The 70,038-nt window shown below is 42.4% G+C and overlaps 5 protein-coding genes across 9 annotated transcripts; 2 read left to right on the forward strand and 3 right to left on the reverse strand.

Moving 5' to 3' along the window:
• The first annotated feature begins 857 nt into the window (after positions 1 to 857).
• LOC121193347 (protocadherin-8-like) lies at positions 858 to 4,149 on the forward strand. Its single transcript, XM_041055584.1, has 3 exons — positions 858 to 3,314; positions 3,458 to 3,683; positions 3,797 to 4,149. Exons 1-3 carry the CDS (start codon positions 858 to 860, stop codon positions 4,147 to 4,149), a joined length of 3,036 nt encoding a protein of 1,011 aa, XP_040911518.1.
• Positions 4,150 to 5,857: 1,708 nt separating this feature from the next.
• On the forward strand, positions 5,858 to 13,725 carry LOC121193183 (leukocyte cell-derived chemotaxin 1-like). The gene is made up of 8 exons (XM_041055380.1): positions 5,858 to 5,872; positions 5,986 to 6,135; positions 6,403 to 6,543; positions 7,705 to 7,845; positions 8,449 to 8,562; positions 11,502 to 11,652; positions 12,035 to 12,144; positions 12,811 to 13,725. The coding sequence occupies exons 2-8, from the start codon at positions 6,064 to 6,066 to the stop codon at positions 13,033 to 13,035; spliced, it is 954 nt and encodes a 317-aa protein (XP_040911314.1). The 5' UTR covers positions 5,858 to 5,872; positions 5,986 to 6,063; the 3' UTR covers positions 13,036 to 13,725.
• Positions 13,726 to 14,898: 1,173 nt separating this feature from the next.
• On the reverse strand, positions 14,899 to 34,816 carry sugt1 (SGT1 homolog, MIS12 kinetochore complex assembly cochaperone). Of its 3 annotated transcripts, none has more exons than XM_041056066.1 (13): positions 34,697 to 34,816; positions 34,550 to 34,598; positions 33,817 to 33,907; positions 33,562 to 33,631; positions 33,125 to 33,195; positions 29,583 to 29,636; positions 28,274 to 28,302; positions 28,029 to 28,051; positions 27,599 to 27,695; positions 26,049 to 26,156; positions 17,802 to 17,892; positions 16,670 to 16,842; positions 14,899 to 15,527 (listed from the first exon to the last, which is right to left on the reverse strand). In XM_041056066.1, exons 1-13 carry the CDS (start codon positions 34,708 to 34,710, stop codon positions 15,426 to 15,428), a joined length of 972 nt encoding a protein of 323 aa, XP_040912000.1. In that variant the 5' UTR covers positions 34,711 to 34,816; the 3' UTR covers positions 14,899 to 15,425. The 3 variants fall into 3 exon arrangements, with proteins under 3 accessions (XP_040912000.1, XP_040911999.1, XP_040912001.1); XM_041056065.1 differs by having other exon boundaries at positions 28,029 to 28,054; XM_041056067.1 differs by having other exon boundaries at positions 28,029 to 28,054; positions 34,550 to 34,595; positions 34,697 to 34,809.
• A 725-nt stretch (positions 34,817 to 35,541) lies between these two features.
• On the reverse strand, positions 35,542 to 46,319 carry LOC121193148 (ETS-related transcription factor Elf-1-like). Of its 3 annotated transcripts, XM_041055325.1 has the most exons (8): positions 46,085 to 46,319; positions 42,964 to 43,377; positions 42,622 to 42,748; positions 40,192 to 40,299; positions 39,827 to 39,982; positions 39,663 to 39,737; positions 38,417 to 38,612; positions 35,542 to 37,683 (listed from the first exon to the last, which is right to left on the reverse strand). In XM_041055325.1, the coding sequence occupies exons 2-8, from the start codon at positions 43,021 to 43,023 to the stop codon at positions 37,068 to 37,070; spliced, it is 1,338 nt and encodes a 445-aa protein (XP_040911259.1). In that variant the 5' UTR covers positions 43,024 to 43,377; positions 46,085 to 46,319; the 3' UTR covers positions 35,542 to 37,067. The 3 variants fall into 3 exon arrangements, with proteins under 3 accessions (XP_040911259.1, XP_040911260.1, XP_040911261.1); XM_041055326.1 differs by lacking the exons at positions 42,622 to 42,748; positions 42,964 to 43,377; positions 46,085 to 46,319 and adding an exon at positions 42,200 to 42,530; XM_041055327.1 differs by lacking the exons at positions 42,622 to 42,748; positions 42,964 to 43,377; positions 46,085 to 46,319 and adding an exon at positions 40,416 to 42,134.
• A 5,397-nt stretch (positions 46,320 to 51,716) lies between these two features.
• ednrba (endothelin receptor Ba) lies at positions 51,717 to 58,012 on the reverse strand. Its single transcript, XM_041055163.1, has 8 exons — positions 57,781 to 58,012; positions 56,653 to 57,131; positions 55,623 to 55,735; positions 54,518 to 54,722; positions 53,767 to 53,916; positions 53,279 to 53,412; positions 53,041 to 53,149; positions 51,717 to 52,752 (listed from the first exon to the last, which is right to left on the reverse strand). The coding sequence occupies exons 2-8, from the start codon at positions 57,064 to 57,066 to the stop codon at positions 52,618 to 52,620; spliced, it is 1,260 nt and encodes a 419-aa protein (XP_040911097.1). The 5' UTR covers positions 57,067 to 57,131; positions 57,781 to 58,012; the 3' UTR covers positions 51,717 to 52,617.
• Positions 58,013 to 70,038: the final 12,026 nt, after the last annotated feature.

Here is a 70,038-nt window from a genome sequence, read left to right on the forward strand (position 1 = left end):
TATCAAAAGTGCATTATATGAAATCGTATCTGTCTGGGTGAGTGGATCAGGGCACTGTGGGGTTGAAGAAAAGGACAAATCATGTCTTTCATGCTTGAAGTTATTTTCCTATCAGAGCCGGAGAGGTCACTGACAGTTAAGCCTGCCAGTGACTTGCTTTTACTCGGGTGGGTTACACAGGACACACGTGTGGGGATCCAACCAGCCAGTGTTTAAGCATAAATCTCTTTACACTGAAAAAGTACGCCTATAGATAGGGTAAAGCATCCTGAACAGACACTCCTATTCAAATGCTTTGTCCTCTATCTCAGGGACACTGCGCATCTCTGTGCTTCCCCCCCAAGTGTCGGTGCGCAGACTCATTTAACAGCCCGAGGAATATAAACAAGCAACGGAAACTATAGCTGTATTAAATCAAGCCCCGCGTTTAGCCCACATATTGGATGCCAAGTTTCTCCGCACAGTCCAGGAATCTCTAAACAGGGTTTAGAGGTCTTTCAGAAGTCCCCCTTTTTTTCCCTCTCAAAGCCCGGATTGGTCACAGTGCGTCTCATTTGCATGCCTCGCCGTATAAACCCTCCTGCAGACACTGCAGCCCTCTTGCGCTGAGAGAGCAGCACACCTCCAGTAGAGAGAGAGGGAGAGAGAGAGCGGAGCGCATCCAGAGTGCGCATTGAAAGACATATGGAATATTTATTACAGGCTTCAGACTGAAAAAAAAAAACAACAACCCCAGAGAGTCGACTAGAGCGGGGAAGGAGTGGCTTTGTCCAGGTGTGTTTTGTTTAAACTTTAAATTGGACTCATTTCGGACAGTTTGCTGAATTTCAGATTCATTCTGGAGTGACGGCGTCAAGATGGGAGAAACAGGGTGGAACGGGCTGTTGGTGCTCGTGTGCGTCTCTTTGGCGAGCCTTTCTGCTGGCACACAGGGAAAGACGGTGAAATATCAGACATTTGAGGAAGACGCACCGGGGACAGTGATTGGAAACTTGGCCAAGGACATCTCCTCCAGTCCCTCTTCCTCGGGAGGCTCCAGGACCAATTTCAGGATGATGAAACAGTTCAACTCCTCTTTCATCCGTCTGAGGGAGAGCGACGGGCAGCTGTCCATAGGAGAGAGGATAGACAGGGAGCGGGTCTGCAAACACACCCTGCACTGCCTCATCGCTTTCGACGTGGTCAGCTTCTCCAAAGAGCAGTTCAAACTCATCCACGTCGAGGTGGAGGTCAAGGACATCAACGACAACTCCCCCGAGTTCCCCCGGAAAGAGTCGAGTCTGGAGATCTCCGAGAACACAGCCGTGGGCACGCGGATCCCGCTGGACTTTGCCGTGGACGAGGATGTTGGGGTGAACTACATCCAAAGCTATCAGATCTCCGTCAACAGCCACTTTTCAATCGACGTGCTCAGCAGGGCCGACGGGGTTAAATATGCGGAGCTGGTCCTCATGAAGGAGCTGGACCGGGAGACGCAGGCTTCTTACGCGCTGGAGCTTGTGGCTATGGACGGCGGCAACCCGTCCCGCACCGGAACAACGCGCATCAACATCAAGGTGAAAGACTACAACGACAACAGCCCGGTGTTTGACAGGAACAGCTTCTCCGTGGACCTGCCCGAGGACGCACCGGTGGGCTCCCTCTTGCTGGACCTGAACGCTGAGGACCCGGACGAGGGTCTGAACGGTGAGGTGGTGTACGGGTTCGGTAACCAGGTACCCCCAGAAATACGACAACTCTTCAGAGTGGACAGGAAAACTGGACGGCTCACCCTGGAGAGCCCGATTGACTTTGAAAGTAAGAACACGTACGAGTTTGACGTCCAGGCCACCGACCTGGGTCCGAACCCGAGCCCGGCCATCTGCAAAATAGTAGTGCAGGTCCAGGATGTTAACGACAACGCACCGGAGATCTCCATTACCCCCATGACCTCCATCACAGCGGGGATCGCGTACATCACTGAGGCGGCGGCCAGAGAGAGTTTCGTGGCTCTGGTCAGCACCTCGGACAGAGACTCGGGCGCGAACGGACAAGTGCACTGCACCTTGTACGGACACGATCACTTCAGACTGCAGCAGGCGTACGAGGACAGCTTCATGATTGTGAGTACCAGCCCGTTAGACCGGGAGAAAATCCCTGAATATAACCTCACGGTAGTGGCGGAGGATTTGGGTTCCCCTCCCTTCAGGACCATCACTCAGTACACCATCAGGCTGACTGACGAGAACGACAACGCTCCGGTGTTCAGTAAACCGGTGTATGAGGTGGCAGTGGTGGAGAACAACGCACCTGGGGCATACATCACCACAGTTGTGGCGCGGGACATGGACATGGGGTCAAACGGGAAGGTCAGCTACAAACTGGCGGACACATACTTCATGGGCTCCCCCATCTCCACCTTTGTGTCGCTGGACCCAGCCAGCGGGTCGCTTTACGCGCTCCGGAGCTTCAACTACGAGGTGATGAAACAGCTGGAGCTCCGCATCACGGCCAGTGACGGCGGCTCCCCGCCCCTGTCCGGCAGCGCTAATGTCTACGTGAGGATTGTGGACCAGAACGATAACGCACCGGTCATCACTCAGCCGGCTCTCAGCAACGGCTCCGCTGAAGTCCTCCTGCCCCGGGACGCACCGACCGGCTACGTCATCACCCGGGTGGAGGCGCGGGACGCAGATGAGGGCGTGAACTCGGACCTATCCTACGGGCTGGCCACCGGTGAACCCTCCGTGTTCTCCGTGAACAAAGCCACCGGGGAGATCTACCTAAACCAGGTGCTCAGCCACGACGTGGACGAGACCCTGAGCGTGACCGTGACGGTGAGTGACAACGGGAGGCCCGCGCTCACCTCCACCGCCACGCTCCACTTCCTAATCATCGCGGGCTCCCCGCCGAGCGACAGGACAGTGTACCAGTCAAGCGACGGGGACGAGGTGCACGCGCAGTGGGACCTGTCAGTGGTGATTATTGTTGTCCTCGCGGGGAGCTGCACGCTCCTGCTGCTCGCCATCATCCTCATCGCCACCACCTGCAACCGGCGCAAGCAGGACAAAGGCGGCGAAGACAGCGACTCATACGGGGAGAAGGGCACGCTGGAGAGGGGCAGGAACCACGTGGTTGACAACCCGCTTCTGCCGCTCCATGGAGCCGGGGGAGGAGCGGGCTTTGACGGACACTCCTACAGCAGCCAGCCTGGTGGGTTCACCTCGGCTCACCCCGGGGGCAGCGACATGTGCTCGGCCTCTGAGGACGGCAGCGAGGTGCCCTGTGTGTATGACTCAGACAGCAACAGCAAACTCCGAGGGAATAAACACGAGGTGAGATGCACCTTTGGGCCTCTGGGCTTTGTAGGGGTGGGGAGGGGAGGCGCAGGGTGGCACGCGACAACAGTGAGCACTCCGCAATGTGTTCATCCATCAGAAACTTATCTCTGTTTTCCTTCTCTGGTCTTCTCCTGCAGGGCTACTCCACTCTGCCTGGCTATGGGAACGGAAAGGAGGCTGTGAGGCCCATCACCATCTGGAAGGGGAACTCTTACACCACCATCTCTGCCAGGGACCCCGCCTTCAGTGGCAAAGACAGTGGCAAAGGGGACAGTGACTTCAATGACAGTGACAGCGATGTCAGTGGAGACACTGGCCTGAAGAAGGATGGAGCAGTGGTTCCTCCAGTGGGTGGCCAAAATGGTAAGGACAGAAATAAAAGGCACATTTGAATGGATGTATAAAATAGTGTGGGTGTGGTGGTGTGCTCTAGTTTTAAATCTCACTTCACTTTCTTTTCTCTCCATCTCTTTTAGGTCTGTGGGCTTGCACCAGTGAGTGTAAGGTCCTGGGTCACTCAGATCGCTGCTGGAGCCCATCAGCAGTAAGAGCCAACGCAGCTCCCTCACCAGCCCCGACCCTCTCCTCCTTCAACAGCCTCCCCAAGACAGCGTCCTTGCCCCGGGACCCCCACCGCAGGGACAACTACTACCAGGCCCACATCCCCAAAACAGTGGGGTTGCAGAGCGTGTATGAGAAGGTGCTGCACAGAGAGTACGACTACGTCCTGGTCACCCCACCCAGGCCTGTGAGGGTCCAGGAGATCAGTGATATCACCATCCCTGTTTACACCCCCACTCCAACACACTGCCCCAACAATGACGTCTAAAACAGACAGTTGCACACACGCTCACCTAAGCTCACTCTCAAAGAAATGTATAGTGTATTCAAATTTTTAATTTATGATTCCTTGACAAGGAGAATAATGTATCTATCTGAAGTTATTTGTTGCTGTGTGGAGAGTGTGCACATATAAGTTTATATCCTAATATTTGTGTGTTTTTGTTTTATTGTAAAAGACACATTTGAAGTCCATTCAATCACAAATTTTGTTGGACATGAAGTGTATCATATGCAAGTTTTGTACATACAGAGATTTTTATTTTTTATAAAAGTAATAATTAAGCAAAGACCTGTTAATATGAATTGTAATTATTGATCTTTAAGCATGCTGACTATTTAAAATGGCCCCAGAAACTGTTGGGTTTGAGGGCCGGTGACCCACAATGTATCAAGTTGATAACTGTGTATGAAATGATTTGAATGCAATAATTATAAGTATAATTGTACAGATTTTTTTATTATCACAATATTCTGAGAGAAAATAAACTTTGAAATACTGTTCTGAGCACGTGACTTCATGTGTTTGTTTAAAGGGATCACAGATCGAGGCGAGGGGGGGGGGGGGGGGGGGGGGGGTGTTTGTGAATGTCTTACAGGAATATATCAGTCAGGCCAGTCTCTATAGGAAAAGCCAACAGGCGTCGCTGTTATTGCAGCACTGAGCCTCTGTCCTTGCAGCCCACTGAAGAAGGTCAGCTTTTTTTTTTTTTTTTTTTTTGTGAATACGATTTTGCTGGTGAGGAGCCAGAGCAGACGACAGGGTTTTGTAGCAAATCACTCCGGCACAACAAAGAGCTAAAACCTCCATAGTTATTCTTTTCATCTTCATTCATAGGACTGCCATAACACATATTAATACAAGAATGAAAGATATGTTCAGGTTTCCATTACATAAATTGTTTCCACCTGCTGATGAGACATAATGAGAGAGAGAGAGAGAGAGAGAGAGAGAGAGAGTATATGTATAAAACTGGCTTTACTGTTCGTCTCTAAAAAAAAAAACAACCTAACCTAACAACCTTATATAAGATAAGAAGTTTAACTAAGGATATGGAACAGGCAGCCGAACACAGTTGGTTTTTGTTAAAGAACATAAAGTCCTTGGGAATAAACCTTTCTGCCATCCTTTCAGGATGTTTTTTGTCTATGTGCCAAATGCGCACGGTGCGTCCCTTACGTAATCACCCCTCCAATGATTCAGGGTCTTTTAAATAACAAGTCTGAACTCCAGAGGTAGCAGACACAGAGAGGTAAGAGTGAACCCTGTCGCTTTGTGCACACTGTCGTGTAAATATACCGTCTCCGACATATGGAGAAAACACGCGACATTCCGCCAGAGTCACCTCTGACCTGCAACAGTCTGTGGAGCTATTGCGCAGGGAGGGAGGGAAATGGGGGGTGTGGGGGGTTAGGTGTGCGAAGGTGATTCGAGGAGACAGCCTCGCTCTTCCTTCATCATCTCCTTAATTGCTGAATAGATCTTAGTCTGCCCACAGAGGTTGTCATAAAGCTTAATGATATGAATTCTGGAGGATCATAGCACGAATCAAACTCATGGAAGTTGAATGAGCAGCCTATGTGAGCTTCAAAGGGAAAGAATGATGAATGCTTTTCTGAGAGAAAGAAAAACTTTTGCCTCAGATTACGCGGTGATCAGCAGCTGGAGGTTAGATTTGACCTTTTCATGGAAAGTCGCAAAATTTGGAAAGGTAATGTACAGTTTTAGCACGAGAGCGCGCAACTGTATGGGTGAGGAGGAAGGCGTGACTATCCTCCTCCCCCTCCTCCTTAGCGAGAGAGACAGAGAGAGAGAGAGAGGGAGAGAGAGAGAAAGAGAGATAGAGAGAGAGAGAGAGAGGACTGAGTGGAGTGGGGTTTCCTCAGGTGTTTGGATCCAGTCATGGCCGGGAGCTCAGAGAAAGTACCGATCGCCTCGGCGGGACCAGAGGACCTGCAGCAGTTCATGCCTCCGGTGAGTGTTTCTACGAGCCAGTACAGCTCATTTATAGCTCATATACACTGGGACATCATACATCACTGTGCATCTCTAGGGGCCCATCAGGGACCAAAACTTTCTATTTCTTGACCTTTCAAAAGTTGCACAAACTACCAATAACGATCTCTGTAACTGTGAGTTCAGTATCATATGACGAGGTTATCAGAAGTTTCTTTACAGGGTGATTTTCGGGTGTGTGGTCACCTTGTCATGTCCTGGGGGGGTTTCTTTACTTTGCCATAGGCCTACTCCGCCGTGGCGGTCAAGCCCAGCGCCACCGGCCGTCTCCTGAAGGCCGGGATCGCGGTGCTCATCGCCGGAGCCCTGCTTCTTCTGCTGGGGGCAGTTGGAGCTTTTTACTTCTGGAACAACAATGAAAAACACGTAAGAATGATATTTTACTATTAGTCTATTCTGACTTCATTGGTGGTACACTGGTGCAGCACGTTAGTTCCATTAAGATATTCAGTTTTAAATCTGGGTACGTAATTAAACAAGTTCTAACCTACCATTTTAGCGCTGCTATATTTCACTGATCAGCCTCAACATGTTTGGTGCACTTTAAAATGTTGTAGGGAGCGTGTTTCAGTTTTCCAAGTCAAAAGGAAAGTTCTCAGAAACCATTAATAACCCTGTGGAACACAAAGCTTTAGTCCCTGTCACCACCCCAGTCATTTTCATACAGTCCCTTAAGGCTTTCAATCGAAAATCATTTCAGTCAGCCTGATCTGCTAGATAATTCACTTTTTTTATTTCCAGTGCATTTTTCTCTGATTCCAAAACTTTTCTAAAATAAGAGGAACTACCTCAGTGGAAAACAGCTCTCATACTCACAACCGATAAAACATCATGTCACTTGACTGAAGAAATTGTTAAAACAAGCTCTTTTGAATTGGAAAACAAGTGAAATTATGTCATCAGTAGTAGATTTTTTTTTTACTTGTTAGAATTAAAAAGACTCAATAGACTGAAGCAGTTCTTCAAGATGGATGTTTTTTGCAGCGTAGGCAAACAGTAAAATGGAAATTAAACACACCATTTTCATGGTACAGTCTGAGGTAAAGCTTAGTGAATGGAGTCCTTGTGGGTATGTGGTGTGTGTTGGAGGATTGTGGCTGGGTGGAGAGGGGTGGGGTGGGGGTGGGGGGCCCTCTGGTCCGGCTGATGCTCCAGGGGCAAGAGGTGTAAGAGATGAGAGGGAAAATGTAGCTTTCTGGGTGTTTTTTTTTTTTTCAATTTGAAGTTTGAAAATGCTATTAAGACATGATGAAAAGGCTCTGTAGAGGGGTCATCATCACCCAGAGGTGTGAGAACTGTATTCTTCTTCTGACCAAGTTTGAATGAAGGTGTGTGTCTGAAAGAGAAAATTGAGAAAGGAGAGGGGTTGAATGTGTGAGGACAAGTCATGGGGTAGGACTGGAGAAGGAAGGAGAGGGAGAGTGAAAGGGAGAGGGCTGGGGGTGGGGTGACTCTCAGGACTCTCATACCTTACATGCCAGTCTGAAACCTTGTGTGTGTTTTGTGTGTGTGTGTGTGTGTGTGCAGGTCTACAATGTCCACTACAGCATGAGCATCAATGGCAAAGTGGAGGAGGGTTCAATGGAAATCGACACAGCCAGTAACATGGAGAGATTCAGCACCGGCAGCGGGGCGGACGAGGCCGTGGAGGTCCACGACTTTGAGATTGTGAGTTAAACTGAAACTAATGTTTAAAATAAATAAATAAATAAATAAAATGAAGAGGATCAGGTAAAAGCAGAGAACTGGACTCACCAACATGGTGATCAGCTCCCTCCACGCAATTTGGAGATGAAGTCGATCCGATCTGTTGAAACTTTAAAGACCCTCGAGGGCAGATTGGCTCACTGCAGCAGTGGAAAAAAAAAAAAATTAAGAACAAGTAGACATGTTATCCCCCTTTGGGCCAATCAGTGTCAAGATGCATCGTCCCTCCAATTTTCATTAAATTCGGACTGGTGGTTTTTGACCTTTAATTAGAGAGCTGCAATCAGGCCAATCAGACTAGTGAAGCAGCAGTTTTGGCCTTTTAACAATTAAAATTTTGACCTTTAATCATACCGACCCTGTGAGTGTAATTTTTTTAATCTTGAATTCAGTGCTAAGATAACCCCCCCCCCCACACACCCCCACATTTAATCAAAATCAGATGTTAGCTGTGATGCTGCATTTAATGTGCAGTCCCAGACACCTGCAGCTAGAAGAAGACAATGCAGCATCTAGAGACATCATGGGTTATAAAGTCCAGCTTTTTGTTTTGTTCCCCTCCAGGGGATCACAGGGATTCGGTTTTCAGGAGGAGAGAAGTGCTACATCAAGACCCAGGTGAAGGCTCGCCTGCCTGATGTGGAGGCTCTCAACAAGGACTCAATGACATTTGACCTGGTGGGTTGGTCCAGTCCTTCTTATATGTCCAGAGCAAGTGTGTTCTCTCCATGCTGTGACATGATTTTCAGGGAATTCACCAAAATCCTGTAATGACAATTAACCTGGGACTTTCCAGAACCTGAGCTTTTAAGAATCTTAAGAAGGTTTGGACCCAGGTCTTTCTTTTTGTTTTCACTGTATTCTACAAATTGGGATACCTTGGCACATTGGTAGTTTTTTGATTTGTTGCACTGTTGTAGTCGTCACTACTGTGATGTGACAACACATCTGCGTGACCAGTCATTATCGCCAAGGAGGTGAAAGTAGCAGGACTTATTGTTACCTCCTGAGACGTTCCCACATTTAGTTCCAGGAACTTAGCCCCAAAGTGGGTGGAGAATAGTGCAGACTGAATAGTAGATAGTAAATAATAGATAGTAAATAGAAATAGTCCAGACTGAAATATCCCAACACCTATTGGACAGATTTCTGTGAAATTTTGAACAGACATTCATGATCCCCAGAGGACAAATCCTTTTTACTTTGGTGATTCCTTAATTTTTTTCTCCAGACAGAAGCATCAGGTCAAAATTTTCACTTATCCAGTGAAATATGTCAAGATCTACAGGATACACTGGCACAAAAATATGGTACATACATTTACGTTTTCCACAGAATGAACTGAAATAACAGGCCAACCATCAGCCGCTAACATTTAATCTAGGACCAACATCAGGTCGCAATTTTAATTTGTCTGGAACTTAGGTTTATGACCAAATACTTGCAAAACTGATGATATTCTCATTAGCCTTAGCTGTAGCCTAATTTGCATTTATCAATCAATCAATCAATCAATCAATCAGTCAATCAAAGAACTTTATTTGTCCCCTGGGGGGCATTTCAAGGCACATGAACAGTTTACACAGTTAACACAATAATAGCATAGAATAAAATAGCATAGGAATAAAATAAAATAAGAATAAAATCAAGTAACTCAGAAGGTGCTGTGATAGCAGGACCTTCTGATAGAACATAGTACAACATAGTAAAACATTACACCTGCTCAGCATGTCAGCATTGTCTCTACCAAAGTGACAACATTTAGCTCAGCTCCCTACTGTGGCTGAGCACAGTTATATGGCTCTTTGATTGATTAGATGTGAATTGGTCAATTCGACCTCTTACCTTCAGGAAAAGAGCTGCAAACAGCTGTAAATGTGATGGATTCCTGAAATAGAAGAACAGAGACAACTGCAGACCTGACAGTGTATGAAGTGAAAAACTCATCACCCTTTATTAATGACTTGTTCCCTTTCTAATAAACCATTAAATCGGGAGATACAAATGTTTGCAATTTAGTAATTAAGGGACATGAGTTCCTCAGTTTCAACTCACCAGCCATTTGTACTGTCAAAAAAAAAACACAAATTATGCCAGAGGAGGATGTAAATCAAAGGATATTTCAAACGCTGTTCTTAAAAACTGCTTCTAACTCATTTATGAGGCAATAATAAATCTTTAATCAGCCCAGCAGTTAAAACTTACTAAAAAGTGTTCCTTATTAACACTAAAAGTTGTATCACTGCATCGTCTTTGCTCTGCTGAGCCTCAGAGCTGCACTACACATTCTCACCTCTGATATAATGCTAATGTACGCTGTGGCATTAGCATGAGTCACCCAAACCAGTGATATACCAGGGATACCGAGGTGATATCCATGTGCAAGTCCCCATCTCTTAACAGCTTGGTGGACTCTATTAAAACACACACACTACACACATCAGAGGACTACACTGAATATACGTGTGTGTGTGTGTGTGTGGATTGCTATCACAACTCACAAAAACCACCGCCTGTGATTGTTCAATTGAGGCTGCCTGACAATTAAAATCATTTAGTTCTGCATAAGCCTCACATCCACATAAATCCACATCACCAGAATTGCCCTCATGAACACGGAAGCGTATAAACACTGACAAGCACACAATTAATTATCACGCAGGGCTGCTCTTATTGCCTCTCTCTGCCTCATAAACGATCACTTATTTCACGTCTGTGCTTTGTGTGTGTTTGTGTTATTGCCTCTTTTTGCCTCATAAATGATCGTTTGGTTCATGTTTGTGCATTGTGTGTGTGCCAGCGTGTGTGTGTGTGTGTGTGGAGACAGGGAGATGTTATTATAATGGTAGCTGCAGGCTGGTCATTTGCCATAATTTAGAGTGATGGCAAATATGGGTTAGATAAGCGCGCGCACACACACATACACACGCACACACAAATACACAAGTGTGTGCGTCCTCATCCAGAGAGAGTGGGTCAGATAAACTCTTATCAGTCGAGCAGTGGAAAAGGACCCCCGCTTTTATTTGTCCCTCCAGCAAATCATTTGAGCTGAAATAAAAAAAAAAAAATAAAAAAAAACAGCAGCAGTATTTCTGAAAGGTTGGAGGATAACAATCCCTAAACATGTCTGTGGCTAGTGCAGTGCAGCCCTCAGGAACAAACGCCTCTGGGCAAAATCATCCCCACAGAATTCCCCTTTTACCTGCAGGCTGTGGATACAGAGCACGTATGTTTACACAGTTCCTCCTCTGGAAACCTCATTAGTTTATCAGCAGAAACCTGTATATTTAGGCCATCCGGTCTTCAGATGCTGATGAGTCCTGACATTGTGTCTACCACTAAATGTTTGTGCAAAGGGAATCTATGTACTAAAGCCTCAAGGACTTCATTTTTTTTTTTACTACTTGAGTTGATGTTGTTATTAGGAGCACAGCATTAATGCAGATTAGATTCGGACAGAATGCAAGGAGTGTGGGCTATTTAAAGGGGAAGGCTTGTAACAAGATAAACAAACAACCCTGATATTACGCCTTCAGCACCGGGATGTTCTGTTGATATGTTTATTTGGGTATCAGCTCATTTCCTCTCCTCTTTTTTTTTTTGGCCTTCTGAAGGAGGATGAGGTGATGCCAGCCAAGTTTGAAGACGATCTTATCTGGGTGGCGACTGACACACCCCTCTCGGACTCCACCTTCCTCAGCAACAAGATCAAGGACTTGTGCGGAGACCTGCCAATCTTTTGGCTCCGTCCCACCTACTCGACCCGTAAGCAATCAGACAGCTCACAGGAAAAGTCTGAAAATATAAATCTGAAAATTTTCAAGGCTATGTGAGTATTTCACAAAACAAAGGGGATGTGGGTCAAGCGGTCTCAAGTATTTCCATTTAACATCGCAGTTGTTAAAGCCCCAGAAAGAAAAACAAGCTAAATAGAAAAGTCCTTTTGAAGTTTCCAAGCCACAGCGTGTACAATTTTTAGCATGCTGGGAGGTCAAAAGTTCTCAAAACACAATTTTATTCTCCTTCATCTGAGGACTTCAAAATGCTGCCTGAGAAACGGCTGTGCAATCAGGAGCTGAGCCACATTAGTGCCACTCCGCTCCTAAATTTGGTCTGCTGTCAGATAGTGAGACTGTGATGTGTGCAGGCGGACAGAGGAAGAGGAGGGCCGCCCTCCGCCAGCGCCGCCAGGCAGCCGGGAACGGGGAGGAGGAGGAGGACGTGGAGGCAGAGTTCAACCCGGAGAACCCCTATCAGGTGAGTCACACAAACAAACTCGCACTTTCCGTCCTCTGCTGTTGTGTTTGCTTCCCGCCACAGCGTTCGCAACTGTCCGTTCGGATCTGAGGGATACCTGAGAAGGCTTTGGCCGAGGAGAGTTTCTCACAGCTGTGCAAGCGGCAGCAGATGCCGGGGTCACGGCGGAGGGGCCCGGTTTGTCACTGCGAATCTGAGTGTATGCGTGGGTGTGTTTTCTGTGCATGCATTTCCTGTGTGCGGCTGTCTAAAGCTTTCCTTTCAGCATTGAGGCTGTATGAATAATTCCACCACATCCCCCTCCTCCTCCCGTGGCCCCTCTGCCCCGCTGAGCACACACAGACTCCCATACATTCACCCTCCGTCCTCACCCCTGATGCTGGGCCCCACTTTTCCTAATCCCTCTCCCTTCACCCTCTGAGCATCCCCCAACCCCTGCAACATTCTCCTGACAACCACAGAGGGGGGTAAACAGCAAGCACTATGTTGAAAAAGAAAATATTTGACAACAAAAACCCACATCTGACAACATCTCCTCCTCCCCATCCCGCCTGTCGGATATCCATTTTTAATTGGTTTGAAACGAGCTTTCTCCACTGCTAAAGACATACGCTGGCACATGACAGAATGCCACCCTGACCCCTGTCCTCTCTTGTCTATTCTCAGAGAAATCTCGAGGGCGAGCAGGGCAACATGAACATCGACCCCATGCTGGATCACCAGGGAGTGTGTTGCGCCGAGTGCCGACGCAGCTACACCCACTGCCAGAGGATCTGTGAGCCGCTGGGAGGATACTACCCGTGGCCGTACCACTACAGAGGCTGCAGGGTGGCCTGTAGAGTTATCATGCCCTGCAACTGGTGGGTGGCACGCATCCTGGGCCTGGTGTAGACACCTCCACCCACCTGGGAGGCGGTGGGGTCCAGGTTGAAGAAACAAGAGCCGGAAAGAAGGATGGGGGTTCCAAGAGAGGGGAGAAGAAGGGAAAAGTTTAGCTTCTCATTTACGTTAGATACCGCTTGGTCTGACCAGATTCATGAGAAATGAACAGCATCAGTAACCCGTGTCCACACATTATAAATGCATGGTACAGAATCTAGGACGCACATGATCTCACATGTCAAGGTAATGCAGTCGATGCACACTGCACAGCTTCTCTTATTAAAAAAACATACCTGCTCTCCATTTAGATCCCTCTGAACTACAGCACGACGCGCTGTCAGGAGAACATGCAGCAGGTTAGGATACGAAACATCCCAGGGACCTGTTTTCAATCAAACACACTGACACCAGGATCACATCACGTTGCATGAACACCACACATTTATCCACGGGAAAAGGCAGGTGAGATTATATTTATAGGGCTGACCTTTTCTTTCATCCTTTACCTTTTGATGTAAATAAATGAATAGGGCGCGAGGTATATCACTAGCAGTAACCCCTTCCTCATCTCGTCTTCATGAGTAGCTCTCATTAAAACATTGTGCTGCCTCTGAAACTTTCATCTAGATGTATTTTTGTCTGCATTGAAGAAGCTATCTGAAAGTGCAATAACACAGAATAAACTTTTTTTAAGTAAACTTTAAAGTGCCACCCTCTTTTTTTTTAATGTTACTGACCGAATGACTTTGTATCCTATTTGTAAATACATATTGCTTATAACAGAGCACTGGGTTTATTTAGGAACAACCCCCTCTCTGTCTCTCTCAGACTCAAAGACACTTTTCAGTTTTGAGAAGTGTCACATCTGGTAGCTGCTCCAAAGGGATGAGGAGAAAGAAGTTTCCAGAGTTCTTTAATGTGAGAGTTGCAGCTCTAGAACTCTTTAATGAGACTAAAGACTCTGTAGCCGTCACGCTCCCAGATCTTACCCACGATGCAAAGCGCTTAGCTCCTTTTGATGTCACAGAGCTGCCTCAGGCGGGGGTAGGGGGTAAGGATGGGGGCGGTGTGTTTGTGTGTGTCAGGGATAGTGGAGGAGAGTGTGTTTGCGTGTGCGAGTGTGTGTGTGAGAGAGTGTGTTATGAAGCTGAGAGTTCCATCCACAGCCACAAATGGGTGTTTGATCGTCACGAGAGATGAAACGATGTGTGATGAATTTAACACTTAACTCAGTGTGAGAGGCTTGATGATGCGGTTAAGGAGGCTGATCCATATTAATGCTCTCTTGCCTCGGCAGGACGCCCCCTCACAGCTACAGCTGCTGTGGGGATGTGGTTGGAGAACAGGGGAGGCGGCTGCTGTCCTGCATCTCCGACTGTAGACCCCCAGTCCACCTCAAGGCTGCAGCCTGATGGCCAAACAGCTCCAGGGCTCTCAGACTTGATACCAATCGAAAACGCGATACGTAAAACCACATCCTCAAGCCCTCAGCCGTATCTGGCCCGCCTGCACTCATATCACTAATGCCACATTTCATCCCTCCCGGCACATAATCACAGAGGATGGCTCCTTGTCGTGATCTATCGCTGTTTTTGTGTGTGTGACGGATATCTTCTGAGATGTTCAACTTGTCCAAAGCAGTTTCCGACGGAGACAGTGAAACCATAAAACAAGCGGCAATGTTTGTAAGCCAAACAACAAATCTTTTATTTACACTGAAGCTTGAATCACACTGAGGGAACGACCGGTGCTAAGCCACTGGCTGACGCGTCACACAGATTCCAGAGCAGAGTATTGCTGTTGACTTTCTACTGAAAGTGTACAGAACAAAAACTGTATGAGCCAAGAAACGCATTCATAGTTATCATTTAAACATCTCAGCTGCTTTCTATTTTTTCTTTCTTTTCTTTTTTTTTTTTACATTTTTGTACAAGTGCTGATAGTAGAGAGTCATAAAAGGCTCCCAAATAAAAAGGCTGTGGGTGTTTCGAGAACACTAGGGGAGGCAAAGGAGAGGAAACAAGACTCGGATGGTTGAATCTGAGCATTTCAGGTCCGTCAGTCAGCATTTTAATCCAGACCTTAGTTCCCTTTGGAGTCCACTGGCCTTTAAGAATCAGATAATGTAAATCAATCCGTTCAACAGATTATTCAAATGAAACGGCTCCATCTGGTAGTGAGCTATTGCAGAGAGCAGGCCATGTGTGGTTTGATTGACTGACAGCGGGAAGGCAGAGGCTCCCTGCGTTAAAGCGGAGTGAAAACACCAGGGCAACAACGTAACTGAGGGGAGGAAGTGGACGGCCACGGAGACTGCAGAGCAACGAGGACTCGCGCTGGAGATCAGATGGACAAATGTGAAGAAAGATGATGCAAAGCAAAAAGAAGGAAGAGGAAGGTCAGTACTTCTTGAACTCTACATCGTCTGGTGGGCTCATTTCCACTGTTCTCTTGCCCACATCTTTCCAGTTGGTGCTCAAGACTGTACCACCTGACTCCATCTGCATGGGGAGGAGACACAGAGAGAGCTCTATTAGTCATTACATCAGTAGTTATGCAACATCTTCTCCCTGCCTAAAAATGCTTGGGGCTTAGGTAAGTCCACTGCAGCAACTTTCCATACATATTGATGGATAAGGCTGATTTTTTTTGGACCAATTTTGAATTTTTCAATTTTCTTTTTTTTTTTCTTAACAAGCTCAAAGAATCCAAAGTGCTGATCTCCGTTCACGGCTGACCTTCATCCTCCTAAAGGTCTTCTGCTCTGGGTTGTTTCAACCAGATGCAGAAATGTCTGCTTGACGTGAATGTTAAAACACCATCAGCTTTAGTTTTGTCTCTTTTTTTTTTTTTTTTTCTTTGTTGGAGATCATCGGTTCATAATAACAGAATGCTGAATCACGCCAATCATCAATCAACATTTAGCTGCAATCACACACCCTTACGCCTCCTTCCGTACAAATAAACACACTCTTACGGAAGCTCATTAACTAGACAATTAGTTACTGCTGCATCAGTTTGCACTGAAGGTGCTACATTACGTTCACGACTGCAATTCAGTCACTTCGCCTTCATTTACTGAAAACACCATGTGAGTACACAGACAAGGAACTCGTTCAAACGGAGGGGAGAAGATGAAGGATGGAGGCAGAGAGGACAGTCCTGCAAGGACTCCTCAGGAAACTGGAGGTGTTGTTGCGGTCACTCCTCTCTAAAGCTGACTGAGGAGAAACACTCTGCAGTAGAGAGTGGGGCTGTTATGCAAAACTACTTTGGAAAAAAAAAAGTTGTCTTGAGTTTCTGGTGAGCTCTTGAGTTCAGTCAGAGGCTGTGAGCCGAACACAAACACACAGACGCACTCCCACAGACACAGTGGGTGCGACTTTTGCTAGCTAGCTTCCAGCTAACATCTGTAGAGTTGGAGCTAAGTGCAAAGTTACCAAATCCCATAACAAGAAAGCATCTCTTTTGTGACTTGAGAAAAGATAACACTTAGGGAACATGCTGTTATACTGAAGTTTATAACAGTACCTGTCACTCTAAGCTCGCTGCTTCCTTGTGTGAAAAAACATAACTGTCGTGGTTACTATGGCGACGTGAATGCTGCCCAAAAAGGTGGGTGTCACTTCAGATGAAAACTTACAAAGGACTTGTTCATGGCTCGCTTGACCTCGTCTGAGCCGTCTGAGTAGATCTGCTGGAAGAGATGGTTGAGCGCTGCGTCTCCCTCCAGCTTCTCATTTTTCTCCTCCTCACTGATGTCCACCACCATCTTGTCCCATTTGCGGGTGTAGTGGGACGATGATGGGTACTGATCTGATAGTGAAGAGAAACAGTGTTTAAAAAAAAAAAAAACAGGCTACGGTTTGTACAGTTTTAGTTAAGACAAGCGTCAAGTGAGTTTTAAAACCTGCTGCAAGACGTTTGACAAGACATTAAGCAGAGTTCCTCAAAACACTGAAACTAAAAGCTTATTGCTTTTAAAGTAACAATGCAGGTGTTCATAAATACCCAGACTTTTATCATCTAATCACACCAAGATGTTTTAACTGCCAGGTCTGAATTCATTCCGCTCGCTTTGCTACTGAATCATCCAACTCAGAGGCTGACAGATCACATTGTGGTTTGATTTCTATATTTTCTAGATGCAATACACCCACTATAATCCCAACAAGAGATGGAGAGGCAGAGCGGGAAATGTAATCCAGACACAGATTTACATAAATACAGCACCAGACACACAGTAGACATATTCAGGCCAAGTGTGGACATGCGGCAATGTGATCCCAGATGTCAAATATCACATTTAAATGTAACACGAGCCCAAGTCATAAGAAGGCATTTATAGACAGAGCGTCCTAGAGGGTGAGCTGGCTGCCTGGACGATAGTTTGGCTGCCCACTTAACTTTTACTCCACCTTCCACACACACACACACACACACACACATACACACACTCACACACATACGCTTACATAAGTAATTAATCCTGTCAGTAATAGGAATGTGTGGGCTAAAATACTGAGTCATATTTTGCTGTCATACCTTTCCCTCTCCCTGCCCACTTTTGCCGTCAGACTAATGAAAGACTCTAGCAGGGCTTGACTGCCCACTCTCATTTTAGTGCCGAACACACAAACACAGGCGCTTACATTGATCTTTGCAGAGAAAGAGAGAGAGAGTTACGAAGAGGTGAGGGAGAAACAGAGCGATGAGGGTACAGACAGGAGGATAGTTTGGGGAAAGGAGTGCAAATGCCGAAGCTGTGGACTGACTAGGATTGAAGTGTTTGATGCTGGACTCCTGTCCTTCTCCCTCCAGCTTCTCCCATCTGATGGCATCTGTCTTCTTCATCTTGATCTCCACCTGACAGAGGAGACGGGGAGGAAAGAAGGAGAAGAGAACAAGAGAGATAACAATGTTTAACAAAATGGCCTTCTTTGGTGCGAGGGACAAAAATAACGCTTCCATTAGAGTGACATCTTAAAAGTACAGGACATCAGATCATTATTGAGGCCAGAGAGAGACTGTCGGTCCAGAGCTGCCGTCAGCTCAGCCTGTGAATGTGTGTGTGTGTGTGTGTGTGTGAGAGAGAGAGAGAGAGACATCAGGGATATGCGGGGGCACAGCTCAATCTCCAACCTCACTGACAGACATACTGCACTAACGAGATGCCTGTCAGCCAGAGGGCCAGTGTGAGAGACGGAGCAGGAGGCAGAGGGTGGGGAGTGGGGTGGTGTGGGAGGGGGGGAGGATCCTAATTCCACACAGCAGCATCTGATCCAAATCATTACACCGGGAGAACATGGGAGAGGAGGAAAACAATGAGTGGAGGAAAGACATGGACACGCGCTTTTAACACTGAGCTGCATTGACAGGGCACATACCAGTGAGACACGCGAGCTGCAGAACTACATGCCCCCCCCACTCACACACACCCCCACACACCCTCCTTCCACCCATTAACGATATGTGTGTGTGTGTGTGTGTTCGATATGAAAGACAGCAGTGGTAATGTCGGTGCAATTAAGGAACATTTCTGCTCTGCTGGGCGATGTGATGATTCATTTATGAGGGTGCCAGAAGAGAAGAGGGGGAACCAGGAGGTAGACAAGGTTAGAGACGAGGAGGCAGAGAGGCTGAGTGGCACTGAGCGAAGCGTGAGTGAGGGGAGCAGATTGGGGGAAATAAGACAGTATGATCGCTGCTGCCTTCTCCGGCGAGGTGATGAGCCACTGCGAGTGGCGGTGCACTGATAGATCGCTTTGGTATGTGTCAGCGCTTTCTGCCCCACAAAGGGCCTCCTGCACAGCGAGGCATCTGTGCAGTGTCCGAAATTAAATTTTTGGCTCACCTGCGAAGGACTGAGGAGCTAAAAAAAAAAAAAAGATCTCTGCTGAGAATACAGCCCGAATAATTCATATTCATCCTTCAAAAGAGTGTGTCACATTATCTTTTTTTTTTTTTCCCAATGCAAGTTTGTGCACACAATCAGATTCTGTGTGTTTTCCAAGTGCAACTAGAATAGTCACCACTTCTATCTGTTTAACACACATGCTTTGCATACACATGAAGGGCCAGTATGTTTCACCAGCAGCACATATCAGATGGTCGGACAGCTTCAGAAAACCCCCTCTCACACCCACACACCTTTCTGATGTCAGAACTTTGGGTTGGGGCAGAATCTGACAACTAGCTTTCCAAAACCAAATATCCGACATTCACACACACACTTTATGCAGCGATCCAGGCGTACGTGGGTGAGACCATAAGCACGATTCTAACTTCTCTTCTCAAGCTTCCTTTTCCATTCGTCACTTTCTGTGTGTGAAAACAAGTGAAACACTATGAATGTCTTTCAAGAGAGACTGTATGAAAATGTGCGCTGCTTAAATAATGCGTCGCATCTCGCCCCTCTTCATGATGGCCGGCAACCTTTACCTCCATTTCATTTTCTGCATAGACTGTTAGAGCACTTCAAAAAGATTTGCATGAAACTCTCCTGACTGAATCATCAGTACAAATGATAGGCTACTGCATTACAAAATATCTGGTTCTTTAATAAAAAAGTAAGAAGGTACAAGCCTGTGTGCATGAAAATGAAGAAAGAGAAGTTAACAAAAAGAGTACCTTCACCCAGTCTGATCATCTGCCGTGCTCTGGCAACTAGTGGTGATAACTTGCTTTTACCACGGCCTGTGCAGCAGTGATGCACCGTGCAGAGCTACGAAGATGAGTCGATCCACAGAAAATTAAATGGAAACCATTTTGATAACTGATCAACCGTCTTAGTTATATTTCAAGCAACGATGCCAAACATTGATGCTTTTTGTTGTTAAATATCAAAATAAACTGAAAATCTTTAGGTTCTGGACTCCTGTTTGACAACAAAATTTTTAACCCTCCACTCTGTCCAAATTCCCGTGTGCTTGATGTTTGCTACAGCCCTGATAAGTGCATTTGATTGGTTTCTTCTCCATGACAACAGCGGCTAAGACTCATGAATTACCATAGTAATTTAGATCAGCTGCTCACGTAGACTAATGGGGAAAAAAAACGTGTCTTCTCAGAGACAAACGAAAACTGATGTCATGACATATATTCTGTGTGTAGTACTGTTGTGTTTCTATGGTGATGAGTTGTCAGGATTGCTCCTCTTTGTCAAAGCAGTTTGTGTTTGATAAACTGATTTCAATCAATGTTTGAGAGTTACTGCTGGCATAATAAGCATTTCTGACAGATGCACCCAAAAGCCGGGCACAGATTTCAGGTGCACAGGTTTCTTTTGAGCTCTGTTAGGGGTCTCATGCTTTGAAAACTTCAGTAGGTATCAAAGTGTTGATTTGCCAAACATGCTAATTGGAGTTCAGCCTAATATGGCTTTTACAGCAGTGCTTGTAATTTTGGTTAAGTTATGTTAGACTTCTTTAGACCTAGTCTTTTTTTTTTGTTTGTTTGGATTTGTTTTGGGTACCCCTGTGGATATAATTTCATATTTTGATATTATTTCTAAAATAATCTTGGTCCAGTTATCGAGCCAGTAGAGTTGCTAGAGTATTTGTTTTAATGAGGCTTGTAACAAGGCATCAAATCATACACCTGTCAGACTGTTTTTACTGGATTTGTTCATAATCATAGAAAGTTTATGGCTGAGAGCAGAACAGAACCAAACACTGAAACTGAAACACCACAGAAACACCACAGACCAGGCAAATTACCTGCAGCAAATTACCTGCAGCACTGGCCGGTAATTAACATTACCGGCCAGTGCTGCAGGTGCCATTTATTGTCTTGAATGTTTTTATAGTGCGAAGTTCAGCAGAACTCAAGCCGAAGCTCTGTGTGTGTGTCAAAGTGTGTGCGCTTCTGTGCGTGCTCCTGGGCCATACAACATTAATCTGCTGCCACATCTGTGTTTCCTTGCTTTTAAGGGACATGGCAGGCCAGGCGCCGTGTGTGTGTGTCTCTCTCTGTGTGTGTGTGACAGGCAAAGCAATGGCTCGTAAAGGGATGTGACAGCAGAGACACATACAGGGGCCACCACCCACAGGACTCCAGGGGCTGGACTATACAATACTGCACTACACACACACACACACACACACACGTGCTATTTACAGAGGGGCAGTGGGGTCCTGTGTTGCTTGTCACATGTGTTTGTAACCATCGCCCCCCTCTTCTCCCTGCCATGGCTCCTCACCCTGCATCTTCTCCCTCTTTTTCCAGATCCCGTGGATTTCAAAACAAACTCGTCTAAAAAGACGCATAAATGAAATAAATATAAACATTCTTAGACGTTGACAGGCATGCAAATTAAAGAGGGGAGACGCCACTTTAGCTATTTGCCGAAAGAGATGGGTTTGGGACTGAATGAGCGAACGAGCGCGGATTTGAAAATGCACCGAGTGTGTTTGCGTGCACACGCCTGAGTGTGTGTGTGTGTCAGCCGTCTGTTCTGATCAAACACACTGGTGTGTAATTGGCTCCCCGTTGTCGCGGTGACCCCTGCGGTTGGCATGTCTGTCGTGGTGGAAGACAGGAGGAGGTCGCACTGAAGATAATGTGCTACAGATGCACTCACGTACACACACACTGCAAATACTTTGTGTAGATGGATGAAGTGTGTTGAAAGATTACTGTTCAGCCTCTGTATTTGTATGTGTGAGTGCATGTGTGTGTGTGTGTGTGCGCGCGTGCAAGCTCACGCCCGGCTTAGCCTTCCCCTGCTAAGTTGTCTTTAAAGACAGCGAGGAGATGAAGCGTAAACATTGTGGAGCAAAGAGTGCAGGGCAGGCTATTACAGAGACAGACAGACCGACATTGGTTGGGAATCAACAGCTCCGAGGGCAATGCATTTTTTTTTTTTTTTTTTTTAAACGTTTATTAGGGATGCATGCCAATCTGGAGAAACTTGATTTGCTGATGCGGTTGTTCATTTGAATGTTTTCCCCCCACTGGCTCCTTGGCTTCAGAAAAATGAAACGGCTCCAAAAAATTTAAATGAGCCACGCATGGAGAGAGCTGCTCAGCCTGTACGGTCTCTCACATTGTTGTGCACGTGTGTATATGAACTTCACCTGTAGTTTTATTAAGAGAGGAGCTTTAATGCTGTTTTGAACCTCTGAAGGCTGTAATTACCAACAAGGACTTATGAGCTATATGTGTGTGTGTGTGTGTGTGTGTGTGTGTGTGTGTGTGTGTGTGTGTGGGGTCCATGTGTACCCGAGGAGCCCAGTGGACCAGGGAACAGTCAGGGCTTTGTGGGAGAGGAGGAGGGTTGAACACTCTCTCTCGTTATCTTAGAGGTGTGTGTGTGTGTGTGTGTGCGTGTGTGTGTGTGTGAGCACATGACAGAGAGAGAGAGAGAGAGAGAGAGAGAGAGAGAGAGAGAGAGAGAGAGAGAGAGAAGGTGTTTGTGTCTGTGAGGGGGCATGTAGAGACCAAAAAAAAACAAATACAAAGAAGGTAAATGAAGAACAGAGAGAGAGAGAGAGAGAGAGAAAAAAGAACAGTGACTGTAGAGAGATAAGAGTGAGGCTAAGACCATCTTCAGCTGTGGTCTCTCTAAGACTGAGCCCTTGTTTAAGCTGCAACCCACGTGCACCTCTGGTATGCAGTGTCTGCTGTTGCCATGGAAAAGTGAGAAAGTGAGTGAGTGTTTTTTGAGAGGGGGCAGTTTCTGTGCAGGTCAGTCTCTGCTCAGCACAGTGAAGCCAGTGGATGTAATGCACACAACATAGACATCAGGCTATTTAATGCTACTAATCAAATATACCCAACTTCTTCTCACTACTCTGGCACCACACGGCATGTTGTTCCAGCACCTGTGATCATGTACTGTCCTTTCATTTCCCCTGTGGCCTCGCTATAAAATAAATATCACTGCTGTCAGAGGCTCTGTGGCTTGGCTAGTTTGGAGATTTTCAAAGTTAATACCACAGCGTATCTTCTCAGGCACTTGTAAACTTATGAACCCTTGTTCATACCCTTTTTCGTTTCTGCTTGTTCAAAAATATAGAACTATAAATCTAATACACAACATAAACAGGGCTGCGCACTGTTGAACTCCTTTACACTAATGCTAAAGCAATTCAGTTTCAGTTGAGTTTCAGTTTGCAAACCAAAATTACTTTTGGTATCTTTTGATACCTTACTCCAAAATTCAATTGTTGCTTAAACTGTTGGTTTTACGAGGAAAATTCTCTGCCTCTGCCTGAGATTTACCAGAGACTTTATGTTTATGCTAAAAAACAGCTTAGTGACATCCAACAGCGAGTGGTTGGACCATAAAAATATCAAGAGAACTGAGTAAATTATCTAAACATAAATAAACTAATAAAGATATATACCCAGGTGTAACAGACACGATTCTTAAAAAGAAAAACAGAGCAATAATTGCTGGGGGCAGTTAGCTGTTACTTAAACTTAAATATTAACTTGATATATGTACTGTAAAATCCCAACAGGCTCCATCAGCACTGTTCTGTTCTTTATAAATGACTTTTATATAATGAATTTGACTGCATTTACCTCAGTATTCTGGTTAAACATCAACCGTATTGCTATCACCTTTATCCACTCCCCTCCTGTTGTGTAGGTGGCTTGTGTACATTTTGTGTGTCTCATTTTCATCTCCGTTAAAGGTCGTCTGTCTGAATTAATATAAACAGTCCCAAAGACTGTAATATTATAGTTTTATGAGTCATAAACTTTTTTCCTAAAGTGGAGTTGTGGATTTAAGATCACTACATATTTATACATCATTATTTTCTAGACATGAGGAGAAATCCCAAGTCTGAACTGTGTCTGTGTAATGAGCTGTTGCTTTGGTAAATCAGCTGATAAATATACATAAATAAGGCTGTAAATTCATTGAAAACCGATGCACAAATGCCATGTTCTATGTAAATCTGGCCTAAATTAAATTAAAAAAACACGTAAACCAGAATACAAATCTGCCCTGATATTCAACAGCTCTTGATACCAATACAGTTCAATACCCAGCCCTGTATTTAAGTATAAATTATGTGTTTACCATCTGTGAAAGGTGACACTAAGTTGCTAAAACGCAAACTATACTTTTATTGACTATAATCACAATCTAATGAATGGATTTGTTGTTGAACTCCTTGTAAAAGGTTTCATGTAGAGATGCTTCTGAAGATGCTTTGTCTAAAAACTGTGGAAAGACAATCCACCACCTTCAGAGGGTAAACAGGATTCCAAGGAAGAAAGCAGAGATTTATGTTGTACTGTATTGACAAGACCAGTTAGATCGATGCCCTAAAAAAACAAATCCCTCCCCTTAATGATTAAAACAACAATCAAAACAACTCACACAAAAAAAAAAACCTGCCTCTTGATCCACAGGCTAGAACCTGACAGCGGTCTAAACCCTGAATCAGCACACACTCAGCCAGCACACTCGTTAGCCCATTTCCTCTATAATACACACTAATTAGTCTGTAGTAAAAAGTGCCCTACCTACTCATTAGGCCCATAATCACCTTAAACAGTGCTGAGGAAGTCTCAGCGACTACAGCCCTAATAAACGTGTGTGTATGTGTGTGTGAGTAGGAGTGAGGATTTGTGCATATGCGTGAATCTCCTGTTAGCTGCTCAGATGAACTGCGCTAACGTCTCCACGGGAGCTGGACTGTATACAGCGAGAGTGGATTTTCTCATTTCTACTCCAGCTACAGTAAGCTTTACCGGCATTAAGGAATTATAGGTGGTGACAGCCTACTTTATACCGCTTTAAATTATTGAAGAGATTAAGATGTTAATCTCACAGAGTGGTAACCTAAGTAACGATCAGTCACAATTTCAGTGAGCTGCCTAAACTCGCATCAGCATGGTTTTCTTCTTTGCCTTTTTTTTTTTTTTTTATTGTTATCTGACTTTTTATTAATTGCTTTTTTTTTTAACAAAGAGACAAAAATGATCAATGATCTTTTACGACAATAAAAGACTGAATACACAGACAAACTAACACGGCATCTGATGCTCTTAGGTAAAACTGCAGTTCAGAGAAGAAGAGCAGTGCCTGCATTTCTCCGGCGTGTGACATTACTACATCATATTTTCTTTATAGCGACATAAAAAATGTTCCCTGACATGTTTAATAGTCTGCTTCTTTATTGTTGATAGTAACTACTAGGATGGCAAGGCTACATACAGTGCTCCACTGATTCTGAGTGAGATTCACTGACTTTTCATTGACTTTCAAAAACTTGGCTGAAGAGTTTCCATGACCTAAAAAAATGCTGTTTCTCTCTTGTTCATCTATGTTGCTCAGCTTCACAAAAGTTGTAAAGTGGTAAGCAGATTTATTTTTCACTACAGCTGCGCTAGCTGTTGGAGAAAAATATCTGAAAATCACCATCTCATATTACTGCATGTGAGAAACAGGTTATTCAATACATTCTGAGAAATGACCCACTGGTAAATTTCCTTGTTATTTCACGCCTTGTGGAAGTATCATGTTTCCTGACAGGAACACATGGCTTCACATTCAAGGATACTCCAGAAATGGCCAAAACCTTGTATGTGCGCATATATCTACTAACCCTGATGTCATATGATCACCTTTTATTTAGGTTTTTCCACCTCAGTGTCTGGTCAGTCGTGGCTACTGTGACCCTACGCAAGGACAAAAGCCAGTTGTTTTTTTTTGGTCCTGCGTGCTTCAACATCAGAGAGCACACATCACAATGCTTTGATGTGTCTTTTAGAGCACAATGGACCATTTAACAAAATGGGTGTTTTTTGAAAGCATGCAGGTCTGACACATGCAGTTTGTTTCTGCTTCACGAGCATGTCATCTGTCTCAGTAAAATGTTTGTTAAGCCTGACAAAAACATGTCAAATCATCAAAAACGTATACCAGAATGTAAAATATTCATAGCTGTTAATGTTAAAAATCAACACTTTGTTTCAAAAAGGCGACTCCCTGTTGATCCTACAGCACGTTAAGCTCTAAAAACTCTAATGAAGATGACTGAATGGGATGGGTACGGTACCTTGGTGGTGAGGACCTTGAAGGTGCTCTGTTGAGGGACGATGGGGTGCTGGAGGTGGAGGTGTAAGTTGTAGTTCTCCCCTGATGCCAGATGTATCATGGCATCGAGCTGAAGGCACCAAAGACACCACATATTAGCCATTACTGCTCATTGTTTGTCATTAAATTTAGCAGTGAGCAAATAGGAAAACATATAAATATGTTAAAAAAAAGTCTCATGACAATGAAGTAAATAATCCTTTCAGACAACTAATTTTCACCATTTTTATTAGAATATAACTTTACAATCCTTGGGCTGAAATTGTGGCAGCAATATTTTCATTTTATTTAACCGCAGTCTTTAGAAAACAGAAAATTGAGGAGTGAGGAGCGGGTGAAGGTGTCAGCATGTCCACGAGAATAATCATCTGATGTGGCTGGTGTGACGGCCAGGAGTAACCTCACCCTGTCCCCTTCAGCCACAGAGTGACCAGTGATGATGGGGAGGGGGGGAGGGGGGGGGGGTGAGTTAGGTCCTAACAGCCTGTCACTCACTGGGACTAGCTGGGTGGGTTGGTTTCAGATGGACATGGGCTCAGCTGGGGCCAAAATCCTAACACACATCCACACACTCATCACTTATATAGAAACGCATTGTAAGTTATTTTGCTTATTTATTTATTTATTTATTTGTGGACAAACACTACAGCGCTTCAGCTTGTAATCATGTACAGTCTCAACCTACCACTTTACTAAAAGTGGACGTTTTCTGATTTTGGACCAAATTAATGCAAAAAGTAGTTCATCGGGGATAAAAGCTTAGAAAGTTAGCTGAAGTAGCTTTTGGGCAATTCCACAAAGCTATCAAAGCCTTAATATTCATTTCCAGTTGAATTCCTGCGCCGTCTGTAGGTATACAGCTGCTGAATACTCAGTCACCAGGGAAAATAACTGGAACCACTGCCTTTCATCTTTAATTTCTTTTGCATATACTGACCTAGTAAAAAATACATGAACTTATCTGTACTTCGCACCACAGAGGCAGCTTAACAAGTGACTGTGTGATTCGGAGCAAGTTAACTATTTCTTCTGAAATGGGGTAAACTCAGTTTGTTATTCTATTAGGAAAGACAAAGCTGTTCCCTGGGGTGCCCTGCAGTTACCCCTCTGAGAGAGGGAAAGAGAAGTGGAAAGACGGAAAGGAAAGGAGAAAAAGAGAAAGAAAGAGGGTTGTCCCTGGAGGGCTCTGTGGCTGATCCGAGATCAGTTATGCCTTCTATCTACAGACAATTAGGAGGTTGGAGAAGCTGGGGAGGGTAAATTGTTCTTAGATCTGTACTTTGGGGGCAATGTTAACAAGGCACCACTGGAGGCATAGTTGGGTCCATGGGGGGAGTGTGAGTGTGTGTGAGTGTGTATGTGTGTATGAGACCCATCTAATGGGCCCCCCTGAGGAAACACCCAAGAGCTAACCCATCTCTGTTCCACACACACACACACACACACATAGACAGCGGAAAGAGAAAACAGACTCTCTTCACTTCAATACTGCATTTAAGTGTGTGTATGTACCTCTTTTTCCATGAAGCTGACACACACACCATCCTTGGGTACGTTTTTCGCCATGACTGTGACAATGATTTGAGATTCTGTTTGGTACCAGTCATGTCTGCAAGACACACACACACACACACACACACACACACACACACACACACACACAAGATTAAAATGTCTGAATCACACGTGACTCACTGATATGACAGGACTTTTTCTATGTTGACCACTAATCTGAACACAGAGACCTCATGTAATAACATAATTAAAAAGCAGCTCAGTATTAATATTGCATTGTCAAAGCACATTGTATTTGCACACTTACACAGAATGGGGCTGCTCTGACACATTGAGGCTTGGTTAAATATTAAGCTGGCATAGTAAATAAACAGGAAAAACACAACACTGATACCCAGATAAGGAATATTTACATACACACACTTACTTCACAGGTGGAACTGCTGGTGTCTGCTGGGTCATTCGGCGCCCGTGACAGCATGATAATTATAGTGGAAGACGTGGTGATAAGGCAGAGGGATGAAACAAAAGGGACACAAATGAGCACAAACACAACAACAAAGGAACCTTAGAAAAGCTTCCTTCTTTGAAGCAGGAGCATACACAAGGCTGATTCTGTGTCCTGGTGCTGAGAGCAACACTGCCCCCAGCTGGCCGTGCAGAGAAACTCACCCTGTATACGCTGTTGTTCTGTGACTGGTCTGGAGGGAGACAGAAAAAAAAAACAGTGTGTGGCAGGTGGACGCATTTAATACTCCCCTTAACCGCCTAAACCAAACTCTAGTGGCTTCAATATAATGACTGAGAAGCTATAAGAACACAACTTTTAACCTAAAACACATCTACAGAAAAATGATTGCACACAGATATAGATATGACATAGAAACACACACACACACACTCTCTCCCAGCTTTGCCACCAGTTTGTTTACTGGTCCATCCACGCCCATTATAAGCCCTGTGAGCCCAAGCAAGCCTGATCACCGTTTACCAGCATGCTATCATACATTATTCACTGACTTCATTACACAGGGAGAGAGAGCAGAGAGGGAAGAGAGATATGAGATGATAGGAGGCGTGTTAATGTTGTCTTAATGAGGTCGTGTTTGAAATGGTGAGGAGCAGGGCTGTTATGGGAAAAAGGCTTTGTGTCTGTGTGTGTGTGTGTCTCTGTTTGTGTGTTTTGATACAAGCATGGTGCCACATGTGAGGGAGTAACCAGGTGTGTGTGTGTGTGTGTGTGTTGGATGGTGGTAAACATACTGTCACCAGAAGAAACGATGACTGCTCCTGGTCTGAGCATGAGCAAGCGCAAGTAGGGTACTTTCAAGTTTTTTTTTTGGAGGGGGTGGGGAGGGGGGTTGATGTACACCCTGGTGTGCACTTGTCTGTGTGTGTGTGTGTGTGTGTGTGTGCTGTCTTTGAGCTGGCTTACGAAAGGGTTGGGTCTCATCGGGGGCTTTCAAACATCAGTAAAGTTAACTCTGATGAATCATACCGCTCCTGGGAGTACGTGTGCACGCGGGTGTGAAGCGTGTTTGTCAAAATTCAAGCTCTTGTTTACTTGAGATGATCCAGAGGGCCCAGGCATCACCAGCAAACAGAAACACAGAAACACACCACCCAGACATGCATGCATCTTTCATTGCACTGAGCAGCTCTGCTCTGCCTAAATACTCTACCACTGTGAGCGCAAACTGTAGACTGATGGATGTGTGCATGCTCGTTTGTTTGATCAGACTGCTATTTAGCTTAGTGTTTGATAGAAGGGGAAAAGCTGTGGATAGAAGTTGGACTGCAACTTGTAATGGATCTGAAAGTTTGAGGCTTAGAAATTTTGAACCTTTTAACATAACTGGAAGATTTTGAATAAATCAAAAATAATTGAAGAATTTACAATAATATTAAAAAAAAGACCAATAAGCTCTAAAAACAGGTCTAATAAAAACACAGACATAGATGTGTCAGTTCAGCTACTTACCCCCCATCATCTCCTCACACCTCTTGATCCAGATCTCATATGATATGTCAGAAACTGGGAAAAAAAAAAAAAAAAAAAAAATCAAGAAAAGATATTTTCTGTCTTGCTTTGGTACAAAAATAATACATATTTAAAAAAAAAAAACATGATTAGAAAATTTAGTGAAAACATTTAAGGGCAATAGTGAAGTGCTGCTTAAGTCTAAAGTGGTCTGGCTAAGTGCTGGAGAAGGCTAAAATCATTCATTTAATAGGTTTGTTTCCAAAGCAGAAATTACTTAGAAGAAAATGGGCATACATAACTATGGGGGTGGGTAAAAAAATTAGTAAAATAAATGTAACACATTATTGTAGGTTACATAAGGAGCTATTTTAGCAAACACAACACTGTTGTTTTTTTTTTTTTTTAACCTAATTTTTGGTCTTTTTGAACCATCCCATTGATTTAATTCTGACTACAGGTTCATCAAATGTTTCCTGAAGATACTTGGGCCACTTGGGGTCAACACTCCAAAAAAGACAAAATAAAAGAATATGTTTTGTAGCACAATGACAGTTCATCGTATAACAAAATAAAAACAAGTCATGGCAGTGATGCTGCTACAGCCAAATTTTCTTGTTCATGTTCTGCTATACTGTATGTACACATCTTATTATGCAGTGAGCATCAGTGTGCTGTTGCACATATTTTGGTTGGTTTTCTGTGACCTTCAGTTTGAAGGAGAGAGTTGGAGAAACTGTAGCTCTAAAGTGGGGAAATGAATGAGATTTTGTCCCATCTGATCTGTACAGTGTTCAGGCTGACGATGTGCAAACAGGGTTGACTAACCCTGGTTTCCCTCGCTCACATGATCTGGAACTGCATAAACATTAGTAGTTACTGGATTTAGAATATTTTAGTCCTTAAGCGACATCTTGGAGGAATCCCTCGGGCCAGAATCAAGCCCGGCTGTTTTTGGTCTTAAAGCCCAAAATGTTCAACTGTTCATTTGTGACATTGTTAGTATGTGGACTGACTCTATTAAAGAGAAAACTCATTAATCGATTCGGCCCTGCTGAAGGATGTGATTCAACAGCCCCAGCTACAAAAAATTATTCTAAAATAGCTTTTTATAATCACTTTAATAAGGCTGTACTGAACCTATCCTAGAGGGCATTCAAAAGATATTTGCTGATTTGCTGTTCTTCCTTGTTGCTTTGCTTGTCAGCTTATATTGCATATGTGTAAGCTATGCGTATAATTTTATCAATTATAGGCAGAATGCAAACACTTAAAACACTTAAACACAAAAAGAATAAAAACCAGGAATCAAGAGCAGGAAAACAGCAACAATAAAAACAATAAATAAAACAAAAACAAACAAAATTGGATAAAACAATACTTTCATTTTCTTTGCTTATGAACCTGTGTAATCAGAATAGAACGTGAAAACAAAAATGGAAGATGATGATACACCACAATAAAGGCAATTTAAGTAGGATCTGTTTAAGTTCTGGTGCAAATTTACACAGCTTGGAAGACAAACTTGACATTTGCTAACTCTGTCATGGGGAAGTCAAATATACCAGCAATATACAGTAATCAACATGCAGGTGCATCTGGAACAACACCATGTGGACATATCAAGTTAAATACTGTCATTTATCCAGCTGATTTCAAATATACATTATTATTTTGAATGTTCAGTGCTGCTCTAGTCAAACATCTTAACAACGATTCAGAATATCAGAGACTAGGGCTGGGTATCGATTCAAATTTCAAGAATCGATTCGATTCCGATTCTCAAGATTCAGGATCGATTATCACGATTCAATTCGATTCGATTCGATCTTGATTCGAGTAAGTGTTATTAAAATCATTTTTTAAGCTGTTATCTGAATTACATGACTGTGTAGATATGCAACATATTAATGCCAAAAACAATGCTGTGGGGCAGAATGACCAGATCCAGGGCAGCAAACAGAATGCCAGAGGTGTCTATAGCTGCAGCGATGGACTGCTAACTGCTACTACAGGACACTAACCTGGTGCAATATTAAAAATATGACATTAAGAATTCACACAAAAGCTGTTGCTGTTGAATACAAATCTACTTTTATTTCAAGTATCAACATGAAAAACAAAGACATTCTCAGCCAGTGTAAATGTAAACAGAGTGCTGGTTGCTGGCTTCAAAGTAACAGTCATACTGCATGTAAATAAGAATCAATGGTACAGTACCTTAGGAAACGTAAGTGTTCTAAGTGTATGACATTCAATTGCCTTTAAAGTGCGAACATGTAAACTGTTGGGGACTTTTCTTCTGACATGACCTGAGTAGCTGTCTTCATTGGCTTCAGAGCTCTGGCCACATCTTCTGCATCTGTTATGTCTTCCTCTTTCAAGCTGCACAGCTCCTTTTCATTTCTGCGGACTTCGGGTGAGAGCAGAGCGGCAGATATTGCAGGTTGCTGCTCCAGAAAGCGTTCTAACATCTCGAGCACACTGTTCCACCGGGTCACGACATCAATTGTGAGCCTGTGTGCTTTCAGCTGCAACAGCTTCTGTTTTTCTTTGAAGATGCGGGTGGCTGTCGTACTGCGATAAAAGAACTTTGCAATGTGCCTCACTTTACCAAGCAGGTGTGCAATATTCGCTCGTTTGAGACCGGCTTGCGAGGCTAGGTGGTTCCTGAGGTTGGTCGTATTTCCACAATACTTCACTTCCATTTGGCATTCCTTGCAAATTGCTTTGCTTTTGTCAAGCGTATCTCTGTCCTTGTTGTTTTTGAACCCAAAATGGTGCCAGACAGAAGCTTTGACCCTTTCTGGCGTTTTCAAAGCCACTGCTTGGCTAACGTTGCGCTTACGATCCGACGCTATGTTCACTGTTTTGATAGCTTCACACCACGCGCGCATGCGTGAACTGGATGACGCGACTAGTGGGGTTAAAGTTCACCGGGGGGGAATGTATTTAAAAAAATCGATATTTGCACATACGAATAGATCTTTAGAAAATAAAATGAGAATCGATTCAGAGTCGGAGAATCGATTTTTTCAACACAGCTCTATCAGAGACAATATCAATATCAATTTTTACTATAATCCAGTGGTTAAAAACTTTAAAAAAAATGTTTAAAACAAAAATGATTACATCCAATATTTACACCAATAAACAACGAGATCACCTGATGTGATGATATGATGGAGGAACAGGAGTCAAACAAAAACAGTGTTCAGCAATTTCTTATGTTTGTTTGTAGGCAGTTTGATCCTGTTAAATCAGTTTCAGTGGTTCAACTGTTGGTCGAAATGTTTGAGGTGTCAAGTGATACACTTTGTAGATATCTTCTACACAATTTGGAAAGTGGTATTTTTGAGGTCACTGTATAAGCCATGAATAAAATCTGTGTTGCATTTTATCACTAAAGCTAAAGGACATGAGTTTAGAACTTTCTATTCACTAAGGAGAGTGAAGCAGACAAGGTACTGTTGGAAACAGTGGCTGGTAACGAGTGGGACGATGGAAAGTTTGTACTCGAGGCCAAAATAGACTGTACTCACCATCCAGTTGGTGTCCCTGAGTGAAGGCTGCATGTGCTGACTCATAGTGGTTCAGGTGGTACTCTGCTATTCTATAGTTGGGAGAGAAAAACACGCCACACACACTTAAGACTGGATAATCTTGGAAAAATAAAAGTGACGCAAAATTTTGGATCACTTCTCACTAAAGCAAGTTCAAACAAACTATTAACCTCAGAAACACAAATCAAAACGTAAGCAACATGAAAAATGTCTTTCACTTCCATGCCTAAAATTATTGTTCAATGGTAGGTGTGCTACTTTGCTTGATATATCGCTGAAGAAATGCAACCCTTCATGTCTACAGATCAAATTTATATCTCAGCTTTTGCCGGATGACACAGAGCTTCAACTGAGCTTATATACTAAAACATACAAGCATTTTTCCCTCATTCTTTTTGTCATGTCACAGTACACACCCTGTTCGCATGAAAGCAAGGGGAAGGCTGGGTTTTAGCTGTTGTGCTTTCTTGGCATCATCAGCGGCACCTGAGGAGAAAAGCAAATGCTGTGTTTATTATGCAGTACATATATATTCATCCAGGTGATCACGTAACTCTAATTTTCTCCACTGAAGAAGTCTAAATTTTCTGTAAGCAAGTAAAAATCATGTAAATTCATTTATTTTATAAGGAGTAATCATGTATGTCAATGCATGTACAATGTAGGCTTACAGCTGTAGTTTTTCAGAAGGATGTGGGCATAAGCACGCTGGCAAAACCACTCAGCGTTGGTGGAGTCTCCTTGCAAGGCCTCATTAAGAGCCTAGAAGAAAAGAGAAGGGAACGTGCTTACAGTCCCGCTTTGATTCAGAGGAAGATGTGTCAGTGGTAGGAAAGTAACGTTAAGCAAATGCTGACAGTGAGACTGACATAACTGTCTCCTCTCTCTGCAATACTGGCTTTCACACACAACCATTTTGAAGACAATGTATTATTTTGGAAATCTGTTTGGAAAAGGAGAAAGGTGGAAGAGCTGATTCTAACGAGTACTAACCTGGGCTGCTATGCTTACTGTAGTAGTGTTTATAAAGCACTGTCTCTCATTCAAAGGAGTTGAATATAACACTGCAAGCTTATCCTGCTGACATATCTACAAAAAATACTGGTGGTAACGTGCAGCAAAATAACCGTGGTGCTACCTTTAAAATGTCGCTGACATTTAAAGTTAGGATATGGCTAATGATGCCCCTGCCCTGCTTGCAAAGTGGTGCTAGCAAGAAACGTTAGCTAACTTTGCTGGCTAGTAGCAGTGCCAAAATAAATTCTAACATCAGAAACATGTCACATTCAGTTTCCTCTATAAAAGAACTACTCAGACAGAGGTATGGTTCATGTGCTAGCCTGACAGAACCACCAGATATTTGGTAATGCTAGCTGTTTATGGTTAGCTGACGGCTGTGTTTACCTCCAGAGCTTTCTGTGGATCTTCGTCAATGAAGCTATCGGGGAAGCTGCTAAAGCGAAGGCAGAGACCAACCGTTAAGCACCTGAATAGAAGAAAATGTATGAAAATATAATAAAAAAAATACTGAGTATGTTTAGTTCAACTTGCCGTTCGGTTGCCATGGGTTTGCCGCGGAAGTGGACAGTGTTTCTGGAGTAACAGGAAAGTTCTAGATGCGGAGACTGGTGGAAACGTGATAGCGGCAGCAACCACGGCTTGGGCGGAGCGGCAGGCCTATCAACATCCGACTGTGCGCCGCTCCAACTGCCACTGCTCCACCTATCGGCCTGGAGGAGTCAGTGAAGAGACAACTTTTTGTACGAATGCGACAGCAAATGTATGAACCATGCCCTAAATATACACTCACACTGTATTTCCTACTTTTGTTTTCAACATCATAACAGTGACTGTTTGCCCATCAGTGATGGAAGAAGTTGCTTCGATAGTAAAAATATCTGTAAAAAAAAACAATAAAACTACAATAATAAAGTAATAAAGTCTTGCATTCTAAATTTTATTTTAAAGTACAGAGGTATGACCATCTGAATGTATTTAAAGTATCTGAAGTAATCACAATAGCAAGTGTCAGAGCATTTATTAATATTAATTTTAAATATTAAACCATTGGATTATTCATACTAATACAGTAATGTGTAGGCAGCATTTCATTGTCGTAGCAAATTTCACCTTCTTTTTTATCCTTGGCAGTTTCAATCGGAATACGTTTGGCAAATAAAATCTCAATCTTCAATCTATATTGTAATTAGGAACTGTAGCTGTCAAATAAATGTAGTGGAAAAATATTTCCCTCTGACATGTGGTGCAGTAAAATTATAAAGTAGCATAAAAAATGAATACCCAATAGTTAAGAACAGCACTTGAGTAAATGTACTTTTCACCACTGCTGCTAGTAAACCAGATATGGGTGAATAACTGAGCAGGGACAAATTTCACACAGTCGATGACAAAATTAAGTTTATTTCCTATAATCGACCATTATCTTTTCAACACCTCGGGACTGCATGAAAGCAAACACACCAAGAGAAGCAACAGAAACTCCACCTCACACTCTGCAACAAGCTTACAAATCGCTATCAGTAAAACTTACAATATCACAAGACCTGCAGATAAAGCAAAGTGAGGGGATTTCAAAATAAATGTTTTACTCAGTAATAAAGTGAAAACAGTTTTGCATAGGGGGTTTCCTGGGGGCAAAGGCACAGTTCACAGCATCTCCTCTCTCCAAACCACGTTTAGCCTCGCAGACGCCAGCCTAAATCTGAAAAGCTCAGTTTACATTTGGAGTGAGGTGAACTTTGTAGACTGGCTTTGTGAGGCTAAACCAAGATGAACTGAAGAGAAAACACTGAACTTAGCATTACTTCATTATAAAGGGCCGGCTGTTTTACTCCTTGCATAGAGTATATAGTCTGCACAGCAAAACAAATTTTTACAAACCTGAGGCGAGAAAATGGCAACAAGGCACAGTCAAGCATGTTCACAAACATACAGTATGTAACACACAATACACAAAGATACGCTTCAGAAGTCCATATAAGGCTTTATATATATATGTAGTAACTAAACAGAATATGTGCATTGCAGAAAGGCTACTCTACAGGAGGCGCTGTAGCTAAGTAAAAAAAAAGGCTACGAGACCATTTCACCGGTGATTGTCAACAAAAGTCAGGTCCACTGTGTACATACATCAGCTATTAACAGCAGCAGTGCTAAATTCCTGTTCTAGAAATAACAGTGATCCCTTGTTTTCAACATTTCACAATACAAATATAATTAAGTAATCTTAAAAAAAAAACAATAATAATAATAATATGGAATGTTTTCCCTCAATAACCTCATGATTACCAGGAACAGTGGAAGCAGGGTCTAATATCCTTAGGCACTTAAGAGAAGAAACATACAGCAGGAGTAAACATTAGTGCATCAAGGCAGAGGAATGATTCAGCATGTGACAGTAAAAAGAAAAGAGTGAGGCAGAGCAAGAATAAAGGCAGATCTGTGCGGATCAGATAATTAGCTCCATGACACTGAAGCTGAAGTGCAGAAGGCGCAGAGAGGCTGTAGATTCCAGTGCATGTCTGTCTTTGGTGTCTTGTGTAGTTAACTGATACAGAGAGTTATAGAAGGCTGAGATAAAGGACATGAGCTTTTATAGCCTGCCTGTCTACTGAGAAGGTAAACTGCTGAACGCTTTGAGATTTGGGTTACTGACAATTTCCTCCCAACTCGGGGTAAGTAAGGGAGTCCTGATCTAGAATTACCTTTATTACCAATTTATTACAAAAAAAAATTCCAAAGCACAAAAGTAATCCTAGATCAATAATCCCACTCTTACACACCTATGAAATATAGGCCCTGGTGTGAGGACATTGCCACAGCAAAGCGCAGCTCTGTAACTGGTCCTGAGTCAGTGGAGTGTATGTGCATGTGTGTGTGTTTGGTGCTGGATTGCTCTGCTCTACTGGTCAGAGCTAGTCAGAGGCACCAGCTGTGGAGTCTCTACTTTTGAACTTCTCTGCCCTCTGTGTGACTTTTTATCATGTGTCTCAGGTGCACCCTCACTGTCTCCAGCCGCCACGGCAGAAGCCTGTCGCTCGTACAGACTCCCCAGTAGCTGAGCCGTTTGAAAGACAGAGGCGTGACCTGTGGGCTGCAGGGACTGGACTTTCTCCAGGTTCTGGAGGGTCCGCAGCATCTCAGCAGACACAATGGGCAAATGCTGCTCCTGGATCAGGCTGGTGCTGGCAGGGCGCAGGACGGTGTCACCCTGGCCTGAAGGCCTGGGAGCGGGCCTGGTCCGCTGGGCTCGGGCAGAGCTACTCGATGACGTCTTCTTTTGTGGTGGGTGGGAATCTTCATCCTCCACCGAATGGTCACTAGAAGATATTGTGCTGTCATCAGAGTCATCGCTCACACCTTCATCATTGCCGCTATTGTCATCGTGATCGTCATCTTCTTCTTCTTTGGTGCCGTCTCCGTCTGTGATATAAATCATGTCTTTGGGCAGGGAGGTGAACTGGTAGACGAGGCGCTGGCCTTCAACCTTATTCAGTATCCCCCTTTGGTAGTAGTACCTACATGAACACAAAGATTTAAAAATTCAGCATTAACAAACACAAACCAAGCGTCATATTTGGTCAAACTTTTAAAACTAGAAACACTAAATCATCAGGGCCCTGTTTCCCAAAAATGGCTGTAAAATCCATCTTACAAATCCTCTCAAGCTCAAGAAATCATAGATTAAGCAGTAGGAGGGCCAGGACTAGGAGGAACCTGAAACTATGCGTTTCATTCAACTTCTTATTGTTTTTGTCCATTTCTAAGCCTCCACTTTTATCATCATCACTGACATTCTCAGTTAAGTGACATTTGATGTAAAATGAGTGATGCATTTAAATATTAGTAAACAAGGAGATAAAATACACAAAAGTAACAAATTAATTAAGCGTTTATTTACTTGTGCCAAATTGGCCATATATGGTGACTTGGCTGTAGAACTTTGATGGAGAAAGGTGATGAAAACACACACACACACACACACACACACACACACACACACACACACACACACACACACATATATATATATATATATATATATATATATATATATATATATATATATATATATATATATATATATATATATATATATATATATAGTGTTGGTAAAAATGCTATATGGAATAAAATACTCTTGACTTCTAAGACCGATCATTGTTGGGAAACTGGGCTCACATCTGGTTTCATCAAAGATCAAAGTAAGGATAAGAACATGTTATTTTGTCATTTTCTAGTGTTGTGTACCTGAGTGCTCGGCCCATTGTCTCATAATTCATATCTGGCTTGTTCTTGTGTTTGCCCCAGAGTCTAGCCACTGCTTTTGAGTTGACCAGCTTGAAGATCCCCGCGTGGGGATTAGTCCATTTGATGTAGCGAGGGCAGACTTGTCGATCCTGCAACAACTCCATAAGGAACTGCCACAGGTACAGCGTGTTTCCTCCTGAAGCACAAACGCAGGAAACATAATGGAGAAGGACAGACAAAGACAAAACGTGGAAAATTACTTTTGTAAAAGCTGTGTTATAAAAGTGACTGATCCCCTGTGATCCATCTAAAGCCCTTTTCAGACATGGAGTCTGTAACTTGCTGTTTTCATCTATCTGTTAAAGTGTTGGCTTTTTGTCTTTTAGACTCTGGTAACTTTTACAAGAACGAGGCTTTATTTAGACACGACAGTACATAGAAAGCCGTATGCCTATGCGATACCTGGCACCTGGTGCACGACAGGGTGCTCCGAGTTAAAAAAACTATGAAACTTAAGTTTTCTGTTCTCTCACAAGCTGCATCACAGCCTGCCCCTGCTTCTCACTGTGAATTCCCAAATATATTTTCTCATTAGTTTCATTATTGAACATAATTAGAAATGAGATGTGCTTTATATTTTACTAAATATTCTTTCACTATTATCCATGCAGTTAGTACGAAGGTTGAACATTCTTGTCCTCACACCATGAGGGGAAAAATATTAATTTCATAGACTGAGCCGGATTAAGAAGAATCTTCACAATTAAGTTTGCAACTAACATTTTTTTTAACACTATTAATCAATCAGTTGACTGATCACTAAATCTGTGCCGCTTTATTCACATCCTCCTAAAATTGGCTCATTTACAGTTTTTTGTGGTTCATACATACAGTTCGTCAGGTGCTATTCTAATGTTTTTTTTATATGCATAAGGGATAATAATTAATTACAGCTACTCTTCAGAAGGTGAACAAGACGTACATTTAATTTTTCTCTGTGCACCTTGTACCGCTGCAGCCTTTACGTAAGTCTCAGGACATTTACTGTCAGTACGGCACATGACTTGCGCCGTACTATTACATAACTCAGTAACTTTTAAGTAACTCAGATGCTTATTCAGACATGTTACCAATACGTAAAATTCCCATTACATTTACGTAACAAGGTGCATGTCTGACAGCGGCTTAACAATTTAAAAAAATTTAATTTAATTAATACTTTAATTAATTTAATGTGTGACAATACCTTTGTTGTATTTGTCCTTTTTCACTGTAATGTCTGGTGTGGGAGACTCTGCCCTCCGATGTCGAGGTTTTCGACCTGAGAAGATGAAGAATAACGAGATATTTAATATAATCACACAAGCTATAATTTACTTTCTGCTGAGAAAATAATCAAGTGTGCCCGACCTCTCTTTTTGGACTGCAGCTGTGCCGCGGGCTTCTTTGTGTGCAACGAGTGCCATTGTGACTGGTCAACAGGTCCCACAATCCCCTCTGCTGACACAGTCACCTGGGTAACAGGAGCAGTGACGACATCACCCAGCGATGGTAAGAAGGTCTGGGCTGCAGGGGGCATAAACAGATTTGATGAAAGAGAACAGCTCTGTGACCACCAGGTCTAAAAATACCATCCCACAGTCAAACATGTCCTACATCAAAAAGCAGAAGGGACGAGGTTTTACTGGGGCATCTTCACTCTGTTGGTGTGCATATGAACACTGTTGACTCTGGTGTGTGTCCGTCTGTGTGTGTGTGTGTGTGTGTGTGCTTACAGTAGTGTTGATCCAGGGAGAGGGTGTCAGAGCAGTCCATGTTGAGAAGCGAGTCAGCAGCAACGAGCGTCTCCATGGTCTCTTCTTCTCCACTTTCACATGGCTCCACTACAGATCACACAGAAGGGAGTAACACACAAAAACACTCTCAGCAAGTGGAGGAGGATGGCATTTAGAAAGAGGAACATTATTAAATGTGAGAGACACTGAGGATGAAGCCTGACCTTAAAAGGTCGCGCCGACCAAATTATGAAAAATATTCTCTCTCTTCTAGTGGCATCGAGGAATGCAGATAGTTTTCATTTAAAGATATGTGCATCTGCTGCCATCCAATACAATGGGGACAAAAGGAATTTCACCTGTGGTGCTCAAGGGGCAGAAATATCACATTTAAATAATTCAATAGCAATATATCTATATCTCTCTGGATAATCAACAGAAGACAGACCAAACTATTTTTGTAGGGACTATTTCCTCTGTAGAAAGTAGTTCACATGAGAACTGTTCACAGCAAGGTCTGAGAATAGGCCTTTTGCACATGTCATAGGAAGAAAAGCACAGGTGTAGAGAACAAAATGAATGATGACTTGATTCCATTTAGCTGCTTCATTTTCAGGGTCCTGGTATTGCACATGCTGGCTCACTGTCATGACTTACTGGGACACTTGAACAAGACAGACCCTTTGTTAATGTTATTAGAAACACCTGCGCTTTTGCTTCTATACAATATACGTCAAAATATCTGCATGCAAAGGCTTGTTTATCTATAGCAACTGGGTCATGGTTTCTATTAAGAGATGTTGCTGTAGAAATTTTTAAATGTAATTTTTCAGTGTTGGACTGGCCAAATACAGGCATTCCTGTTTAGTTATTTCATCTATGTCTGAGTTAATAATCCAGAAAATGTGCTATGTTATGATATATAGTGATATTTTGCTATATAATTACATATATCATTATAGATGATTTTATCCATATCATCTGTTCCCTAGTTTCAAGCACCGCAGTTTAAATTCACTTCACCCCCTTTCTGCTGGGGTGACTGTAAAATTTTAAGCGATATATATCTGAAAACCTGAGCATATAAAACCAAACTATGTGCATGGCCAAATACCACCAGATCAGTGGTTACAACTTTGTTGTGTGATGTTAACCATACAGCCCTCTCAGATGGGTTCAAGTACCCCTTCACTGTGCCCCCCTCAGTGGAGGGAATGAGCTTTCCTGGAAATGTTCAACAGTAATTCATTGCAGAAACAGCAGTGGCTGAGATGGCTGCACGTATGAATTCATACAATCTACATACAAAGTCTGCATTTGTGCCACTACCAGTTGGAGTGGCAGCTGCCTCACAGAAGTGAGTTGGAGGGAAAATGAAGTCTCACGCAGTCGGCCTCTTGTGGCTGGAATATTAATTAAATATTATGGCAATAAATATTCCAGATAGCTCCTAAATTAGCTCCTGGACAACCTTTCCAGGTTCCCACTGGCAAAGACGAACCTACTTTTAACACACGGGACACTCGTGTCTGACAGGATGTTTCTCCTCCACAGCAAACAATATGGACATCTATGCTTCTTTATTTGATCACATCTATTGTCATCCACCTTGCTACACATGTGCCCCTGAGGCTAAATATTATCAAAGGGGTGTCTGTTGTTTTGTGCTCATCTATTTATGTAACGTGACCAGGCTGTGAGCCAGTGAGCTACAAAACATCTGCTAGCTAACAGCTGTTTGTCGCGGGCTCAACTCTTTCAGCCGCTGAGAAAACCAGCCACCGACCTGTCAGAACAACTGGCCATGTTTAAAGAAACACGGCAGGTGGTCTGTTGTCCCCAAAACGGGTGTAATTATAAAGTAAATGGTCCATATCTGACTGTTAGTGTTGCCTGGCTTATGTTACCGTTAGCTAAGTTGACCGAGCCTCGCCATGTCCAACTTTCAGCTGCTCCCTCCAACCCGAATAATACCGGAAAAACAACCCGATACCGCGATTGAACTTACTTTTAATTCCCAGCACTGGTGAGGAACAAGCTATAGCATGTGTGCTGTAGCCCCAAACGACCACGTCTACATCCTAATATGATTCATTAACTCTCTTTCCCAGGCACAAGCCAGGAATGTTTTGCTTCACTTCCTGAATTTTTGCCGAGGGTGGTCCATGTGGGAGGGCTGCGACTGCGCATGTGCAGTCCCAGGCTCTCTCTAATATCTAGTGAGACTTTTTATTTGGTGAAACTTGAATAAAAACTTCACAGAACAAAGGTTACACTAATGAATAACCACTAGCATGGACAAGCAGACGGCGGGTGAGCTCCAATCATGAAATGTGAATGTGACAGGTAAAGAAAGGGTACAGCCTGTGTGTGTGTGTGTGTGTGTGTGTGTGTGTGTGTGTGTGTATGCGGGTGTGTGTGTGCACTGACCTTTGAGCAGCTGGTGGTGATCCTCCCCTGTCTGTGACTGTTCACATGCTAGACCTGCATATGAGAGCAGGTGTGGATGGGGAACCTGCTCTACAATCACCGCAGGGTAATCTGAGTGAACCCCCAACTGCAACACACACACACATACACACACACACACACACACACAAAGAAATGAGATGAGATTACATCATTTCTTCTAAAATCATTTCTAATTTTGTCAGACTCCTCCTCATCTGTGTTGCAGCTTTGTTTCGACACACACAAAGACTTCTGATTACATGGCATTAGATTACAATTTACTCATACATTACTTCTGAATCTGTTCCAACAATTACTCACCTGCGACATGTTAACATGGTCACTGGCAAAGTCAAAGATGAGCTCTGACTGCTGTAGCATGGCTGAATATCCCAAACACACACAACACACACACAACTCTAACTGGGTGAAAACAGCATCACAGCTTTCCTCTGAAGACTGTTAATAATGGAACAGGTCTGATGTGTTCTCGTGTCCAGGCTGGTCCAGTTTTTAGAGAGAATCTCCCGGTGGCTGATCTACCAGAACGCTTCCACCAGGGTACGACGAGGCCGGTGTGTTTCCATGCAGGCTAACTCAACAGTAGAGAGTGATGTGAGTAAACTAATTGACCAGAGACACAGAGGCGTCACAGGAAACTCATGTTCGCTCACTCTGCTTCGACTCTCGATGAGGAAGTGGGGGCTGCTGAACTGTCCTGTGGTCTCACTAAACCTGCCAGCAAAGAGAAACAAGAGCAAATGTGTGTGAGATGAGGCAAAACACCCTGTGACTGAACCACACCTGTAGCCACTGAAAGCCCTACGTTCTAATGAAACATCCACATGTCCAAATAAAGAAATGTGGTCACTCTGATCTGAGACGCAGAGAAAAACAGCACAGTTTGCTCCCCTCTGTCATACATCTCATTCTTTTGCTCTTATCTTGTTTCTAAACGAGGCTAAACCAGCAACAGGAAGGAAGCGTTTGCGCTGCAATGTGTGCCTGGGCAATGTGTGCGTGCATGTGGTACGAGTAGGGGGGAGGCAGCTGGTGTTGAAGTTGAAACATCATGCCTTTGCGCAATGTTCAAGGTTTTAGGGCCGCTGTGCACACATTCCTTGCAACATGACTGTGTAGTGGACATTCAGAACGAAAGTACAAAAACAAGCTCTTCATTACTCCCCCTTAGTCTCTCCTCCTCACTTGTTTTTCTTTGCCTCCTCTCTTGTCCTCTGGCTGTCACATCACTGCTAATTCCATTTAATCAGTCTCAGTCCTTTCTCCTTTTTCCCTGCCTGAGTCTGTGGACCATCACTGCTCCTCTGTCTTCCATGTTTAAATTATTCTGAGGTTAAAGTGAAGTAAGTACATTTAGGTTCTTCTTTTGCTGTTGTATATCAACCTCCCCCTCACAAGTGTCACATTTAACACCGTTGGCACATCTGCACTTACCTTCAGCTCCTTTCTGTTGCACATCCCACCAGCATTTAGATTCTGTGTACAATGAATTTCACACCCTGACACAAAATAGCTTCCAAGGAGTTAATTTTAAACACCAAACTCCTACATTTTAATCCCATTAATCCTCACTTTGGTTGAAAAGCCTCAGTATATTATTTATACTCCAGTTGTCAAACAGAGGGAGAATGTGAGAGCTCGTCTTTGTCTTCATGCATGTTCGTGATAGAGGTACAACATGTTTGGGTCAGTTATCACACAGGAAGCACAGCTCAGTTAGGAGGCACCGTTTCCTGAGTTCCTGTGCCAAACCACTGCCAACATGTCTGCCAGCAATGGCCCTCTCATTTTTGACTTCCTATGATGTTTGCAGCCATTTGGCTCTCAATGATTTACGCAGGACAAGAGTGAAATGGAGACTGGTTTACTCTTCAAAGCAGTGAAAGATTTTCATGTCAGTGAGGAGGAAAATCCCTTTTTTTTCAGTATGCTTGATTTTAGGAAATCAAATCTGAAATATTAGTTGATTGATTAGACTAGATTTAAATAGATGTGAATAATTTTTTCAGCAAATTTAACACAAATTCACTGGTTTCAGCTTCTTAATTGTGAGTATTTGCTGGTTTTCTTAGCTTTCTATGATAGTAAGTTGAGTATCTGTTGGTTGGACAAAATATGCAGTTTGAAGATATCACCCTGGGCTCTGGGAAAATGTAATGTGTATTTTTCACAATCTTTTCACTATTTTTCACTTTTTTGTAAGAAAATAGTCAGTAGTTGCAGCACAAGGAGGCTTATTTTTCATCAACAGTACAGTAAATCAGTTTCAAAGTGACCTGACATTAACTGATTTTTTTTCCCCACACATACTCTAATTGTGTTTTCTTGTCAAGTTGCCTGTCCAACATAACATAATGAACTAATAGCTACGTTCCACTTCCTAACCTGAAAATCAGGCTCTGGATACACAGTGTGGCAAGCTGCCATGCGTGCTTTATTGGCAGCAACTGTAGCCTGGTGCAAAACATGAAGAATGTAATTTGCATTTTGGAGAGGTGAACAAAAAAGATCGCTGATCCGATGTGACAGCCTCGCAGGACATCTGTACTTCTGACATTTTAAAAAAATTTCTTTGAGTATTAGCCACTGCTGCCTGCCATTGTACCACGTGCATATGTTCATTGTTAGTGTGCCCTGCAGACAGCGGCCTCTATAGAAGACTCAGTATAGAGGCTTTGTTCATCAGCACTCTGGTCACATAGGTTCGTCTCTGTGGCCTTGGCACTGGGATCTGAGTCTGTGAAGTGGCTGCCAGGCCCCTAAGGACACTGATAAGCCCCCATAACATTCATTCCCCAGTTTGCATGTGTGTGCGTGTGAGAGAGAGAGAGAGACTCAACGACCGAGATAGAACGAGTGTGTTTGACAGAAAGGGGCAGAGAGTGTGTGTGTGTCTGTGTTTGTGTGTGAACTAGGCCAGGCTGATAACAGTATGGCAAGTGAGGGAGCAGATGATAAGCCCCTTTTGTTGCTTGGGGTAACCGGGCCTAGTTAAATGAACGCAGTGAAATTTGGTGTGTGAGTGCGTGTGTGTGTGTGTGTGTGTGTGTGTGTGTGTGTGTGTGTGTGTGTGTGTGTGTGCATGTAGAGAGGAAAGGAGGAGATTGTGAATCGGGGAATGGAGGAGGTGGTCACAACCCACATCTGTTTTTACGACCTTCCTGGTGTGCATACATGTGTGTGGTTTAGCTGTCATCTAAAGTAAATCATGTATTTTAATAGAAATTTTCTGACAGGGTGTTTTAAAAAGTGTCAGAAAACCACATTAAGAAACTCACACATACTTTCACTTTCCCTTCAGCACATGTCATGCAGGATAACGTCACACTAACGGCTGACAGCATTTTCTTTTGTTGTGTTAAGTTTTCTTTACTATAAAGTGTAGTAGGTCTGTTATGAGGACTACTAAGCTTTGACTTACCTTGTGTTTATAGCATGTGTCTGTATGAGGTTAAGCAGCAACCGCCAGGAAGATCCACGAGTGAAACGGAAATTGTTCTTTTTTGGCAAACACAAAGTCTTCATCTGCTTACAGATCTGACCTGGGATCAGTTTCCTTTTGTGGGTTTCCAGTCACCAGAGAAAATGCAGTACAGATCATGTAGATTTTTATTTCTTGCTCTCTTCAGTCCTTGTCAGTTCTTGCTTCCTCTTCTTTTTTCCAGAGAACTGCCCCCCCCCCCCCCCCTCGTGAGTTCTGATTGGTTACCTGTGTTGTGAGTCAAGGTAACCCATAGTGACCATTGTCAGTGTGGAGCAAATGTAAACACGGGCGTATTTGCAATGTAAAGCAAAAGAGAGCCAAGCACCAGATCTGCAAACAGTCTAGTGGCTCATATGAGGGTGGACAGTCAGTGGATGTGTGTGATGATTTCACTAAATATCATATTAAATTACTGGGACTGCTTCAACTAAAGTGAAAAGGGTTTTCAATATTATGAAGCTCTTGTGTAGTTAATGTTAACGTATGAGGCCATTGATACAGGCTGAAAAGTACAGAAAAAAAATAAGGGTAAAAAGACAAAAAAGTCTTGCAGACAGGCACGCAGGCAGACAGACACATAAAGCACAACATACATTTGTCCTTTATCCAGTCCCTGATGCTCCCTAGTGGCAAAACTTTGCACCAACACCGTTAACAACAAGTCTGATCCAGACCCTCAGTGACTTCCCTTGCTCTCTCTTTTTATAATCAGCAAAAAAAATTGGAAGCTTATTTGACCATCCGTCCAGAGTGTTGCGTAGAGACACTCTGGGGATCTTGTACAGGATATGTGAACTGTCACCACTGTTTTATGGAAGCCATCAGCTCTCTCATGAGACCGGGGGCCCTCTGCAGCCAGCCCTGCTGTCTCTGTATACTGTTCCTGCTCTGGCGTCTGCATAACTACCCCTTCTGTGAACTTCACTGAAGAGGAACTAGCTTGTTGAAACTAACTAACAATCATACACATAGATAAAAATGTAACATGAAGCGTGATCAGCTCTTTGACAAAACTCACTATTAAATATATTCTGTGCTGTCCTCAGAGCTTTATTTACACTGAAGACAGTGAGATGATCAATGAGTAGGAAGTGGTGTGTAATATTACAAGATAAACACATTTGGCAGTGTTGTATTTATAAATATTATAGAATCAAATTCAGATTTATTACAAAATTAGGTATTTGAATCTTTGAGATATGTGCAAGGAACAGCAGCGTGTTTTTAGGTTATTCTAACTTTTGTGATTCATATACTGTGCATCCCATATCAGCCAGTTGAGTTGGACTGATAAGCAGAATAAAGCACGCCTCCCTTTCATTCCTTCTTTTTTTCCCCCCTCACTGCAACGTCAAGAATGTGCTGGTTTGGCTCAAAAATAAGGTTAACTCCCATAATGTTTTTATAAAGTAGCAGAGGGCAGGGTTTGATTATTACAATATGTGTGTGTGTGTGTGTGTGTGTGTGTGTTTGTGTGTTTGAGAGAGAGAGAGATGGAGGGTGGTATTGTTATTGAGAAATAAGTCAATAGACTTATTTCTCAACTTTAAGGTAAAATCATTTTTAGTTTATGTAATAATTTACAAAACATGTCATAATTTTGATAAGTTTATTTTTATTTGTTGTTTGAAACCAGGCACAGATGCACGTTTTTCTAATTAAGATGCTGTAATGTAATTACCCCAGGGCCCAGGCAGCCAAGTAATTCACATGCATACTGTGTAAGGGGGAAATGATTAGGGATTGTGCAAAAATTCTTAGAGGGGGAGAAGGTGAAAACATAATAGGGGGGTATTGTACATTTTCTTTTGGCTTAATATATGGTCTTTTGAGAGAGCAGCGGAGGGTCTTTTATTTTTTTCCTCATCCCAAGTTGATATTCCATTTAAACATTTCTTATCAGTATATTTATGTTTACACCAAAAAGACCATTTTCACTTGTTGCCTTGGTTCATAAAGGTGTGCTTTGCCATTTTCAGAGGACAGAAACAGTTCTGTCAAAATAATGTTAAAACTTCATGGGTTCCAGCTAATTAAATGTAAATATGTGGCTCCTGTGTTAGCCCTTTATGACAGTAAACTGAATATCTTTGAGTCTTGGTCAATCAAATCAAGGACTTTGAAAATGTCACTTTGAGATTCTGGAAAACTTTGACAGATATTTTTCACTTTTTCTGACATTTTATAGAGTAAATTTAAGAAAATAACTGGCAGATTGATTGATAGTGAAAATAGTGTAACAATGATGATCATTAGCTGTAGCCTACTATGTGTCTTTCATACTCCAAAGGTTTTATTTGACCTCAGTGACAAACTCCAAACAGCTGGACATTTACCTGATGAACTGTAAACTACACATTGACATGTTTGCAGAATTTGGCTCTGACCACCCTGTGCATCATATGTGTATCTGTGGCTCATAATCATTATCTTGTTCTTTGGCCTCATAGATTTGTCATCACATTGTCATTGTCACATGCTAACCATATAGGACTGTGTAAGTTTGAATGCCCCCTGATGTAGAACTAGAGGGGAAATAGATGAAAGAAGGACTCCAGAGTCCTTCTTTCATCAGTCTGATGAATTCCTTCTGCTGGCTTCGTCTGCTTACCTTCTGCTGCTTTACACTTTGTGTGTGTGTGTGTGTGTGTGTGTGTGTGTTGTCTATGCATGTGTTCAAGTCTGTGACATTTGTATATCTGTTAAAGTGAGTAATGAGGTTTTTTTTTGTTTATCAACCATTCCTTTAAGTGTGAAATCAGTGGTGTGTGAGCAAAAGTAGCACATCAAATCAGACAAAAATGCAGAAAGCATTTTCATACACTTGCACGCTCACATGCATATGCACACACTCACATGTGTTGATACAGAGACTCCAGCTCACGCACCTTTGTCTTGTGTTCTCATAGGCAGTGTACGTCTTAGGTCTCAGTTTGAGCTTGGTTCAACATTTTCCCTTGAAGTATTTCCATGGCTGAACTACACAGCAGGCAAAACACACAGACACACATACAGACGTTCACACTCATAATGAAAACATATTTTCTTTGTTCTGCCCAAATGTTTGTAGAAGCTATGCCAGACTGAAAGCTCTCCTCCTTCTGCTATCAATCTAGAATAAATATTCTAAAACTGAGAAGGATGCCAGCAAGTCATATACATCGACATTGTGCATATGCTCCTAAATTACATTCCTGTCAGACACAGTGTATTCAGATAAGACCAAAAGAAAGAGTAAGAGCCAAAGAAGACAGAGGACGCTATGGGATAACAGAGACAGCTATACATGTGTATAGCTGTTTCAATGTGTTAAAAGGTTTAGATGCCAAACACAGTGGTTTGCTATGCAGGACAATTCAGTGTGCATCGAAAGGATAAGAAAAGGAGCAAGTGCTGCCGCTTAAATATCTAAAAGTTAAGTCAAACATCATGCTTATACAAATGCTGCAAATTGGTTAGAGAGAAAGGATAGAAAAAATGTGAAAGAATGTTTGGAGAAGAGCAGCGAGGGGCCTAACTAGGTATGTTTACACCCCAGCCCCTGAGACGCAGACCCATAACTATCAACCCTCCAGTTCAGCCATGTTCCAGCACTTTCTGCTGGCTTCTAAAACTGTGGGGAGGCAAAGATAAACTGTGTGTGTTTGTGTGTATGTGGTATCCAAATGTACTGCATGCACAGTATGTGTGTGTGAGTTAAGTGGACTTAATAAAAGAAAAGTCCATAATGTTTGTTGAGTGAAAAGAAGCTCTCAGCCAATCTAACACGGTGAGTATATGAAAAGTTTATAGTAGGTTTTATTACTAAACGGCGCGCTTTCTCTCATTAACCTTTGGGCATCCATCTGCTGCAAGTTTTCATCTTCATTTTCTGGCAATAAAAGTGACACTAACTCTCTACAACAGACTGCTGTAGCATTATGATAGTTGTGAGTGAACCATGGAGTGCTTTAGTGCTCTGTGATGTCTTCCATTAATTTTCTTAAAGTCTAGACAGAAAGTTACAAGGATGAATAACTTCAACTAAATCTTGTCTATATGTAGTGTTTTTTCTTTATTTTTATTACTTTCTACATTGTAGATTCATACTGAAGACATCAAAACTATGAAGGAACACACATGGAATTATGTAGTTAACAAAAAAGTGTGAAACCAACCAGAATATGTTTTATATTTTAGATTCTTTGAAGTAGCCACCTTTTGCCTCGATGACAGCTTTGCACACTCTTGGCATTCTCTCTGTCAGTTTCATGAGGTAGTCACCTGGAATGGTTTTCAGTTAACAGGTGTGCCTTGTCAAGAGTTAATTTATTGAATTTCTTGCCTTCTTAATGTGTTTGAGACCATCAGTCATGTTTTGCAGAAGTAGGGTTGGTACACCGTTAACAGCCCTATTTGACTACTGTTATAATCAATATTATAGCAAGAACCACTCAGCTAAGTAAAGAGAAAATGACAGTCCATCATTACTTTAAGACATGAAGGTCAGTCAATCCGGAAGATTTCAAGAACTGTGCTAGTATAAGATGTGACAGATTACAACTGCTCTTGCTACTGCCTAAATAAGTAGAAATGGCACTTGCCTAGGCAATAATCATAATGTCAGACACAAGTTTTGTAACTAAGTGAGTAACATATTAGATTCTAAGTTGACCTTGAGCTAATTTATAGTAATGTATCTTGTATTTATAATAGAGACAGTAAGTCACTCACTGAACATTCACATTCTTTGTAACTTTTTGTGACAGATTTGTTTTTGTAGCAGCGACCTTAGAGGACAGTCCATGATATCAGTAGAAGGCCAATGCCAGCATCCACAAGCAGATACATCAGTTGAATCTCTGCTGGGAATAGAAAAGGAGATAATTCAGGGAGGAATGTACTGAATGTGATTCCTTTCAGTTACACCACCGGTGGGTTTGATTTAATGTCAAACCACATTGAATTGTTTGAAACCATATTGGAAGAACAGAGGCAGAGGGTTCATGGGGTGGAGTGGAGACAGGAATGTAGAGAGAAAGGGTAGGGAAACAAGGGTATAGAGCAGAGAAGGGGTGAAAAAAAAGAAGTTAAAACAAGGAGAAAAAGGAGAGAAAGTGAAGGCAAGGAGAGCGGCTGAAGAGATGAGTTGAAGAGGGGTAGTGAGAGATCACAGGACAGAGAGCTTCTTTGACAGCTAATGTGACATGCGTGACACTGGTTTAGCCTGAAGGAACATTCCCAGGTCAGAGCTGTGTGTGTGTGTGTGTGTGTGTGTGTGTGTGTGTGTATTTGGAGTGAAGAAGTGAGGAGAAAAATAAAGAGATCACAGTAACTTTCTGTGTTAGCATTCACCATCACATGATGCCGCCTGCCGTCACACTTAAAAACACATGCGCAAATTCCGCATACACACACACGCGCACACACACACACACACACACACACACACACACACACAAAGTGAGATCTCAGTAACAGGCAAAGCTAATAAATGGCAATGTCCATGTGCCTGAACAGATAATGGCTAGAAAATTGATGCTTTTCTTCTTCTTCTTCAAAAAGTACCCAACTGACTAAGTGTCCCACTATATTTATCTTTTATTTATTGGTTTATTGCAAAAAGGAAACTCTTGTCACACCAACTGAGGTACAGGTCAGCTTCAGATAATGTTGAGCAAATACAGTCATGAAACACATAAAGCCTCATGGACAGGCCCAATACTGAACAATATAATACAATAGCTGAATGGTCACACATCCTAAATCACACAACATCAGTAGTTCAATAACTAGAGGGAAAATGACACAGAGACAAATTCATATAAAAGGCACTAATGTGACAAATGATAAGGTATGCAAAATACTCAATACATACATACGTTTTAAAGGAAATACATACAAAAAACAAAACAGAAAAAAAAAAAAAAAAAAACAAGAGCATTAGATTCATTATTTAAATTTTCCAAGCTGCTGCAGTGTGTGGTAGCAATACATAACACAGCATCAAGCTTGAATATTGTCCATGCAATGCATAATTTATCGCAAGATTCATAGCATCAAAGTAACATTCACCATCCAGGCTGCGAGCCCGATGAGCTGTCTTCACTAATTGACCCTTGACCCCCAATTTTACATAACACTTGTGCTGAACTTCGCCCCTGCTCAGTTCTCGATATTTGGTGTAATTAACACCAGTTTGCCTGCTTCACGCATTTCACACTTGTTTTCCAAGAATACAGCTTTTTGACGTGTTTTTCTCCTCTTGGACAGGGAGAGTGTGCAGCACTCCATAATGGCAAGTGTTTGCAGTTTTAGGTAAGAGTGAGGGCTGATTTCCAAGGGAACGTCTGTTAGGAGTTGAAGGAGACTTCATATGATGCCGTAGATGAGGCAAGAATGGGCACCTATCCACATTCAGTCAGCCATACTTCAATATTTTGTTTCTTTTTTTGTCAGCATCTCCCCTTTTCTCACTTCTAGGGCTCTCTTCAGGCTGTAGTAGATTTGTTGGTCATGCGGGAGTTGCTCTGGTCGGAGGCTCGTTCGGTAACTTTCAGCTTCATGCACGACTGCTTCTCATCCATCAACATCTCGGCTGGTAGGCACCAGCAGCACAGGCAGGACTAATAAAGCAGGAAAAAAGAGGTGAGAAAGACCATAGGGCTGAGAGAAAAGCATTAGAGTGCAACAGTATTAAAGAAAATGTTAAAATGTCTATGTCCGTCTAAGTCTTTATGCCAACCTGAGCAAGCTGCTGGCATTAGCTGCATACATGTATAAGAGTGTAAATCATCTTCTCATCTATTCCTCTTCAAGAAAACAATTAAACATATTTCCCAACATGCTGAACTATTTCTTTAAGACATTTTCACTTTGCGTGTAGCATATGTTGCAGCTGAGTTGCAGCTTACCCTGAAGCAGTTCTTGAAGCGCTTGCTGACCATGTAGAGGGCTATGGGATTGATGCAAGAGTTGACAGATGCCATGTTGATGCCAATGTAGTCCAACACCAAAAAGAAACTAAAAGGGTTACAGAGACACATCAGTCTTCTACTTCTCCTTTCCTAGAGGGTGATTCAGCTTTCTTTTAAATCTCTCCTCTAGCCTACTTTGTTTTGTGCACAATGGGAAATGTATTTCCTTCCATACCTTAGAAGTTCACAGCGGTTTGGGTCTTTCTCATCATAGATGGTCAGCTTCAGGATACGGCTGAGGTGGAGAGGCAGCCAGCAGAGAGCAAAGACCAGAACTAGACAGAACACTGTCTTAGCCACCTCCCTCCGCTGAACACAGACAAACACCCACAAATCAATGTGTATTAACAGACTGTTTTGACAGTTTGGCACTTAAATAGCTGTGGTGAAATTCTGGCCCCAAAGCAGTCTTATAACATTGGACACCTTTTTTTTGGAAAGCTAAAAGATTTGTAATCATAAATAAAATCCATTTAAGTGGAAATTTGCTGTAAATATTTGAATGGTTTTGTATCAAGTTTTAAATATAAACATTTCTCTTAGTCAGTTTTGTATTTGTCCTGCTACTAAATTAGTGTAATGTCACTTAAACCTCAACATGAAAACAGTCAATAATGAATCAAACAACAAGCAGGCTAAATAAAATAAAGGCCATCATCACACCTGTTTGAGATGATCACTAAGAGCGATCTGGACTCCGTTCTTCTTCCTCAGCATCTCACAGGTCATGAGGGTGTAGAAAATAGCAGTGCAGGCCAATGGTAGGCAGAAATATGCACTGAACAGCCACCAGTCCTTTGCTGATTTATAAAACTACAAAGGGAATACAGGAGAACAGCATGGGAGTAAGCACAAACATCTGTACTTGAGAGCTTGGCTTAAAGGTAACACGTGTCAGAAATAAATTTAATGACACATATAGGCTGTCAGACCTGGACCAGAGTGGGGGACTCAAGGGTATGTCTGAAATCCAGACTGTTGACTTGCATTTAAAAATCAATTTATCAAGGTACCTCGGTGGAATTAGAGCCGTTCATTGTTGTTATTTTAAGGCTGACGGGGGACATGCGAACACACATAATGTATATTCACAAGCGCTGCAGTATTTTATGTCAGCCAAGAGAGTAATAACTCCTGAAATATATTGTTTTTTTCTTTTATACGATGATTCATTTTGTGCAAACTCTCTTTCACCCTGACCTGGCCTAGAAGCTTTCACAGTATGACTGGGAGTGTATGCACTTCAGTCAGCATATGTACCATCATGCCTTACCATGTGTGTCTGTATGTATATGTATGTGTGTCTGTACGTATATGTGCATGTGCAGGTCTGCAGCGTGCACAGCTGTGTCAACACACTATTTTTCCCTGCAATGAATTATAGGGCTCTAAAGGCCTGTGCTTCTCAGCTCACCCTCATAAAGTCGGTTTTCTGCATGGGGTGAAGCAAACAGATTCGCAAGTGTTCTCCTTTGTAGTCCATGGTGATCATGTCGAAGGCTATTGCCTCTGGCACAGCCAGAATGATGGATAATATCCAGATGAGCGCTATTTCAGTGGCCATCCACTTTGGAACGCCAATCCCTTTGATGCGGCTCCACGAAGCCACGGCCCGATACCTGAAAGATTCATCACATACACAATCAGTTCACAAACCTATCAATTTAATCAAAACTGATTTATTAATACAAGTTAAAGGAATAGTTTGATATTTTGTGAAATACACTTAGGCCTATTCCCTTTCCTGCTGAGAGTTAGCCAATTAGATCAAAAACAGCTCTCGTGTCTGTACGTTAAAGAGCCAGCCGCTGGTTAGCTTATGGTTAGCTGTAAGCTAACCCTGTTGTTTTTACTGTTCGGCCTTTAAACGGATTAAGTACATGAGATATCATATGCTAATTAATGAGCTTTAGATGTCCTGGTAGGCATTTCTTACCTTTGGACTAAGCTAGGAAAGCTGTTTCCTCCTAGCCGATGAACTAGCCGTCTGGCTATCGATCTTCTCATGTAGCTTTTGACAAGACACCAAAAAGCGCATTTTCCAAAATGTCAAACTATTCCTTTACTAATTTCATCTTAGAGTGCAAGTTTAACAGATATGCTGTCTGAAACCTTAACAGAGTCTTTTTTGGTTTAATTCTGAGATACATCTCTTATCCTAGCTGACAAAACTGACAAAAGTTTTTTTTTTTTAACTAACACTATGCTGTATTTCATATAAAGCACCATATCTAGTCAAGTTTGATAAGTATGAAAATAATTTATATTTAATAAAAATTCCATTTCAATCCCAAGCTCACAGTTGACAGTAGAATAAGTGTCAGTTTACAGATCACTAAAGTTAAAAGCAGCCAGTAGCAAGGAGGTCAAAGGTCAGGTCAAAAGTCATTGCTCTGACAATGTTTCTGTAATCCCTGACTGTAGTGGTGTCAGGAAATGAAAACAGAAGCTAACATGGGAGGAGGGGTGAGTTTGTGTTTGTGTGTGAGTTTGTGTCCACTGTTTGTGACCGGGTTTACCTGTCAATACTCAAAGCACACAGACTCAGCACTGTGATCCCCACCGACGCTTTTTGAACAAACGGCACCAGCTTGCACAGAGCCACCCCGAACGGCCAGTCTTCTGCCAGGAGCTGGAGAGAGACAGAGACAGAGGCGGATAGAGTTGATGACTGAGCTGAACCATGGTAGGGAGTGAAGCAAACTGTCTGGCTCCATGTTGCTTTTCCCCGTCTCAGACCATATATAAGTAAACCTGATCTTATTGGTTTATGTGAACATCCAGAAATGTTTTTTCTTCTTCTTCTCAGGTTTAATGTTTTAGTCCTTTCTTTTGAACACAGTGAGGCCTCTGGTTGACCTCAAAGCACTGTAACCCAGAGCCATATAGTGGCTTGTGGAAAACAACAATTCTCTGCTAAACTTGTACAATATGGGGCTTTTCGTGTCTGCTTTAGATGGGTGTCTGGAATGTGAGTGTAGATCTCTTGGACTCATATGTGACCCTGTGTCTCTCCATACCACCCTGTCTCTCTTGTCTCTGGTATGTAACCACATACAGTTGTTTTAGCATGCTTGCCCCCTTACCCAAATATACAGATACTTTGGTCCTCTCTGTCTCTCTCTTTTTCTCTCTCTCTCTCTCATACACATACACTGACACACACAAACACACATATACACACACAGACACACAGAAAATGAGCCTAACAGATAATAACATGCCAGAGACACAAGGGGATAAAGAGAGGTTCAGAATCCAGAGGAATAATAACATGTAAAAGCTACTTGGAAGCCCCCTTCCAAGAGTGTGTATGAGTGCGCTCTTGTATGTGTGTGTGTGTGCTAAGGGTTTAAAGTCCAATATGCAGCAAAATATTCACAAATGTCCTTAAAAACTTATTCTAATAAACTTCAGAGGGACATTAAACACAATAAGAGTCCAACAAAAATTCATTTAAAAGCTAAGGGAGTTTTGAATTCTCTGAAAATAAAGATACTGTTAAGGTATAGGATTTTTTAATTAGCCATATTCTGCACCTCGACGTACCTTGTAAACATTAATGGGAATGCCAATGATGATGTGTAGCAGGTCTCCAAGTGCCAGGCTGGCAATCAGAATGTTTGGCCCGTTGCGCATGCACTTATTCTTATAGATGATCCTCAGAAGAGTGGAATTGCCTATAATACCAACAACAAACACCAGGCAGGACACCACTGTGTTAATATACTTGAAGGTGTCTCGGATTTCTGTAGGTCCGGTGCACATGGGAGGTAGCCGGCGACGGGGCATGGTGATGTTTGACCTCACCGGACCCTGCACTTCTCTCTCTATAAGCCCAAGTCTCTGCGTAACGGTAAGAGGGTCCTGAGGGACTTGTTTCTTTGGCTCCAGCTGCCCACTGGCCACTAGGATGTGGCCTGCCAAAAGGAGTACCTCCAAGCAGAGGAGATGAGTCTTCATCCTGGTGTTTGTTATGAATGTGGCTTTTATTCAACTGGGCTGCAACTGATCCTCTTTGAATGCGCCTGGAACACAAATTACAACAAAGTACTGTATGCAGTCAGTCTGTCTGCTGTCTGTTATGTGACAACAGGAATATTATTTTACCATATAAAATCAAACAGTCTAGACTAACACTGTCCAGTAGGGACATAAGGGTCCAGGATTTATTATGTGACTTTAGCTCTCAGCTGTCATGTCTTCTCAATATAAACTCACTAAAAACTCACATTTAAGATCTGCAGACCCACCCTCCAGTAACATTATAATCACTTTTAATTCAGGGACTGTACAAAAGTTATTAGGGGGAGAGTGAGGTTGAAAAGGGGGAAGGGGAGTATTGTATTTTTTCTTAGTCTTTTCTTTAGTCTTGCAGTAGCAGTTGAGGGTCTTTTAATTTTGTTTTTTTAGCCTTCCTTTGCAACCTAGTTAAAAGTTACATTTAAAGTAACACTGGACTTTCACTTGGTGTGCCATGATGTATAAAGGTTCACTTCTCTATATTCAGAGGACAACAATTCTGTGGTTTAAACAAGCTGTAGTTTAGGCCTGTTTAGAAAACATTAATAGCCCTGAAAGGGCTTTGCTGAAGTGAAACATGAGGTTCAGTCCCCCACCCCCCTGTTATTATTGATGCAGTCCCTAAATGCATCAACACTTTAAACTCTTACTTACCTAACTCCTGACTAAGGAAGAGATCATCCAATGTTTATGCCTCTTAGATCAAACGTCCCCAGTGACTCTCAAGCTGTCAGGACAGAGAAAAGTTCCCAAAGTGGAGGGATACTGCTCCTGCAGTGACAGTCCAGTCATCTCCAAGCAGCAGCAGTCCACTCTGTCACTGGTGACAAAGTAAAAAAAAAAATCCAGATCTGTGATCCAGAGGCTCCAGTCAGCTGCTCTGGTAGTTCAGTCCTCTCCAGTACTGCCTGTTGAGTCTCAATGAACACAGTCTCAAGAGTCTGCTGAGTTGATCCCTGTCCTCCAGCCCCTCCTCTTTTTATGTAGAGGGGGTGGAGGAAGACAGAGGAAGGCAGGCAGGATGTTCAAAAGTCATTCAGCGTTTATCAAAGTGCCCTCATTTTAATGGAGTTCTTGTGTGTTTTTGGTACTCAGTCATGACTTTATAATCTTTTACTTTTATGGTATATTTCATCCCCCAATGGTATCATCCATTAATATTTATATAGGCAGTGATCATTGCTATTTTATTTGTCCTATTAAAATATTTCATTTTACCCTGCTATTGTTCTCTTTGGTAAGGTAAAGAGTAAAAGAAAATCCTTTTACAACTCTTTCCTTTAATCTACATCCACAACAATTCTATCACTTGGATTGTATCAGGCTGTCAATGGGCTGTCAAATCATAGATAACTGCACCATGTTTTCCTGGATGATACTCACTGTAATGAGAAGCCAAGAAACTTGTCAAGACATTAACAAAGGTATTAGTGTCCCTCATGTTTCATGGCCTCCCATCCAATATTTCAGCATGGACAAACGTGGTGGACGGACAGACCAACATTGCCATCTCCGGAGTTGTGCTGCTTCTTTTGTGGATCATGGATGGTTTGGTAACTGAAAACACACCACTTTAAACACAAATTTAGAGTGTATATGACTTTGGTTTAATTTACAAACAGGACAGAGGTCAAAATGGTGTCTAGCTTCTTTATCAAACCAACAGTATTGTTAGTACTTCATAAATTAAAACCACTCTTAAAAAATACAGCTATTGCTTCCTGTCACAGAGGGGACATCACTGTTTTTTTCCATGCCCCTCCTTGCCTCAGTGTCACGCCATGTGCATTTGTTTTCTCTTTCTATTTACTGAAAGGATGAAAATGTTGTGATTTTTCTGTGACCCTCTCACGTTTTCCACTCAGCACTGTAAAGCAATTTTCCGGTCACATATAGATCCAGTGACGCACTGTGAAATACAGTGTACATGACAGTAAGTGCTAACAGTCTTCTGGTGAGTTGCTTGTTTGCTTTAAGATCTTTAGGCTGCTGTCACGAAATTGATGTGGCAAAAATGTTATATTGCTGTACATTAATGACCTGAGGTGTGTCTCACATGTCTAGACCACACCTGCATTGACCCATTGTTGATCCTCCCCATGAGGCTCAGATTTTCTGAGAAGAGTCTTACTCGCAGGCCAGACAACCGTCAGCACCAGATGTCTTTCTCTGCTGACAGATTACCATCTCAGTGGAGCCTTAAGAACTTCTATTAGGTAGACTGTGCTTTTTTGTACTGTTTGCTCTACTGCATGTGCACTTGAGCAAGAGAGGTCATGAGAAAGAGATGCTTATCTTTTTACTATCAGGTCTGAGAGGTTAATATGTGAGAAAAAGGCAGGTTATTGTAATATTGTAATAATAATATTCTGTAGATTTTATCATGTGGAGCTAGCATATGTATAGCATATGTATGTACTATGTACCAGTACAGTAATGCAAGTACATTTACTGAAATACTGTACTTAGGTACATTTAAGGTAAAACTTAAGGTACTCACTTCCCTTGAGTATGCATTTAATGATTTATACTTGTATTATACTCTTTTCATTACACAAAAATGTATTTGACTATTTGTATAATTACAAACTAATTACAAATTAAGACATAGGCCACACACTGGAAATCTTCTGGAGCTCTCCACCTTATCTCATGGCCTTCATCAGACAGTGTCATGTAGTAACAGCTAAACCATCTCCATGACTACTGAGCAAATGCCATCTGCTGATGAAAGCCATGACATGATTTCTGAAAGCTCGAGAAAATCTCCAGTAAGGTGACACTGTGTTTGTCAAACTACTATTTCCAAGCTTGATACTGAACCTTTGTTTAGATCATGGATTTGACATCTGAGGTCTCACAGCCTCTCCCTCTTCTTAAGAAGTGTTTTTTTTTCCACCTAGCGTTTGGTAACAGACTGGTGATAGTCATATGAGTGCATTTTCAAGTCTTATCACTTGAGCACGTTTTGTGCCATGTAAGCATCATAGTGAGTTATCTAAAAGAAAAAAGTGGGTTTTTCTAAACTTGGCCTCTTAAATGTATATTAGTGTTAGTTAGTAAGTAGTGTTAGTTCAATAGAATAGAATACCTAGATCCTATAGCTAATCACAAACTTTTCCTCATGGCCTTTTGTCCTCCAACAACATTATCACCATTTTGGCATGTGTGGTTTCTTTCCCGTTAGCTGCTGCTCACAGCTATGTTCATGTTTGAAACTGTGAAATGTTTTACAAGCCATGTGATTGCAAAGCTATCACAGTATCATGCCTAAGATGTGAGGAGCAGTAAGTGAGCCTTGTGAGTAGGGAGACAGTGCTCTGGCTCTGGTTCAAGCCCCTGGGGCAACAAGCATCGAACACTGGAACCCTACGTGACTCAGTGACTCTGTTCTGTAACAAACAAATATTTACAAGACCTGGGCTGAGAAATATAGGCCTATAATAGAGTCTGGGTAAACTTATCTTTGCAAGAGGTACAAAAAAGTATAATGCTGATGGACCTAATGTTGATCACAGTTTTAAGTATATTTTAATAGTAATGTAACCCCCTACTATAAATACATAAAGACAGCTAGCACTAACCAGAGACCATCTTGCGTCAGGATCACTCCAGCCACTACTCTCATCAACATGTTGCTGTGCTCATGGGTCGGACCTCACCCATCTTCAAACCGGGGCCTTCATTATTGTCTCAAATACACACCTGTACATTTTTGTGAGTGCATGTAGCATGGTTGTGACGTTATCGGGGTGACAACGTCTGTCCACAGATAGACGTATGAACACTTGCCAAAGTACTCAAAACCACCTCTGTGATAGTACAGTAGGTATCTCCAGGACCACATTTTGCCATCATACATACACAGACTCACAAAGTGAAAACAACTTTGAGTTTGGAGTTTGGTCTCAACAAGACTGGTCTGACAGGCACATGCTATATTGATGCATGGGCTGGAGGTGTTAGCCACCACTAAAAGTAACACCTTACTAGCTGGCTTATTAACATAACCTGTGTGTAACACTACATTCAGGGAGCATCTGGTTTAGTTCACAATTGGCAGCTGAGGGACAGGATTTCATGCTTTCAGTGTGGCTAATGTTAAGCTAGCTGCTGTTGGTTAGCAAGTACCTCCAAAACCATAGGCAGGCTACTTGTTAAACCACAAACACTTGTTTTTCTACAAGTCTTAAATACATAAAATGCAACATGTGAGGTGGAAGCTTTATAGTTTAAAACACTTTTGACAGAGCTGAGCTGAGTAAAGGAAGTAATATAACAAGTAATGTAACCCATGGTTTTGCTGTACAGTTGTCAGTAAAGTCATGCAGTTTCTTTTAAAATGAGTATATATAATTTAATTGCTTATATTTGCCTAACACTGCTCAGAAAAATAAAAATATTGCTAAAACAGTCTATGTGACTCTACTAGGTTACAGCCTTTACTTTCAAGTAATCCCTGACATCAGTGGGTAAAAAGCATAGCTATCACTTAAACTCACGTTTTACTATCTCCCATATTAGGATAAGACTTTCACTGCTCTTGTTTGACAGCGACTGATGTCCTAATAAAAAGATTTACAATTTAAAGCAAAGAGGGGCACACTCATTCCTCTTCGTATTGTCTATGTTTTTTATGGCATCATTTGCCAGTTCTAGTTAATGTGTGGAAAGCCCTCCCCCACCCCCGTTTAAAAGCAGAAAATCGTCTTCAGATATACCAGATCCGACAAGGACAAAGGGCTGACTTGTTTTGAACAAATGGGGATTCACTGCCATCACTGTCAACAAGAGGGCACCTCATCTAACACACAACGCACCCTCTGAGCTTGATCTGTTAGCAGCAGGATATACTGACTTTATAGCTGAAATATGCCCACTGCTGTGTTTTTATACATATACATCCTGTGTAGCCTATGTGTGTGTGCGCGTCCTTGTCCTCAGTGGTCAGACCAGGCTGATTGACCTTTGCCCTGTAGCCCGGTGTGAACGAAGTGCTAGGTTAATAGAGAGTAATTAGCTGCCATTTTACTAGAGCTATAAAAGAAGCATCGGGTGAGCCTTTCTTCACTCTATCAATCCTTCCTCCCTTCTCTGTTTGTTCCCTAAGACCCTTTGTCCTTTCATTTGCACTGGATCCATCTCAAAATTACTTGGGAAAAACCTATATTTCTACCAAAGAAACATTTCAATTTACAGCTTGTTTCACTCTTTCCTTGTATCAGCTGGCGACCTGCTTTGCTGCTGACCTCATCTGTTCAATCTAAAAGGCTTTTATTTTTTTATTCTGGCAAAAAAAGAAAAGGGTACATGAAAGTCTTCATGGAATGGCTTGGACGTATATAATTCTGTCCTCAAACAATAAAAAGAGCAATTTTGGAAGTCAATGTTTTCAGTGTGTTTCCCATCTGCGAGGAGGGAAGAGCACGTTTTCACCAACTGTGTCGCCAGACATGAGACATACTGAAAATTTGAACTCACAGAGAGCAGTGCAACAACAGTTTTCTGTTATAGCCTTTAAGATGAGTGGTAACTTCAATACTAACTCCTAAAGAGTATTTTTCCCCTTTTGTCCCCCAGATTTTTTTTTACATAATCTGTGGTGATGTTTTAGGTGTGCATAAAGGTTAGCATTTTATTTAGGTTAGCTAGCAAGCGGTGTGTCGGACATGTTATGTATGTGGACTTATTAACATTTTCATGTCAGTGTTGTTTTTATCACCACAAAGGGCTTTTGCTTGCACATGTAGCCTGTGTCTCAGAGACTATTGTTAATGATTAATATTTTGTTGTGCGTCAAGCGTGCATGCAGTGGGTTACAGCTGCTCCAGCCAAGCTAGCTAGGGTTAGCATTTTTTCATACTTGTTAAACTTTTTGCTAGTAACTCATTTAACCTGTGCCCTCTCTGAACATGCTAGTAGAGAGAGTTCTGGTCTGTTTTTGTCATTGAGAAAATTGCTAGGTAGCGTAATGAGTTTTCATTCTGCTTCGCTGCCATTGTGCATCTAGTCCAAGGTCGCATTGTTTGCAGGGAGGACCAGCTGATTGTTCTGAAACCAGCCAGAATGGAGACCAGAACAACAGATACACCTGCAGAAATCAGGAGGATATCAGGAGGAGCAGGCAAGGCACAGAGGTTGCAGAGGAAGAACAAAAAGACCAGTGAAGAGAGCTGGGTCCAGACAATAGAGACTGATGGAGAAGAGGGGATATAAGCTGTATCTCCCTTCTATCATTATTGGCAACGTGAAGTCACTGAACAATACGTTGGAGAAGCTAACAGCCCTTATAAGGAATCGGAGGGACTTCCATGAGTGTTATGTGTTTCACAGAGACATGGCTATAGAAAGATAGTCAGGATCTCATCACCACCATTGATGGCTTTCAGACAGTTTGGGCAGACGAATAAATCTAAGAGCGGAAAGAAGAGAGGCAGTGGGCTTGCTGCTTTTATTAACAACAGATGGTGCTAGCCTGGTCACATTACCGTAAATGAGTGTTTCTGCAGCCCAGACATTGGGGGCCATGGGGCTACGACCATATTACTCAAAAAAGCCTCAGTTCTTTGTGGCATTGATTCCACAAGATGTTGGAAACTTTTCTTTGAGATTCTGCTCCATGTTCACATAAAGGGATGAACATGGTCACCTACAATACTCAAAGAGGCTGTGGCATTCAAACTATGATTAACTGGTATTAAGGTCCAAAGTGAGCCAAGAAAACATTACACCACCACAAACAGCCTGGATTGTTGACACAAGGCAGGTTGGGTCCATGGATTCATGCTGCTGATGTCAAATTCTGACCCAGCAGAAATCCAGAGTCATCAGACCAAGCTACGCTGAGCTATCTCATGAACAAAATGTTTCTGTTCACAAAAGTGCTGTTTACTGAATGTCTCTAGAGACTGTTGTGAAAATCCCATGAGATCAGCGGTTTCAGAAATACTCAAACCAGCCCACCAGCAGACAGACAAACAGAACAGAAAAATCACTGAGATCACATTTTTCCCCCCATTCTGAGGTTTGATGTGAACATTAACTGAATCTCCTGACCTGTGTCTGCATGACACTAGGCATTGCACTGATGCCATGCAATTGGCTGATTGGATAATTGCATGAATAAGCTGTCGTAACTGAGCAAAGACTGAACCCAAAAGCACGACTCCAAGAAGCAGGATCAAAAATAAAGTTTTTATTAACAAAGTAACAAACAATAATCACCCGAACAGGGAAAAAAGGCAAGAAAACAAAAATCCAAAATCACTCTTACAGAGGAAAACTAACTAAAACAGAAGACCACAACAGGCGAGGCAGCAAAGGTGCAGTAAAAAGGAACAAAGAAACAAAGTACAAAATAATACAAGACCTTGACTAGATAACAAGACTAGATGAGCATGTTCACTTGACAAAAGACAAACTGGCACAGGATAAAGGTAGAAGCAGACAATATATACACACAAGGTAATGGGGAACAGGTGGAAACAATCAGGGCGGGGAAGACAATCAGACTGGCAGGAAACATGAAGGAAGGGCAAGCATCCTGAAACAAGAAGAGATAAGATTTCAAAATAAAAGCAGAAATCATGAGACGACAGATACAAGACAAAAACATAACTTGACATTATTTACAAACTATGACATAAGCAGGTGCACAGGTGTTCCTAATAAAATGCTTGGTGAATGTATGTAGATAAAAGGCCTGGTTAAGCAGCCAAGTGTCTGGTAGAATTCAAAGAATTGAAGTTTAAAGGCAACATTATGTTAAGTCAGGATTAGAGAATGGTGTCTCTTGTTAAAGCCAAAATGGCAAAATACTGCTGCAAAATCAATTCATTCTAATGAAACTGCTGCAATTACTGGATTTGCTCGTGGGTAAATCCACACAAAGTTCAACTTTTAGTGAACTCTGACTTGCAAATTTCCACCATTGACAGTACTGACATTTGAGGGAATGGAGAGGTTGCAGAGGAAGAACAAAGAGGGACCAAAATAGAGGGAGCTAGAGTATCTTATCATAGCATATTTTAGCCGTGTTGTGCTATCCATTTTCAGTGTTCATATATAATCTAGTCAACCAAAGAGCAAAGCTTTTTAGGCAGCCATGAGACAGGTGTTAATGGCTGTGTGAACTTTTTGTCCTGTTGTCAACTGAACTAATCAAACCAGCTAACAACCTTCCTAACTGACCATCAGTTTGTTAGATCGGGGAGTTTTACTTCCCATCTTCTTTAACTGAACTAAAGACAAAACTTTCAGACAGTCTTTACTGTAAAGCATTCATCATGTTTCTTGCAGCTGGACACAATAAAAGTGCCAGAAATAGTTGTGTACAGAAGGGAAAAGTAAGAGCTTAAGAGTTCAAATCCTGCCTACTTCCTCACCTCCACACACCTGGTTAATCATGATTTAGGCATGCTTGTCAGATTGACCGTTTAGAAAATTTGCAGAAATTGTCAGTATCACTCTGCAATTCCAGTGCTGTAAATACGTGGGGGGAGGGTTTTCAGACATAGATCAATCATCTGACAAGGACTGCGGTTGAAGCTTTTAGTCCTGGGCTGCCTTGGGAATACTTAGCCATGTGTACTGTTAAATATGTCACAGACAAAGTTGGAGCCGTTCCCCCACTCTCCAATGACTAATGATTTAACATGAAAGGCCACCAAACATATTGTAATTACACAATTGGACCTTGTTATAGTTGTCATTACAGAATTGCCTTATTACACAGGTAGGAGCCTGTTGTAAAATGCGTTCTCCTTACCCCCTTTCTGTTCTACTTCCTTCATCTCCCTTTTATCTGCCGCACCCTTTTTCTCTCCATTCTTCCCTCCTTTATTCTGGCCTTGTCTGTGTCTTTTACCCCCTCTAACCACCTCCAGGGTTTGATTTTCCCATCTGCTGAGAGACAACAAAGAGGGGTTGTGCCCATTTGACAATGACAACATTAGGCACCAGTGAAATGACTGAACTGCAGCCCTCTGGCTACGCCTTCACCAAGATGCAGCACTGCATGCGCTTATGTGTGTGCAATGTTATTGTATCTGCATATTGTGTGTGTGTGTGTGTGTGTGTGTGTGCATGTTTGTCCTCCCTTAGGCCATCTTCTTCTTGGTCTTTCTCTCTCTCTGGGTGGTTGTCCTCCTGTGACAATGGCCCTCTTGACATCAGCACAATACTCTCTTATGTGTGCATCTACTGTCTAAAGATCTTCCTCAGCTTTTCAAAAGAGCGGAGTAACAGAACACACACAGCTAATAGGGAGAAAACCTGCTGATTTTCTACAAGCACCACACAGAGAGAATAAAAGACAGAGAAGTTTCACATGTATCTCAGATATTGTGCTGTTGCTTGGATACATGTATTTTTCTTTTTTTTTCTTTTCTTTTTAACAGTAGATGTTAGAGCACCATGCTGGAATATTCCACATATTGCACATGAAGGGATGCTATTGGTTGGCATCCATGCCTGCTGTGGGTATACGCACATGCAAATGTTGCACAGAAGCAGGAAAACACATGTTCAGGCTCAGAATAAAGACAAAATATCGTAAACAGCAGTGATAACGCGTTATCAGTTTTCACATGATGTGTGTTGTGCTTTTGTTTAAACGTATACTGTATGTGCTTTAAGTAACGTTTAACAGATGTTAAATCTCCACGTGACCACCTTAACAGAACCTGTCTGTAGTGATTTAAGGTCTTTTGTGTGCTCCATCTCTCCCTGTTAGAACCTTCCTCCACACATGAACTCCTGCATTCCACTCATTTCTTCGGCCATCCTTTAGGCTCGCACCATAAGAAGATCACGCCGACTGCCTCCCTTATGCGTATATTATTTCTTGCCTTTCTGCCTTCAGAGAGATTAATCTTTACTGTCTCTGTTGCTGTCCTTTTTCCTCCTTGGAAAGCTGCTGTGTTTATTTGACATGTGGCCTCACACACACACACACACACACACACACACACACACACACACACACACACACACACACACACACACACACACAAAAGCACTACCAGAGTTTGAATCAATTTAAGAACCACTTTCACCTTGGATGAGGTCGAGGTCTACACCAAAGCTGCGCTTATCTTTGTAAAACACAGTAATGTAGTCTTATCCGGTGGGGTGCTGCTTCAGTGTCAACATGTCTCCGAGACTTGAGACTGTGCAAAGAGGAGAATTATAAAAGATCCACTATGACGGAATGTGACTTTTCCTAATTCAGTTTCTCCCTCCATCTCCCTCTCCATGTCTTGTTCTTTAGCAAAACCCTCGCAGTAATCAAACTGGTTCAAAACATAATTATTACACTGTTCACCCCTCTAGCAGTGAAACTTAACTCATGACAATCTTCACATAGTGTCAGCAGTGATAGAGCAGCTCAGTGCATGTAAGGGCTCTCTCTCGCTCTCTCTCTCTTTCCCTCTATCTTTGACACTCTCTATCTCTGTTTCTCACACATTCTGCACAGTCAGTCGTCAGGCTGTCACCTTTGTTTGCAGGAAAAAACTGAACACATTTGTAGATTTCTCACAAAAGCATCACAGCTTTCTATCTATCTCATGTTCTTCTCTTCTTTTAGATATTTATGGTGTTGTAAAATGGTAGAAAAACCCCCCACAAAACACACACCCATTATTTGCTTTTGCTCTAAAATAAAACCCACCCACAGCAGAACTGAGCACGTGACAAAACTGGGCCAAACTGTTTACTTTAAAGTAGCAATACCACGTTAGCTAATAAATGAGACTAAGAGTCTATGTGGCTAGAAGCTGCCATGCTAGCGGCTTTGAGCAAAACACTAATGTCAGCATGCTAATGCACTCGCAGTGAAAACGCTAACATGTTGATGCTAAGCAAGTAAAATGTTTACCATTTGAACCACCTCAGTTTAGTGTGTTGACATTAGAATTGTGAGTACAACTGATGCTGATGATGATTTCAATATTGTACAGATCATTCAAGAGGATGACATTTGGATGATATTTCACCAAATGTGTGAATTTTGACTTGTTTCTGGCACCAAATGAAAAGTCAGGAAGTCACTAAAGCAAGTGAAGGTGTATGCAGTAGTTCACACTGTCACTGTTTTTTTTTTTTTGTCAGGGTGACACCACATATCTGTTGGTACTATCCTGTCACTGCTCGGATTTTGACTTCAAGCCTGAGTAAAGAGCACAGAGAGTGAGACTGAGATAGACCCACAGATGGTAATCTTGTGGGACTAAAGAAATACAAACCAAATGTTTGTACACTTTCTGCATTCCTTTGGGGAGAGTTTAATATGCTGACTGCATAAAGTATCAAGAACATCCTTCTAATATTGATTTGCTAGTGCAAAGGCAGCTGCATCTCACTTGTTTAAAGTTTAAAAATCCTTCTCTGACTGGGGGGGGGGGGGGGGGGGGGCTGTTCTTCTTCTCCTTTGGGGTTGGTCCAGTACAGGAGAGTGGCTTTTATCTTGGTTGATCGAATCAAATTTGTTCAGTAAAAGTCAATGACAGGGTAGCTGTTGTTAAGCTCTGGGAACGTGGTGGGTGTACTGGACAGGCTGTACTGGACAGGCCTACTGTCTTTGGAAGTGTAATATGTTTCAGATGAGGAAGAACTGAACTGTCGGTCGTTTATTCCACCACTTTAGTCCAGACTGAGAAGTCTGGACAACACTGGATTGCCGTGAAATTTGGTACAGATGTTCGTCTCCTCCTCAGGATACGTTATAATAACACTGGAGATCCCTTACTTTTGATCTGGCAGTATCACCAGGTCGGAATTTAATTGTTAATTACTTTGTCTAATACTTTGTTTCAGCACCAAATACCTGTCAAACTCATGACATTCCCATCAGCCTCTTTGCATTTAGTGTTAATTAGTGAATGTTATCATGCTAACATGCAAAATGAATGTGACAACATGGAGATGTGAGATGTCAGTACATTGTCATCCTGAACATGTTTACATGCCAGGGTTAGCATTCAGCTTTGAGATATACTAAGTTTCATTACAATCAGCATCTCAAGTATTCACCTCATTTGACATATTACATGACCTTGATGCTGTTCACGCTTAGCTAGCCAGTCTTTTTTTTTCTGTTAATTCCTCACTGTCTGTGCTCTTCTTGTGCATTTAGTTCCAGAGCCTGGGAAAATTGATCCATCACAGACTGGGTGTTTAAACAGTCAGTGTCAAAGCTTTTGGGAACTGACTGTAGGTTAATCATTGTTAAATCAGCTGGCAATACTGAGTCACAAAACAGGTTCTTATTTTTCTGAAAATGGCATGAATTAATATTTTAATTTGTCAAGGAAATACTTTATGAGATACACAAGAAAGCATTCTATGATCATAACCAAGCCCAAAAATAAGATTTCACGCCCTAAATCTAGCTAAAATGATCCCTTTTTCAGTGTCTTTGCCCAGAATGAATTGAAAAAGGAGATGAGACGTTCAGATTTTAACAGGCTGATATGACACTGTAATGGAGAGGAGAGAGAGAAAGAGAAAGACACACTGTAAGTAGGTTAACACTGGAATGGGGTCTTAATACCAAGATTGGTGATGCATGCCTCCCATTACAGCTCCTCTCCATGAGGACAAACATCCACCATGGGAGTGACTGTGTGTGCATGTGTGCATGTGTGTATGTTTGTGTGTGTGTGTTAACTATAAATTAACACCAGTGTGTCAATGGAAAAAACAAACAGTGAGTATATACACATGTGAGCTGCACATTGCAAGACTAGTGAGAAAAAGAGAGCCAGCTGCGCAGGGAAGGAGTAGTTATCATTATTAGTTTACTGAGCTCATATGTTAGTGTGTGTCTGTGTGTGTGTGTGTGTGTGCTGATTGCAAATTGATAATAGGAGGGAGAAAACAAACAAAATAAAAGCTGGCCTTTACCATACA

This window comes from Toxotes jaculatrix, chromosome 14 (genome assembly GCF_017976425.1).
Source record: "Toxotes jaculatrix isolate fToxJac2 chromosome 14, fToxJac2.pri, whole genome shotgun sequence".
NCBI lineage: Eukaryota > Metazoa > Chordata > Actinopteri > Toxotidae > Toxotes > Toxotes jaculatrix.

What these genes read in the sequence shown, in the direction of transcription:
- LOC121193347 (XM_041055584.1), top strand. Translation starts at nt 858, where the DNA reads ATGGGAGAAACAGGGTGGAACGGGCTGTTGGTGCTCGTGTGCGTCTCT. An exon ending in TCCGAGGGAATAAACACGAG is followed by an intron (nt 3,315 to 3,457) that starts GTGAGATGCACC and finishes CTTCTCCTGCAG; the next exon opens with GGCTACTCCACTCTGCCTGG. An exon ending in TCCAGTGGGTGGCCAAAATG is followed by an intron (nt 3,684 to 3,796) that starts GTAAGGACAGAA and finishes CATCTCTTTTAG; the next exon opens with GTCTGTGGGCTTGCACCAGT.
- LOC121193183 (XM_041055380.1), top strand. Translation starts at nt 6,064, where the DNA reads ATGGCCGGGAGCTCAGAGAAAGTACCGATCGCCTCGGCGGGACCAGAG. An exon ending in GGAACAACAATGAAAAACAC is followed by an intron (nt 6,544 to 7,704) that starts GTAAGAATGATA and finishes GTGTGTGTGCAG; the next exon opens with GTCTACAATGTCCACTACAG. An exon ending in ACTCAATGACATTTGACCTG is followed by an intron (nt 8,563 to 11,501) that starts GTGGGTTGGTCC and finishes GGCCTTCTGAAG; the next exon opens with GAGGATGAGGTGATGCCAGC.
- sugt1 (XM_041056065.1), bottom strand. An exon ending in ATCCACAGAAAGCTCTGGAG is followed by an intron (nt 33,908 to 34,549) that starts GTAAACACAGCC and finishes CTTTTCTTCTAG; the next exon opens with GCTCTTAATGAGGCCTTGCA. An exon ending in GAGCCATGAACAAGTCCTTT is followed by an intron (nt 15,528 to 16,669) that starts GTAAGTTTTCAT and finishes CTCCCCATGCAG; the next exon opens with ATGGAGTCAGGTGGTACAGT.
- LOC121193148 (XM_041055325.1), bottom strand. Translation starts at nt 43,023, where the DNA reads ATGCTACAGCAGTCAGAGCTCATCTTTGACTTTGCCAGTGACCATGTT. An exon ending in CTCCCTGGATCAACACTACT is followed by an intron (nt 39,983 to 40,191) that starts GTAAGCACACAC and finishes TGCCCCCTGCAG; the next exon opens with CCCAGACCTTCTTACCATCG. An exon ending in GCTGCAGTCCAAAAAGAGAG is followed by an intron (nt 39,738 to 39,826) that starts GTCGGGCACACT and finishes TCATCTTCTCAG; the next exon opens with GTCGAAAACCTCGACATCGG.
- ednrba (XM_041055163.1), bottom strand. Translation starts at nt 57,066, where the DNA reads ATGAAGACTCATCTCCTCTGCTTGGAGGTACTCCTTTTGGCAGGCCAC. An exon ending in AGAAAACCGACTTTATGAGG is followed by an intron (nt 53,917 to 54,517) that starts GTGAGCTGAGAA and finishes TTCCCTTTGTAG; the next exon opens with TTTTATAAATCAGCAAAGGA. An exon ending in TTAGTGATCATCTCAAACAG is followed by an intron (nt 53,413 to 53,766) that starts GTGTGATGATGG and finishes GTCTGTGTTCAG; the next exon opens with CGGAGGGAGGTGGCTAAGAC.